Source organism: Phoenix dactylifera, chromosome 1 (genome assembly GCF_051530095.1).
Source record: "Phoenix dactylifera cultivar Ajwa chromosome 1, Ajwa_hap1_PhDact_Kaust_v1.1, whole genome shotgun sequence".
NCBI classification, from domain to species: Eukaryota; Viridiplantae; Streptophyta; class Magnoliopsida; order Arecales; family Arecaceae; genus Phoenix; species Phoenix dactylifera.
Genome location: NC_143190.1, coordinates 23,287,174 through 23,359,262, shown reverse-complemented (window position 1 = coordinate 23,359,262; position 72,089 = coordinate 23,287,174). Strand labels below are relative to the sequence as shown.

General features: G+C 42.5%; 1 protein-coding gene and 1 long non-coding RNA gene across 2 annotated transcripts; both read left to right on the top strand.

Moving 5' to 3' along the window:
• The first annotated feature begins 48,143 nt into the window (after window positions 1-48,143).
• On the top strand, window positions 48,144-49,862 carry LOC149768545 (zinc finger BED domain-containing protein RICESLEEPER 2-like). Its single transcript, XM_089930120.1, has one exon. The coding sequence runs from the start codon at window positions 48,144-48,146 to the stop codon at window positions 49,860-49,862; it is 1,719 nt and encodes a 572-aa protein (XP_089786246.1).
• Window positions 49,863-50,044: 182 nt separating this feature from the next.
• On the top strand, window positions 50,045-52,225 carry LOC149768544 (uncharacterized). Its single transcript, XR_016408502.1, has 3 exons — window positions 50,045-51,197; window positions 51,301-51,389; window positions 51,916-52,225. It is a non-coding gene; the product is annotated as an uncharacterized LOC149768544 (long non-coding RNA).
• The last annotated feature ends 19,864 nt before the right edge of the window (window positions 52,226-72,089 follow it).

Below are 72,089 nucleotides of genomic sequence, written 5' to 3'. Positions count from 1 at the left end.
CTCCACCCGGGGGCTCATATGATGAGTGCTTTGATAGGCACGCGCGGGTGTCACCCTATGTATTGGGACTGAGCCTGCGCCACATGTGATGTGCAGTTGAAGACTGTCTTCGACTGGTACCAGAGTTAAAATATCTAAAATATCAAGCATGTTTTTGGTTAAAATGTTTAACCCGTTCTTTCCGCATAAAAATTTTCTGAAATTCATGCTTAGCCCTCTGTACGCACACCATCAGTGGTATCAGAGCCCGTCCAGGTTCTTTGTAATATCAAATATCTATGCAAGATGTGATCTTTTACATATGATGTAAACTAATTATATTATTTCATTATGTTATTCATATGATGAATGAACATGTTTGTTTGCATGATTAACTTGAATCTTAAAAGTGTTTTAACGATTTAAAGTTACGGAGCATGCAAAACAAAGATAAGACATGAATAATGTAATATACTTAATTATGAATTGAGTAATGATATAGATCCTAGACTTTAAATGTGATTTGAATGTCTAAGACATTGCATAATTCATGGGGTAATGGGTTAGCTAAATCAAATCCAAATGATTTGGACTCAATGGTTGAAATCAAACTTGGTAGAGTAGTTGATCTAATCTAATTAAAGTTGTTTCTTAGATTGGGTCAAGATTGCTCTTGATCTTTGCAATAGTTGTAGTTGATCAAATCCATGTCTTTGATTAGACCAAATGGATGTTGATTTAGGCTTCGTGGTTGAGCTTGAGTTATGATATTGATCGAATTGAAATTGATAAACCAGCTGGTGTCAAAGGCAACTGTAATCAGTAGGTTTTTAATTGGGAGCTACTTGCTGGGTTTCGGTCCAGTCAAGTTAATGGCATACCCTTCCGCTGATCTCACTTACCTGGCCATCTTGGTGAATCTCTTTTGATCAGATCTCTGATTGACTCTAATTGACCCATGCCTGTAAGAAAATCAGTTGGACTGATTTAGGTGCGCTGACTTGAATCTATTTCCTATGATACCTGACTTATGAAGTCAGTGGGAGGATTTGGATTGAGTCAGCTTTTTATTATAAAAATCCTCTAAATTATTAGGTCCATAAAATGATATGGTTAATGGAGATGACCACGTCATAGCCTCCCATTAGTTGTGTGATAATGAGTCCAATACGTCTATATACATTGGAGGCGCGTGCGCGCACTGGTGCGTATCGGCCATTGGAATTGTCATACAATAATGATGAGTCGGTTGCAACTATTGGAATGGGTGGTCCGGTTGGATACCGGCCAAAGTCGGGCTTGACCATCTATTAGATAGTTTGCATTGATTGCTACATGTTAATGGTTGGACCTGACCGGGACTTTTAGTAGTGTCGATATACGCCTGCTGAAGTGCTTCCTGGGGCAGAATGATCACTAGAAGTTGTTTAGTTGAAGCAATTTGTTATGAACCTACCTTTAGGTGTATTTGGGTTGAAACCGACCAAAGTCGGGCCCAGGTATAGCCTATTGGATTCTAGTGCCCACTAAAGAATTAAGAGTAATTCTTCGGATTAGAGGTAGAGGCTCCTGATTCGTATAAAATAGTGGAAGGATCTTTAGACTAAAATCCATGTCTTTAGATTAATTGATTCATTTACTAATAAGGCCATGGTTTTATCCTTTATGCAGAAATGTCCTCTTATAAGTTCCCCCTATCACTATTGGATAGTGATGAGCCGACTAGACCTTTGATTAAGAATCAGGCTAACTCGAGTGCTAATGAGAGAAATCAGCAAAGAGTTGCTGGTCAAGGTGGTTATATGATAACACCTTATAATTTCTCTGTATGTGATATGATGACTTGGGTATTGGATACCGGAAGTCCTTTTAATATCTGTAATACGTTGAAAGGACTGCAAGTCATTGAGAATTTCGGTAACAATGAGAAATTCCTAAATGTTGGAGATGGAAGAACTGTTCCAGTTCTTGCATTAGGTAATATTCAAATTGTCTCAAATTCTCACATAATTGCCCTTGGTGAATGTCACTATTGTCCTAGTTTCTTAATGAATGTCATTTCCGTTGGTCATTTGGCCTTAAACGGTTATGAAATTTGTATAAAGAAGGATTATTGTGATATCATTATGAATGGTGTTACAGTAATCAATGAACGATTAAACAATGGCATTTATGTATTGTCACAACCTGTTAGTGTAATGTACACTACAAGTAAACGCCCTAGATCTGATGATGTCTCTGATATCTACCTTTGGCATTGTAGGCTAGGTCATATTAACAAGAACAGGATCAACAGGTTGGCCTCACTGGATATTTTAAATATTAATGATTGTGAATCATTACCTACCTGTGAGTCTTGTCTTCTTGAAAAAATGACCAAGTCGCCTTTTACTGGAAAAGGTATACGAGCTGGTGCTGTATTAGGTCTTGTACATTCGGATGTATGTGGACCTATGAGCACTAGTGCAAGAGGTGGATACAGCTATTTCATTACATTTACCGACGACCTATCTCGGTATGGGTATGTGTTTCTTATGAAACACAAGTATGAATCATTTGAAATGTTCAAATTATACCGTAATGAAGTAGAGAAACAAACTGGACAGTGTATTAAGATACTTCGATCTGATCGAGGTGGTGAATACCTCTCCAGTGATTTCTTGACATATCTGGAGGAGAATGGGATTCTCTCTCAGTGGACCCCTTCCGGAACACCGCAGCATAATGGTGTGTCTGAAAGGAGGAATCGGACTCTGTTGGACATGGTCCAATCCATGATGGGGTTTACAGTTTTGCCCTTATCATTTTGGGGTTATGCACTTGAGACCGCTTGTTATATTCTTAATAGAGTTCCCAGTAAATCTGTGACTAAAACTCCATATGAGATATGGACCGGTCAAAAGCCTGTACTCCCTCACCTTAAAGTTTGGGGGTCTCCAGCCTACGTCCGTCGTTTGAAAGCAGATAAACTGGAAGCTAGGTCGGAAGAATGTCTTTTTGTCGGCTACCCAAAAGAAACCAAAGGGTATTATTTCTACCAGGTTAATGAACAAAGGTTGTTCGTCAGCAATAGAGCTGTCTTCTTGGAGAAGAAATTTCTTGGTGAAAGAACGAACAGCTCTAAGGTTGAGCTTGATGAAGTTCAACAGGTAGAGGATCAGACAACTAGAACTGAACCGTTAGAGTCTGATTTGATTGGATCAAACTCAGAACCCATTAAGGTTGCACCCGTTAGGCGATCCGGTAGAGTACCGCATCAACCGGATAGATACTATGGTTTTCTTGTCCGGGACGATGATCCCATTGGTCTCGATGAGAACGATGAGGATCCCGTCACCTATATGGATGCTATGCAAAGGTCTGACTCTGATAAATGGCTTGGAGCCATGGAATCTGAAATGGAGTCCATGAAGGTCAATGATGTATGGACATTGGTTGACCCACCCGAAGGATTTAAACCCATAGGGTGTAAGTGGATTTTCAAACGGAAAAGAGGCGCAGACGGAAAGGTGGAAACCTATAAAGCTCGTCTGGTTGCCCAGGGATTTCGTCAGCGTTATGGTATTGACTATGACGAAACGTTTTCGCCTGTGGCAATGCTGAAATCCATTCGGATCATGCTTGCGATTGCGGCCCATCTGGACTTTGAGATCTGGCAGATGGATGTTAAAACCGCTTTTCTAAATGGAGATTTAGAGGAACAGGTGTATATGATACAGCCTGAAGGTTTTATTTCTGCAGATGAGTCTAAGGTGTGTAGGCTGCAAAAGTCCATATATGGACTAAAGCAGGCATCTCGGAGTTGGAACATTCGTTTTGACAGGGTTATCAAAACTTATGGCTTCGTTAAGAACGAAGAGGAACCTTGCATATACAAATGGGCTAATGGTACGGTAGTCTTATTTCTTGTACTGTATGTGGATGATATTCTCCTAATAGGGAATGACATTGCTGCACTACAGGGAGTAAAAATATGGCTTTCATCACAATTCTCCATGAAGGATTTGGGAGAAGCATCCTACATCCTTGGGATGAAGATCTATAGAGATAGATCTAGGAGGTTGCTCGGTCTGTCCCAATCCATGTACATAAATACTGTGCTGAAACGTTTCAGCATGGAAAATTCCAAGAAAGGCTATCTTCCGATAGGTCATGGAATTACTCTTTCTAAAGGAGATTGCCCCACAACTCCCCAAGAAAGAGAGCGTATGAGTAGAATTCCATATGCCTCTGCTGTGGGATCTATTATGTATGCTATGACTTGTACTAGACCAGATGTGGCGTATTCACTAGGAGTAGTGAGTAGGTACCAATCTGACCCAGGAGAAAGCCACTGGAAAGTTGTAAAGACTATCCTCAAGTATTTGAGAAATACTAAGGATAAGTGGCTTGTTTATGGAGATACTGAGTTGAGACTTGTCGGTTATACCGATTCAAGTTTTCAATCAGACCGTGATGATAGCAAGTCTGTGTCTGGTTATGTTTTTACCCTGTATGGTGGGGCTGTCTGTTGGAAGAGTTCCAAGCAGACTACTATAGCGGACTCTGTGTGCGAGGCGGAGTACATTGCGGCATCGGATGCGGCAAAGGAAGCTGTGTGGCTGCGGAAGTTCATTGCTGAGCTCGGAGTTGCACCCTCCCTTAGTGGACCAGTCCTTGTCTATTCGGATAGCACTGGTGCCATCGCTCAGGCCAAGGAACCAAGAGCTCACCAGCGCACCAAGCACATTCTGCGCAGATATCACCTGGTTCGTGAGATAGTAGAACGAGGTGACGTTGATCTTCAAAAGATTGACGGGAAGGATAACTTAGCCGACCCCTTCACTAAGGCCCTCAGTGTAAAGGAGTTTGACCATCATTACTTGAAGATGGGTATACGATACTGTACTGATTGGCTTTAGTTCAAGTGGGAGTTGTTGGAAATTATGTCCTAAATCCAATCAATTGTTGATTGTAAATGTATTTGAATCAATTATAAATAACATGGTATTTATTCATCACCAGAACATCTTCACAAACTCCGATGTGATGAAGTCCTTAGGACTGCTTTGTGTAATGAAATATGATTTTGTCACACAGGTCCTTAAATGTTCATGACCGTATGATATACTATTAATAGGACGATAGTATTATCGGGCGTAGGTCATTGTGTATTATATTTGTTGGTTGTCTTCCAAACCAAAGAGTATAGAGATACTAGTATGGTATACAAGTGAATGGTAGTGTACGTTCACTGAACGTGACCAATTGACGGACTCTCTCTTGTCAAGAGTTGTTCCGAGTGGATATGGGTATATGTATCCTTTAGACCTGAGATTGCAACCGGTGGCTTGCAAGCAACTCACTGTACTTTGGTGCCGGACTACCTGAATTTCTAATCCAGCGACGAAAGGTTTCTGGGTCCAGTCAAGTACTTGTGGTAGTCAGTTGCAGATCAAGATGGGATTGACCTCCCTTAGAAATAAGGGTGAATGCCTTGTGTTTTCAATTAAGTAGTACCCTGGCCAGGGAAAGTCAAATCACTATCACTTGACTTATTGAATTAAAACATATTTCCGGATGGATCGTTTCAGGGTAGACAGACTCTAAACCCATCCTGGGCATTTTCTGGTCAAGAGGATGAATTATGCAGTAACCATAGTCCATAGGTTCCAGAATGTTGCTTTGCATCTATTCGGCCTATCCGGTCGTCGGGTCCCATTGCTAGATGGTTACTTCGATTAGTGCAGGAAGTGTTCTTGTACTACCGGCTTAGGTTCGAACCTGTGAGGTCACACGCTTAGAAGTTTCTGGATTGATCAAATGGCTGATTGACGATTGAGAATCATCTAGAGGTAAAATAGTCAATGTGATTGACTGATTGCCCTAAGCAATTGTTGCTTGGAGAAGTTAATTGGTGATTAGATCACTGATTAGACTCAATTTGATTGAGTAATAGAGATTGGGCTTGACCAAATTCAAATATGATTTGAACCGTAATTGACACCAAAATTGGTTTGGTGAAAATGTCTAATTTGCCCCAACCAAATCAGATTTGGCTTGAGTCAAATTGGATTAAAATCAATTATGATCCTAGTATGACTAGGACTTCCTTCCCTATGTGGGACCCACATACTGTATGTGGGACCCACGTCCTGCCTAGGTGGGACCCACATACTGTATGTGGGACCCATGTCCTGCTTAGGTGGGACCCACATACTGTATGTGGGACCCACATCCCGGCCACCTCACCCCTTTGCATGCGTGACACGTGGCGGAGCAGGACACCTCTTTTGCTTGCATGCGTGACACGTGGTGGAGCAGGACACCTCTTTTGCTTGCATGTGTGACATGTGGCGGGCCTGGACACCTCACACTCCTCCTGATGTCATCCATGACCTCATCTGCCTCATGAGGTCATCCATGACATCGCCCTCCAGGCCACCTCACCCCTTTGCATGCGTGACACGTGGCGGAGCAGGACATCTCTCTTCCTTGCATGTGTGACATGTGTCCTGGCAGGACACCTCACAGGACACCTCATAGGGACACCTCACCTTCTTCTTGGCCTATAAATAGGCCACCCCTCTTCCTTCTTCCCAACACATGGAGAGCACCAGAGAAAGAGAGTGAGAGGAGAGAGTAGTTCTGAAGGTGAAAGCCCAAGAAGGAGTTCTTGAGCTGTGAAGGTCCATCTTCTTCCTTCTCCCTTTCAGCCAACCTTCTGCCTCCCTGCGAGCTAGCACTCCCCGGGAAGCTGATCATTCCGGAGCTTCGCGTGGACGAGTCATCGAGGCCGGACGCTTGTGCGGCTGCGAAGCATCCTTGAAGGAACCCCCTTCTAAAGGTAAGAGATCTGATCTCTTTTATGATTGAGATATGATCTCAATCTTCAAATCACAAGAAATTGTGATTTATGCATATTGATTTGAATTACACAATCCTCGGGATCTGAGGGCTTTGTGATATATGGTGTCAAAGCAAAGGATTAGTGGAGACTATCCGATTCTCGGGAACTCTCACGCGTGATCGTGTGACGAAGCGTGGCTCTCCACCCGGGGGCTCATATGATGAGTGCTTTGATAGGCACGCGCGGGTGTCACCCTATGTATTGGGACTGAGCCTGCGCCACATGTGATGTGCAGTTGAAGACTGTCTTCGACTGGTACCAGAGTTAAAATATCTAAAATATCAAGCATGTTTTTGGTTAAAATGTTTAACCCGTTCTTTCCGCATAAAAATTTTCTGAAATTCATGCTTAGCCCTCTGCACGCACACCATCAGGGTCGAGGCTGGTAGCGGATGTCGAACTCACCGAGTTCTATTGCCCACTTCACCAGCCGTCCCGCATTCCCGGGGTTGCTGAGAATCTGTCGTAGTGGTTGATCAGTTAAGAGGGTGACAGAATGGGCCTGGAAATAGGGCGGAGTCTCCTGGTCGCGGTCAGCAGCGCGAAGGCGATCTTCTCAGCCTTCGTATACCGCGTCTCGGCATCCCGTAGGACCCGGCTGATGTAGTACACGGGCTTCTGGAGCTTTGCCTCTTCCCGAACCAGCACCGCACTGACCGCGGTTGGGGAGACCGCCAGATAGAGGTAGAGCATCTCCCCTTCTTGCGGCTTGGACAGTAGGGGAGGAGACGCCGGGTATTCCTTGAGCTGGTCGAATGCTGCTTGACATTCGGCCGTCCAGAGGAAGTCTTTCGGGCGTTTTAACACCTTGAAGATTGGTTGGCAGCGTTCGGCCGATTTTGCCACAAATCGTCCAAGCGCGGCGACCCTTCCAGCGAGCTCCTGAACCTCCTTTACTTTGGTCGGAGGGGACATACCTTGGATGGCCTTGATTTTGTCCGGATTGGCTTCGATACCCCGCTGGTTGACAATGAAACCGAGGAACCTCCCGGCCGAAGCGCCGAAGGCGCACTTCGCTGGGTTCAGCTTCATGCGAAACTTCCGCAAGGTGGTGAAAGTCTCCTCCAAATCCGCGATGTGCTAGTCTGCATGGCGGCTCTTCACCAGCATATTGTCCACGTACACCTCCATGTTCCGGCCGATTTGCTCTTTGAAGATTTTGTTGACGAGGCGCTGGTAAGTGGCGCCAGCATTCTTCAGACCGAAGGGCATTACCTTGTAGCAGTACAGCCTCCGGTCTGTTATAAAGGCAGTTTTCTCCTCGTCCTGTGGGGCCATCATTATCTGGTTGTAACCGGAGAAGGCGTCCATGAAAGACAGCAGCTGATATCCGGAAGTCGCGTCGACCAGTTGGTCTATTCGCGGAAGCGGAAAGCTATCCTTAGGGCACGCCTTGTTCAGGTCGGTATAGTCGACGCACATCCTCCACTTTCCGCTCGCCTTCCGGACAAGTACAACATTTGCCAGCCACTCGGGGTAGCTTACCTCCCTTATGAATCCTGCCTCCAAGAGCTTGTCTACCTCCTGGTCGACCACCCGGATCCGATCCAGGGCACAGTGTCTCTTCTTCTGCTTTATTGGTCGGTGGGTCGGGTCGACGTTGAGGGCGTGAGAAATGACCTTCGGGTCGATCCCAGGTACATCGGCCGCCGACCAGGCAAATACATCGGTATTGGCTCGGAGGAATTCCACCATCCGGGCCCGAGCTCCCGGATCGAGATTGGCGCCGACCCGGACCGCCCGGTCGAGGCGGCCTTCCTCGAGGGAGACTTCGACCACACCCTCGGCCGGTTGGTCACCTCGGACCTCTCCGATCCCGACCGCCGTGGGGAACCGCATGAGCAAGTGGTACGTGGAGACCACCGCGCGAAGGGCGTTCAGCCCGGGTCGCCCGAGGATAGCGTTGTAGGCCGAGGGAACACGGACGACCAAGAACCCGAGTCGCACCGTGGCTTCTGCGGGTGCGACGCCCGCAGTCACAGGCAGCTCAACGACACCTTCCGCCGGGACAGCGTCACCGATGAATCCTACGAGGGGGGTGGACATTTTGTGCAACAACTGTCTGGACAAGCTCATCTTTTGGAAGGCCTCGTAAAACAAAATATCAGCTGAGCTTCCACTATCCACAAGAACACGCCTTACATCATAGTTTGCCATAGTGAGGGAGATCACCATGGCGTCATCGTGGGGAGTCTGAACCCCCTTTACATCCTCATCAGAAAAGGTGATTACATTGCCGACCCTCTGCCTCTTTACGACGGCCATCCCTGATGCTTCCGTCGAGCCCCCTGCGTTCCTCACGGGCCGAGAGCAGCCCCCAGTGATAGTGTGGATCACGCCCGCAACGGGTCGATTTTGCTCCCGAGGCTCCGGAGGAGCCGGGTCGGCCGGACGCGGGTCTGCGGGGGGACGTCGGTCGCTCACATATCGAACGAGACGCCCCCGACGGATAAGAGCCTCGATCTCGTCCCGAAGCTGGAAGCAGTCCTCTGTGTCGTGGCCGTGGTCTCGGTGGTACTCACAGTACGCCCGGGAGGGCCTCTTTCCAGAGATCCTTCGTATCTGTCTCGGGGCCGGAAGGTCCTCCCGCCCCTTGATCTCCATAAGGATCTGGGCCCGGGGAGTCAGGAGAGGGGTGTACCGGTTGAAACGTCGGGGCGGAGAACGAGGGCGTGGGGCGCCGTGGTTCTTCGCCGGCGACGGGCTTCTGCGCCGACGCTGGGGCGTCGGCTCCTCCTCTGGCGTGCCTCTTTCCGCCTTTTCTTCCCAAGCTTTGGAGGGATCTCGGCAGCCTCCTTGCTCCGGTGGGCGGCCGCCTCCTCGGCGTCCGCATACTGGTTCGCCCGGGACAACAGCTCTGGGAAGCTCCGCGGCAGGCGTTTGTCCAGGGAGAAGGTGAGCCTGCCCTTCCGGAAGCCACGCTTCAGGGCTGAAAGAGCTACCTCCTGACTCAGGTTCCGGACCTCCAGCGTAGCCCTGTTGAAGCGGGTAAGATAATCCCGCAGGCTTTCTCCCTCGTTTTGCCGGACGTCAAAGAGGGAGTCGGAGACCAGTCGCCGCCGGCTACTGATGGCGAAATGAGTGATGAAGAGGCGAGTGAACTGGTCGAAAGACCGGATTGAGTCAGCCTCCAGCCCGGCGAACCACGCCCTCGCCGGGCCACGGAGGGTTGCCGGGAAGGCCTTGCAGAGAAGGGGATCTGATGCTCCGTGGAGGAGCATAAGGGTCCTGAAACTCTCGACGTGATCCCGCGGGTCTGCCGCCCCGTCATAGGGCTCGATCGCCGGCATTTTGAACCTCGGGGGATTCGGGGTCCGCAGGATCCTCGAGGCAAGCGCCGGCTGGGAGGAGATCTCTAAGTCGGCGAAGGGATCTTTGGAATAGCCCTTCAGGACCTGGAGTTGTTGGTGGAGATCGTCCACTCGTCGGTCCAGGGAGCGCGACCGGTGGGTGGGAGACAAGGAGCGGCGAGTGGGGGACCGACTGGAGCGCGGTTTCCTCGAGGACTGGGGGGTCTGGAAACGCGCCCGGGCCCGTCTCTCGTACCCCGCGCAGCTCCGATGGGAAGGTCCCGGCAGAATAGACCGTGCTCGAGAATCCTCCTCGCGCCGGCGCACCTCCCCATGGGAGAGGAAGGAGCGCGGGTTGAGGAGGACAGGCGAGCGCTCAGGGAGCAGTGGCTCCTGAGCCCGCTGCGGCGCCCGGGACATCGCACCCTGCAGATTCTGCACCGCCTCCGCGAGGGTGCGAACCTGCTGGGCTAGCTGGTCGAACTGGGCGGCTTCGACCGTCTGAATGGGCGGTGGGGTGGTGGAGTGTTGCTGAGAGTGTGTTGGAGATGCAGCGGCCTCCCGGCCGAAGGCGCGAGAGGCCCCGCGACCAGAAGCATTGGAAGCTCCACGACCACCTCGCCGTGCCATTACGATCGCTCTGAGATCCGGCCCTTCCTCTAGCGCCAACTGTTGCTGGTGGTCCAAACCGAGAACGATTGGCACAGCGGTGTGAACGGGGTTCCCTTTGAGTTGCTTTGGTTGCGCTCCGCCCTCCGCCGTGAAACCTGCAAGCAAGCCTCGCACCACCACCGGGGTAGTGGGGGCCCTCCGACGATCAAGTCAGAGGAGATCGAAGGAGAAGGAGAAGGAGAAGGTAGCAGGTGAGATGATACTCTGGAAGATATATCTTTCCCTCCCCCTTTCCCCCCAGCCTCATATATATCAGGCTGGGGGGTTTTTCCGGGGATTCGTCATCGTGTGGCACGATGGGGCTGCCACTGACATGGCCGTTACAGGGCGTCGTGGGGCAGCGCTGGGTACAGCCATGGCAGGGCATAGTGGAGCTCCGCTTTGTACGGTTGTTATAGGAGATCGTGGGGCAGCGCCGGATACGGCCGTTGCAGGGAGTAGTGGAGCAGGGGGCCGCGGCGTGCCTCAGAGGAACAGTCTGTTGTTGTCGAGAGATTGCCGACTCGGGGTCGGATTGCTGGATCAAGGGGCGGCCGACTCGGGGTCGGGCTGCGGAGCCGAAGATATCCGACCCGAGGTCGGATTGCTGGATCAAGGGGCAGCCGACTCGGGGTCGGGCTGCGGAGCCGAAGATATCTGACCCGAGGTCGGATTGCTGGATCAAGGGGCAGCCGTAGTCTTCCTGGGCGCGCGTGCCGGTCACGTGGGGCATGGTGGCTAAGTTCCCCCGTAACAGGTTCGGATGGAGAGGTAGAGACCTATAAGGCAAGGCTTGTGGCGAAAGGGTATAGTCAGCACGAAGGCATTGACTATCAGGAGACCTTTTCACCTGTAGCCATGCTAAAATCCATCCGAACATTGCTTGCCATTGCAGCATTTCATGATTATGAAATCTGGCAGATGGATGTGAAAACTGCTTTCCTGAATGGATATCTTGATGAAGATATCTATATGGAGCAGCCTTTGGGTTTCACTTCCAGTGATGGAGATCACAAGGTCTGCAAGCTGCAAAGGTCCATCTATGGACTAAAGCAAGCATCTCGGAGTTGGAACACTCGTTTCGATGATGCAATCAAAACATTTGATTTCATCAAAAACGAAGAGGAACTATGTGTTTACAAAAAGGTTAGTGGGAGTGCTATCATTTTTCTCGTACTGTACGTAGATGACATTCTCCTGATTGGGAATGATATTCCCATGCTAACCTCGGTCAAGGTCTGGTTGTCAAAAGAATTCTCCATGAAAGACCTTGGGGAAGCATCCTATATTTTGGGAATAAAGGTCTATAGAGATAGATCTAAAAGGATGCTTGGCCTATCACAGAAGATGTACATAGAGGAGGTGCTGAAGAGGTTCAGCATGGAAAACTCCAAAAGGGGTCTTTTACCCCTTAGGCATGGAATTCATCTCTCCAAGAAGATGTGCCCCAACACATCTGAAGAGATTCAACGCATGAGCAAGATTCCCTATGCATCGGCAATAGGAAGCCTCATGTATGCCATGCTATGTACACGACCTGATATAGCTCTTGCTGTGAGTGTCACAAGCAGATATCAGTCGAATCCAGGTGAAGAACACTGGACAGCTGTGAAGAATATTCTTAAGTACTTGAGAAGAACTAAAGATTTATTCTTGGTTTTTGGAGGATCATCAGAGTTAAAGGTAGAAGGATACACAGATTCAGACTTCATGACTGATGTCGATGATAGGAAGTCAACATCTGGATATGTGTTCTTGTGCAATGGTGATACGGTGAATTTGAAAAGTTCTAAACAACCGATCATTGCTGATTCTACTATGGAAGCCGAATACATCGCCGCCTCTGAAGCTGCTAAAGAAGGCTTCTGGTTCAAGAAATTTATTGCGAAATTGGATGTAATGTCATCAGATGCCATAACACTCTACTGCGATAATAATGGCGCCATAGCTCTTGCTAAGGAGCCAAGGTCTCATCAGAAGTCCAAGCATATAGAGCGGCGCTTCCATCTCAAACGCGACTATGTTGAGAAGAAGTATGTCGAAGTGCAGAGAGTAGACTCCGCGGATAACGTGGCAGACTCGTTCACTAAGCAGCTAAGTCAGCAAAAGACTGAAGCCCACCTTGAGAAGATGGGGCTTAGATATATGACTGATTGGCTTTAGTGCAAGTGGGAGATTGTTAGATGTATGCCCTAGAAGCCAATCTGGATGACACATTGTTAATTCTAGGGACATAGTTTTGTACTTGACTATTTATTATTGAATAAATAAAAGGCATCTTTTCATTCATATTATTTATGTGTCTATGAATCGTCCAAAAAATTAATAAGATGATGATGCATTTCTCAAGAGTTGAGAATTTGAGCCATGTATCATTGGTGATTAATTTCTAAATGCTCCTGATCAATGGATCATCACGAGGACGGTGATCGATCCGATCAGTGCACAGATCACTTTCCTTCTGGATGGACGAGACTTGAGTCCACAGTGTAGGGACACTGAAGTGATAGTGCAGGTGCTTTTTAAAGAACAAGGGTACTGAGCGTGACCAAGACAAGAAGTCACTTGGATGTCTATCCACTCGTCAGTGACTTGCTTGATGTTGCAGTAGTGTGACTGGTCCTTTGACTTGCGGTGCTTCGGCTACTCACAGTGAGGTTATTGTAGTTTGACTGCACACATACATGGTCTCTAGCCATATGGGTCCATGCAGTGTAGATTGGCTGCAGTAAGTTCACTGTAGGAGTAGGGTATGCACCTATAAGGAATCTATCGACCTTGATAGATAAGGAGAGATCCTATGTGATTTATAAGACTGAGTTCGTAAGACCTCGGCCGGGGCAGTATGCACAGTGGAGAAAGAGTTTTCCACTCTCGAACTTAAGTCGAATAAATCTTCACATGTGACAGACGATGGGCTTTGACGAGTTGTCCATGACCTCCGTCCTGTAGGGATCCACGATAGTAGGACTGTATCATATGATAACTGCACCTAGAGGTTCATCATTCTATTCTACTGGGTAGCCACTACATGCTGCTAGGTGTCACTGGTGGATGGTGGGACTCACAGGGATTATCTCGATGATCGATAAACCCTAATGAGTAGAGTTGGAATCGTTCCAATCCATTGAAAGGAGTTTTCAATGATATTATGATAGAGATCATAATATATCTCACTACCAGTCAGAATAGAACCTATGGGGTCACACACACTAGAAGTATTGATCGATCCGATGGTTGAAACGTGATTAGGAATCACAAGTAATCAATTCGATTGATATTCAGTTGAAGAAGGAACAAAGGGAATTAATTAATTGGACTTGAGACAAGAGTCCTACTTCGAGTAGGATTCCTAGAGTCCTAATTGGATTAGGACTGGGAATCCTAGTTGGAGTAGGACTGGGATTCCTACTTGGAGTAGGATTCCTACAATCCTAATGAGATTAGGAGTTTTGAATTAAAATCGGATTCCTACTTCGAGTAGGATTCCTAGAGTCCTAATCAGTTTAGGACTTCGGATTCAAATAGAGTCCTAATTGGATTAGGGCTAAAATTAAATATGTCCTAATTTGGATTAGGGTTTCTTAAGTCATAATTAATTATTAATCTAATGAATCAATAAGTCTCCTAATTGGATTAGGATTGAAGAGTTCAATTGAGTCAAAATTGATTTAAGTTCTAATTCGATTAGAACTTACCTAGATTGGATCCTAATTGGTTCACCCTTGGGCTAAGCCTAATTGGATTAGGGCTTGACCACATTAGGGCATTCCAAACCCTACTTAATGTGGATTAGGGTTTACCATGAGGAGGGGCATATGCCCCTCCCTTTTCCATGTGGAGAACGGTGAAGAGAGGGGGCCGGCGCCCCCTCTTAGGAAACTAGTCTAGGGCTCCTAATTTGTAGGAGCCCTAGATGCTTATAAAAGAGGAACTAGGGCCGGCGCCCTAGATGGACTTCTCCTCCTCTTCAAGCCGTGGCCACCTCCTTCCTCTCCTCTTGTTTCAGCTGCCAGCAAAAGGAAAAGCCAAGAGGTGTCTTGGCGGCATCCTCTTCCTCCCTTCCTTCATCCAACGCAAGGAAGAAAAGAAGGCTGCGTGGGGATTCTTCTTCTTCCTCTTCTTCATCCTTCTTCTTCCTCCTCTCAAGCACATTCAAGAGTTGAAAGAAAGAGAGGAGATCAGCCATCAAAAGTTATCTCTGCAAGGGAGCTAGCACCCCGGTGAGATAGAAAGCTTGGATCGGTTCCTGCTTCGTGTGGATACCCATAGAGGCCGGGCACTTGAACGGCTTCAAGCGAACCTTCATCCAAAACCACGATCATTAGTTTGCGGTGATCATCTACCCGCACAAGGTGAAGATCTGATCTTCCTAAAGGTTTTAAAAGTTTTTGATTCTTGCCTAACTACGAACGGTTCATGAAACAACGTTCATGCGATGAACGTCGATCCCGCACATGCCTCTTCCGCTGCCATCTGATTTTTTTGAAATATCAGCGGCATGGGCGGGTTCCCAACAATGGATTGATCCGCGTGCCCACCGATTCAGCCTTGCGGTAGGTATTGATCCAGCACTTCCATGATACTCCTTTTGCTGGACACGAGGGATTTTTCAGGACTTACAAGAGGCTGAGCTAGAGCTGTACGTGGGTAGGCATGAAGGCAGCAGTCAGAGCTTATGTACAGCAATGCGATGTGTGCCAAAGGGCGAAGGCAGATTCACTGCAACCTGCGGGTCTACTTCAGCCTTTATCGATTCCTGATCAGGTTTGGGAGGATGTGTCGATGGACTTCATTGAGGGGCTGCCATTAGTTCGAGGGTACTCAGTGATCATGGTCGTTGTGGACCGCCTCAGCAAGTATGCCCACTTTTCGGCGCTCGCACATCCATTTTCTGCTCGACGGGTGGTAGAGGTCTACATACGGGACATTGCTCGATTACATGGTATGCCCGTTTCTGATCGTGACCGCATTTTTGTTAGCGCATTCTGGCAGGCTTACTTCAAACAGTAAGGGACGAAGCTTGCCATGAGCTCGGCTTACCACCCTCAGACCGATGGGCAGACGGAGGTGGTAAACCGCTGCATCGAGCAGTACTTGCACTGTATGATTGGTGATCGGCCCTGAGAGTGGCTTTCTTATTTACCTTGGGTCGAGTATTCGTACAACACCGCTTTCCACTCAGCCATAGGGATGACACCCTTTGAGGCGGTGTATGGACGAGTACCACCGACGCTGCGAGTCTATGATCCACTGTCACATGCGGACCAGACAGAGGCAGATTTTGAGCTCTTAGACCGCGATGCTACCTTACGGTGGTTAAAGTTCCACATAACGACTACACAGAACAGGATGAAGCAGCTGCATGATCGGAAGCACAGAGATCCAGTATACGAGGTGGGCGACTGGGTATACGTCAAGGTGCAGCCTTATCGACAATTGATACTGCGGCCTATGGCGAACCAGAAGCTCTCTTATCGCTTCTACGGGCCCTTTCAAATATTGGAGCGCATTGGACCCGTGGCGTATCGCTTGGACTTGCCGACTACATCGAGAGTTCATCCGATATTCCACGTGTCGCTTCTGAGGGCCCAGCTTGGACCCAAGACATCTGTCGGCCCAATCATACATGAGCCACCGGAGGACGAGGTAGTGGAGCCGGTTCGAGTGCTGGCGAAGCATAGAATACGAGTAGAAGGACGACTGGAAACCCAGATACTAGTGGAGTGGCTGGGGAGAGCAGCAAACCAGGCCACATGGGAGTTTGAGACTGAGATACTTGATCGTTTTTCTGACTTCCGACCTTGAGGACAAGGTTAAGGGAAGCGTGGTGGAGTGATGCGGTTGGATCCACTAGACCGCCTCGGACTGAATCATTTGGTTATTTTTGCTTTTGAGTCCTTGATATTAATTTTATTTCAGCATAGCCTTACTCGGGCTAGCCGACTTGGCCTTTATTAGAGTCGCTTTGGGTTTAGTTGTTTCTTGAATTCAATTAGATCAAGTCAAGTTAAGGGGTCAGGTAGCCACTTATAAATAGATGTGGTGAGCACCTATTTCAGCATGCAAAAATTAATTGAAAGGCTTTTTCCCTAGCTCTCTTCCCTTCTCTCTTCTCTTCTTGCGATGCCTTCCCCCTCTCCCTAGGCTGCCGTCCAAGGTTGCCGCCCCCTCCTTCATCCGGCTGCACCACCTCTGTCCCGAGAGGCCAGCCACCTTCTCCCTCTTCTTCCTCTCCTCCTTGATCCGTTCCAGCTAGAGGTGGGCATTGGGCCGGGCCGCCCATGGCCCGGCACGGCCCGGCATGAAGCGGGCCGGGCTAGGCACGGCCCATAAAAGGGGGCCGGGCTGGGTTTAGAATTTCTGGCCCGCGGGCTGAGCCGGCACGGCCCATAAGGGCCTGGGCTAGCACGATTCGTGGGCCAAGCACGGCACGGCCCATACGGGCCTAGGCTAGCCCGATTCATGGGCCAAGCACGGCACGGCCCGCGAGCCAGCCCAGCACGGCCCATAAGGGCCTCAATCGGGCCTAGGCCGGGCCAAGCACGGCTCATCTCCCTTAAAATAAATGAGAATAAATTTTTTTTAATAAATTAATAAATATTGGGAACTAAGGATTTATTAATACAAAGCCACCTTAATGGTGGGGGGTTTGGCATAGATCCCTACCAGGTTATTAATTTAAATCAAAATGGTACATGAAGGAAGGTTTGGACCTTGGTCTGACCTCCAGAATACAATAAGAAAGGAGAAAAAATAAAGATGACTCACTTTAACAATTAAAAAAATAAAAATGTACAATTATAAAAAAATTAAGAAATAAAAATAAATGATCAAAATCTTACTAATCATCAGTATTCACTATTCAGTAGTGTTTGTATCATCATCATCAGAGGATGTTGTATCATGTCCACCTTTATCTTGAAGTCTCGCCTCAGCATCCAACCAATCTTTGAAATAGAGAAGCATCTCAACTGTTGCCCAGATAGACAACCCAAGAGGGGGGGGGGGTGAATTGGGTTTTTAAATTAACTTGAATATTTAAAACTTTGTGGATGATTAATTTAAAACTATAGCAAGTTGTTTAATTAAAGCTAAGTGCTGTGAGTAGTGTCCGGGGAAGAAGATGAGAGACAATGCACTACAAACACAAAGTTTTATAGTGGTTCGGAGCTAACCCTTGCTCCTACGTCCACTCCCCAAGTCTCACTTGGGAATTTCACTATAACCCCCTTGGATTACAGCCGGTTGTTTTGCAAGCTCACAACCAAACTTGTTGTTTTACGAGCTCACAACGAACTCGGTCGGTTTTCCCAGGCTCACCGACTAGAACCAAACCCCGATTGTTTTCCCGGGCTCACAATCAAACCCTTACACACGTTGGTTTTAACTTGGCTCACCAACCAACTTTAAACCCCTTGATTCAATCCCCCGATTGAATCAAGTAAATACAAGAGATAGAAGAAAACAGAAAATAGCTTCTCAAAAAGCAGATTTAAAACAATATAATCGTAAAGGAGTTAGAAGCCCTCAAACGCTTTTAAGCTGGTGAAGAGGTATGGCTTCTGGAACTCCGGTCTCCTCTTGAAAGAGTGGTCGACTTGAATGCAGGAGGAGGAAGCTTTGATTGTTGGGAAGAAGTTGTTGGAGCAGTAAATGCAGATCTCCTCTTTTTCGTTTAAGAGCACTTGGAGAGCTTGAAAACTTGAATGCTTGGAGTGGAATGTCTATTCTCTGCCTTGCTACAGTCCTCTGTGGCTATTTAAGCCAACCCCCACGGAAACTAGCCGTTACTCTGCTTTTTCTGGCCGTTCTGCACACTCTGCGCAGCCTGACAATATGACCGTTGGTGGGTTGGAGTCGACTCGCGCGATCAGGAGTCGACTCGGCTGTAGCAGGAGTCGACTCACGCTTTTCCGGAGTCGACTCGGCAACTGTTCCAAATTTGAATTAAAGTTGCCGTCTTGACTGGGAGTCGACTCGTCTTGACCTGGAGTCGACTCGCCAACTTCTGGAGCTGACGTGGCAATTTTGGAGTCGGCTCATCCACTGAAGTCCGTGGATCCAAATTTGAATTTTGTCCACTCGAGTCGACTCGACTGTCCTGGGAGTCGACTCGAATCTCAGAGCCCGAACTCCCGATTCTCTGTCTTTTGGCTCATCCAGTCTTGGAGTCGACTCGAACTTCCTTGGAGTCGACTCGGCTCTCAGTTTCCGAAAGTTGGTCTTCTGCCTTTTGACGTGAAGCTTGTCTCGGAGTCGACTCGAGCTGTCTGTGAGTCGACTCGAATCTCAGAGGCAGTAACATGGTCTTCTGTCTGTTGATGGTCGCTCAGTCTCGGAGTCGACTCGCGTACTGCGGGAGTCGACTCGAATCTCAGAGTCCGAAAATCGTTCTCTGACTTTTTCTTTGTGTTCCTCTGAGATTCGACTCTTACCTTCTTTGGAGTCGATCTGCCAACCATCGGAGTCGACTCGCGTTCCACTGGAGTCGACTCGAATCTCAGACCCGAAAACTGCTCTCTGACTTTTCTTTGTGTTTCTCTTGGAGTCGACTCTTACTACCCTGGAGTCGACTCGTTGAACATTGGAGTCGACTCGCGCACTTCGGGAGTCGACTCGTTGACAGTTTCTGAGTTGAAGCTTTCTGTCCTTCTGTCTGTTCTCAGTCGGAGTCGACTCGTACTGATCTGGAGTCGACTCGAGCTCGTGCCAGTGAACTTGATACGCTTGGAGTCGACTCGTGATACTCGGGAGTCGACTCGAGTCTCAGACATTGGTTCATGCAGACTTCTTAACTTATCCAAAATACTATGAACCAAGTCTAGAAACACTTGGACAGGATTTTCACTGAAACACTCAATTGAATTCATTAGTAATCACAAGATATACTCAAATGCTTTGAGCTCATCAAAATCAAATGGGGTTTTAATCAATCACTCCACAATCTCTCCCTTTTTGATGATGACAAAACTTTGAGTATATGTAAAATGAATTGCTCATAAAACAATGAAGTAAAATCCATAAATGAATTCAAATGTCTGATAATTTAATTTATCCAAGTTTGAAAGGAGTGAAACATTAAATTTCGGAGTTAAAGCTCCCCCTTTCATTTGGAATTATATAAGCCTTCATATTATGCAATCAATTGTTCGGCTTATATGTCATTAATGATTTAGCTTGATTAAAATTCAGATTCTCCCCCTCAACATATGCATTCAACTATGTTTTGATTCTCTGAATTTTCTTTTAATGCTTTGAAGTTTTTGAACTGAATTTTATCTTTTTAGAGGTAAAATCTGTCAATTTGTTCTTGAGTAGGATTCAGCTAATCTCCGAATATCCCTTGAATAGATTCTGGAGATTACTCCATTAGGAGCCCCAAAAGAGAGATAATGAGCCTCGAGGTACCGAATCCACTTAGAACAAATTTGTGTGTGTTATTAAGAGTTTATCTTTTTATTTATTTCCATTGATTTCTTTTACATATTTTTTCATATTTCTCCCCTTTTTACATATTTTATACATATTTCTCCCCCTTTTTGTCATCATACCAAAAAGGAGGTAATCACACACAATCAATGGCACAACCAATCATCAAATGGCACATAATTGAAGATAAAATGTCTACTCATTGTATTGATATGAATGTGAATACATGTGAGAATACAATAAGTAAAGCAAAGCAAGACAAAACACAACTCAAACACATCTATGTCCTCCTCGAGGATGAAGCTCCCCCTCTCGAGGATGCATCTCCTCCTCTGGAGGGTGTGGCTCCTCCTCTCGAGGATGTGGCACCTCCTCTGGAGGATGGTGCTCCTCCTCTCAATCGGCTCTGCTCCATGAGGAGGGTGACTGCATCTGTCACATGTCCGAGCTGCGTGATAATAGACGTGGTGGCTCTGCTATGTGTAGTGGAGAGCTCTGTCACCGACGCCTGAAGCCCAGTCACCGATGTCTGTAGTGCGTCCAGCTTGTCGATGAGTACATTCGACAAGCGCTTGGCCCCCTCGGTGGTGGTGTGCATGTCACGACCTATCTCCTCTCGCATCTGTCGAGTGGAGCTCGTGACCTCACTCATGCTGTGGAACTGGGCCTGGACCAAACTCCGGATATTGTAGATCTCTTCCTGTACATGAGCCGTCATGTCAGTCACGGCTGTCAAGGAAGGGACCAGGGCAGAGGAAGTGGGCGCGGAAGAGGGAGCAGGCACCGAGCCGCGGATCTCCCGAAGCAGCTCATCCTTCAGATCTCGGACGATCTCCTGCCGCAGCTCCCGGAGCTGCTCTGTATCAATACGGACCTCCATAGATGGTGGAACTGAGGAGGAAGGTCCGGCAGAGGTGGTAGGAGCAGGAGGAGTGGATGGGAGGTCTGGATGGTCTGGAAGGTCTGGGTAGTCTGAATCTGGCTCAGGACTGGGTGATGGTCTGGTGGTCTGAGCAGTGAGAGTGGACTTCCTAACCCAGATCCCTTCTCTCTTCCGAAACCCCATCCTGTGCATAGTCCCCGTACATAAGCGATCAGTCCATCGCAAGGCACGAGAGGGTTCCCTCTCAGGAATGGAAATCTCGTACTGCCTAAAAAGAAGAGTGAATAACATCCCGTATGGAAGTGAGAGCCTAGGTCTATCTAGGGGCTCACACATATACCTATAAATGAGCTTTGGAAAGTTGATCGGGGTGTCCTGAAGGATATAAGACATAATAGCTAAGTCCCTCTCATTCACAAAATCAAATCTCCCTGTCTTAGGAAAGATGGACCTGGACAGAATGCTCAAAAGGATTCTCACTTCAATAGGAAGTGAGCTAGCAGATACCTCATCTAGGGGGGACTGAGGTGGATGCCCTAAGACGACCGTAAGGGCCGCAACTCTATCCTCAGGGTGTGCGGGAGCCACCCCTACTAATGGAAGGTGAAGGATATGGGCAATGAGGTCCTCTGTGACACGCAACGGGACACCTACTACCGTGCCCTCGATACCTCCATCTCCCCGATGGACGGTACTGTAAAACTCTTGAACTAGGCCAGGATAGGTGGGAAGATCCAAGGTGAGGAAGTACTCTAGGCCCTGGGCTCTAAGCCTATCGCCTATGGTGAACCCCTCCCGGGAGAGATAGTCGAAATCGACAAACCTCTCGGAGGTGACGGCCTTCCCGGCCAACGGCCTAACGAGAACCACCCTAGGCGGGGAACGATCCGGAGGTGGTTGCCTCGCGGGATCGTGCCGCGCCTTGGAGCGCCACTCGGGACCGGCCTCGGGACGGGACCTCTTCCTAACGACGGTCTTACGAGGCATCTTGACCTAAACGGAAAGAAAAATACCTAGAGGACGGTGAAGGACCGACAGAGGAAGCTCGGGACGGACCGAAAATGACCTAGGAACGGACGGAAACTCAATGTCCGGCGAAGAATCGACGGAAAAAGGGCTTGGAGACGATCGGGGATGACCTAGGAGTCGGCTCTAGGGCTTTGTGAACAGTGGCGGCTTGAGAAAAAGTGTTTGCGAAACGACAACCCTAGGGTTAAAAAGTCGGATCCCGACTGCGAGTCGACTCCCCTGAGTCGCGAGTCGACTCGACCTCGAGTCGACTCCAGAATATGCGCGAGTCGACTCTCTGTTAGCGCATGTAGACTTCGTGTCGACTCCCGACATTGTGCGAGTCGACTCTCCCTCAGCTGCCAACTTTGCGAGTCGACTCCCGCAAATGTGCGAGTCGACTCCCCCTTAGGAGCCGGCTCTGAAACTTACTTGAGTCGTCTCTAACCTTGGCACGCACCTTAAAACCATGCCATAATCGTGCCAAATGAGGGAAAATCAGCTAATTAAGGACTGATTTGATGATCACTGTATAGAAACTCTATTTTAACCTCATTCTAATCATCAAAATCAATTAATCTAGTGAAAAACTCCCACTAGGATGGATCAATCACTCCTAATCCCCTTCTAAGCACACTAAACCTCTCTTCACTTAGGGGTTTTGTAAAAATGTCTGCTAATTGATTATCAGTACACACAAATTGGAGTGACACATCACCATTCAATACATGATCTCTTATGAAGTGATGTCTTATCTCAATGTGTTTAGTTCTTGAGTGTTGAATTGGATTTTTAGTGAGATTTATGGCACTTGTGTTATCACAATTAATGGGGATTTTATCTTGTTTAATGCCATAATCTTCTAATTGTTGTTTAATCCATAAGATTTGAGCACAACAACTCCCGGCTGCAACATATTCAGCTTCTGCAGTGGATAATGCAACCGAGTTTTGTTTCTTGCTAAACCATGAGATTAGGTTTTCTCCTAGAAATTGACAGGACCCGCTGGTACTTTTTCTATCCAGCTTACATCCAGCGAAGTCTGAATCTGTGTACCCTATTAAGTTTAGGCTAGATTCTTTAGAGTACCACAGCCCTATGTTCTTAGTTCCAATTAAGTATTTAAAGATTCTCTTAACTGCAGCTAGGTGTGATTCTTTAGGATTAGCCTGATATCTAGCACACATGCACACACTAAACATAATATCAGGCCTACTTGCAGTAAGATACAGTAAAGAACCTATCATACCTCTATAAAGTTTTTGATCTACAGATTTACCTGATTCATCTTGGTCTAACTTGCATGATGAGCTCATGGGGGTGCTGATTGACTTGTTTCCCTCCATATCAAACTTCTTGAGCATCTCCTTGATATATTTTGCTTGATTGATGAAGATGCCTCCTTCAGATTGTTTGATTTGAAGCCCGAGGAAGTAGTTCAGCTCTCCCATCATGCTCATCTCAAACTCACTCTGCATCAAATCAGCAAATTCCTCACAGAGGCGATTGTTAGTAGCACCGAAAATGATATCATCAACATAAATCTGTACTAATAACATATCCTTATTTTTCTTTTTCAGAAATAATGTTGTATCTACATTTCCCCTAGAGAATTCATGTTCTAATAGGAATTTACTAAGTCTCTCATACCATGCTCTAGGTGCTTGTTTTAGTCCATAAAGTGCTTTGTTCAGTTTATACACATGATTAGGGTATTGATGATTTTCAAAACCAGGAGGTTGTTCTACATACACCTCCTCATTAATAAACCCATTTAGAAAAGCACTCTTTACATCCATTTGATATAGTTTGAAGTCCTTAGAGCATGCATATGCTAATAGAAGTCTAATTGCCTCAAGTCTAGCTACGGGAGCAAAGGTTTCATCAAAATCTATGCCTTCTTCTTGATTATAACCCTTTGCTACTAGTCTAGCCTTATTCCTTATAACAATTCCATTTTCATCTAGCTTACTTTTATATATCCATTTAGTACCTATAATTGGATATTCAGAAGGTCTCTCCACTAGATCCCAAACCTTGTTTCTAGTAAATTGATTTAGTTCTTCTTGCATTGCATTTATCCAATTTACATCATTTTCGGCTTCTTCTATATGTTTGGGCTCAAAGTGTGAAACAAAAGCTAGATGATTATTCAAATTCCTAAGGGATGCTCTAGTCCTAACCGGTTGTGATGGATCATCTAGAATTAGTTCCTTAGGATGCCCGTGAGCATACCTCCAAGCTTTAGCTAGCCCATGATCCACTATAGGCTCTTGGTTTGACGATTCTCCTTCAATCAACTTTTGATTATCATCTTGTAATCCCATCTCATCTATCTTTTCTTCAAGTATTTCAATATCATCATCAAAATTAACCTTCTTACTAGATGAGATGTCACTAGAGTCATCAAAAACAACATGTATAGATTCTTCTATAACTAGGGTTCTTTTATTAAAGATTCTATAGGCTTTACTAGTTGTAGAATAACCTAGGAATATTCCTTCATCAGATTTAGGATCAAATTTCCCTAGATTATCTTTCCCATTATTATGTACAAAACACCTACATCCAAAAACATGAAAATAGTTAACTTTTGGTTTTCTGTTTTTCCACAGTTCATAAGGTGTTTTCTTTATAATGGGTCTTAATAAAACTCTATTTAATATATGGCAAGAAGTATTAATGGCTTCTCCCCAAAAGTACTTAGGGAGGTTACTTTCACATAACATCGTTCTAGCCATTTCCTCTAGAGTTCTATTCTTCCTTTCCACAACTCCATTTTGTTGTGGTGTCCTAGGTGCAGAAAAATTATGGGTTATCCCCTTTTTACTACAAAATTCGTCAAATAATTGATTTTCGAATTCGGTACCATGGTCACTTCTAATGGCTATGACTGAAGACTCTCTAGCATTTGTTACTTCCTTATGGAATTTTTTAAACATAGAAAATGCTTGATCCTTATGTGCTAGGAACATGACCCATGTGTACCTAGAGTAATCATCTACTATAACAAGACCATATTTATTTCCACCTAGACTTGTTGTTCTAGTTGGACCAAATAGGTCCATGTGTAATAATTCTAGAGACCTAGAGGTAGAGACACATTTTATGGATTTAAAGGAGTTCCTAGATTGTTTGCCAAATTGACATGCTTTACATATTTTGTTCTTTTCAAATTTTAATTTTGGCAAACCTATCACGGAGTCTCTTTTAACTTATTTAGTTATTGTGTCCATGCTTGCATGACCTAACTTACGGTGCCATAACCAACTAGCATCATTATCTTTAGTTTCATTTACAACTAGACATTGGTTATGTTTTGCAAGATCTTCTAGGTCTACAACATATACATTTCCACGTCTAATCCCTTTAAAAACTAAGCTATTATCATTAGGATTTGTTATAATACATAGTGATGGTTTAAACATAACATCATATCCTTTATCACATAATTGACTGATGCTTAACAAGTTATGCTTAAGACCATCAACATATCTGACATTATCTATAAAAGTAGAAGGGGTGATTTGAACTTTACCAATACCAATGATGTAACCTTGGTTGTTGTCTCCAAACGTCACAGCACCTCCCTTCTTAGCTTCAAGGGTGAAAAATTGGTCTTTATCACCCGTCATGTGTCTTGAGCAGCCACTATCCAAATACCAGCAATTTTTGTTGACCTTGGCTGCAAGACACTCCTACACAAGCAAATCATGTCATCTTAGGTACCCAAGTTTTCTTGGGTCCTTCATGGTTAGTCAAGTTGGTTCCTTTTGGAACCCATAACCTTTTAATCTTTCTTTTAGTTTTCCTTTTCCTATAGTCACATGCATTTGCCTTATGTCCTATATTTCCACAACAAAAACAGATCATTTTCTTAGTTTTATTTTCCCCAGCTTTGACAAAGAAGTTACTAAGAAGTTTTTGTTTATTTTTCGGTTTATACCCTAAACCCGCTTTATTAAATACGGCTCGTTGACTGTTAAGTATCATGTTTAACTTTTCAGAACTATATGTGAATTTTTCAACTAAGGGTTTGTATTTGTTAAGTTCTTTAGTTAATATTTGATTTTCGGCTTTTAGATCATTTAGTTCTTTTGTTAGATCCTTGTTTAAGACTTGTTTATGGTTTTTGAGTTCTGAAAGTTCCTTAGTTAGTTTTTCATTATCTTTAGTTAAGGTATTAGTTTTCTTAATTAAGAGTTGGTTGCTTGTCTTAAGTTCTAGATTTTCTTTGGTAATAGCATCTTTATCCTTAATTAAAGAATCATACTTACGGATATAAGTTTGGTTAGTTACTTTTAGTTCCCTGTTTTTAACATTAACATCCTTATATTCAATCATTAGTTCGTTAAACGCATCATAAAGTTCATCAAATGAAAAATCATAGTGCGTATCAGAAGTTACCTCATTTTCGTTGGCCATGAAACAAAAATTGGCCTTCTCTTCTTGTTCTTCATCCGATGATGAGGATGATGCGTCGGAGTCCGATAGGGTGGTGACAAGGGCTTTCTTCTTCTTCTTGTACTTGCTGCTCTTCTTTAGTAAGGGACACTCAGCTCGGATGTGTCCCGGCTTTTTGCACTCATAGCACCCGATCCCCTCACTTTCCCTTTCCTTACCTTTGTCCTTGCGGTAGGAATTTGAGGGGCCTCTCCTTTGATGATAGGACTTCTTGTGGTTGATGAATTTCTTGAACTTGCGCACAAGAAGAGCCTCACCACCATCTTCCTCATCTTCTTCTTCTTCACTGCTGCTGCTGCAAGACAAGTCCTTGTTAGAAGAAGTAGATTTTAAAGCTATTACCTTTTTCTTATGGGAGGACTCTTCCTCGTTGTGTTGTTTCATGGTAAGCTCATGCGTCATAAGGGATCCAAGGAGCTCTTCAAGTGGAAGCTTGTTCAAGTCTTTAGCTTCTTGGATTGCCGTCACTTTAGCTTCCCACGACCTTGGTAGACACCGAAGGATTTTCCTGACAAGTTCACTGTTAGTATAGTTCTTGCCAAGGCTTTTTAGGCCATTGACAATATCAGTAAACCTAGTGAACATGCATGTAATTGTTTCGTTAGAGTCCATTTTAAATAGTTCATATTTATGAACCAAAATATTTATTTTGGACTCTTTCACTTGATTCGTGCCCTCATGGGTCACTTCAAGTCTGTCCCAAATCTCTTTTGCAGAATTGCAAGTAGAGACCCTATTGAATTCATTACGGTCTAAGGCACAATAGAAGACATTCATTGCTTTAGAGTTTAATTGTGCCTTCCTCATGTCATGTTCATCCCAGTCCATTTCTAGTTTAGGTACCTTAACACCATCTACGTATATGGATGGGATGTAGGGCCCATTTACTACAATGGACCACATCTCATAGTCTTGGGCTTGGATGAATATTCTCATCCTAGCCTTCCAGTATGAGTAGTCAGATCCATTGAAGAAAGGGAGTCTTTGGGTGGACTGACCCTCAATGTGAGAAGATCCAAATGGGGTTGTCATTTTGATCTTTTAACTCTTGAGTGGAAGAGTTTTTGGCTCTGATACCACTTGTTGCCCAGATAGACAACACAAGAGGGGGGGGTGAATTGGGTTTTTAAATTAACTTGAATATTTAAAACTTTGTGGATGATTAATTTAAAACTATAGCAAGTTGTTTAATTAAAGCTAAGTGCTGTGAGTAGTGTCCGGGGAAGAAGATGAGAGACAATGCACTACAAACACAAAGTTTTATAGTGGTTCGGAGCTAACCCTTGCTCCTACGTCCACTCCCCAAGTCTCACTTAGAAATTTCACTATAACCCCCTTGGATTACAGCCGGTTGTTTTGCAAGCTCACAACCAAACTTGTTGTTTTACGAGCTCACAACGAACTCGGTCGGTTTTCCCAGGCTCACCGACTAGAACCAAACTCCGATTGTTTTTCCAGGCTCACAATCAAACCCTTACACACGTTGGTTTTAACTTGGCTCACCAACCAACCTTAAACCCCTTGATTCAATCCCCTGATTGAATCAAGTAAATACAAGAGATAGAAGAAAACAGAAAATAGCTTCTCAAAAAGCAGATTTAAAACAATATAATCGTAAAGGAGTTAGAAGCCCTCAAACGCTTTTAAGCTGGTGAAGAGGTATGGCTTCTGGAACTCCGGTCTCCTCTTGAAAGAGTGGTCGACTTGAATGCAGGAGGAGGAAGCTTTGATTGTTGGGAAGAAGTTGTTGGAGCAGTAAATGCAGATCTCCCCTTTTTCGTTTAAGAGCACTTGGAGAGCTTGAAAACTTGAATGCTTGGAGTGGAATGTCTATTCTCTGCCTTGCTACAGTCCTCTGTGGCTATTTAAGCCAACCCCCACGGAAACTAGCCGTTACTCTGCTTTTTCTGGCCGTTCTGCACACTCTGCGCAGCCTGACAATATGACCGTTGGTGGGTTGGAGTCGACTCGCGCGATCAGGAGTCGACTCGACTGTAGCAGGAGTCGACTCACGCTTTTCCGGAGTCGACTCGGCAACTGTTCCAAATTTGAATTAAAGTTGCCGTCTTGACTGGGAGTCGACTCGTCTTGACCTGGAGTCGACTCGCCAACTTCTGGAGCTGACGTGGCAATTTTGGAGTCGGCTCATCCACTGAAGTCCGTGGATCCAAATTTGAATTTTGTCCACTCGAGTCGACTCGACTGTCCTGGGAGTCGACTCGAATCTCAGAGCCCGAACTTCCGATTCTCTGTTTTTTGGCTCATCCAGTCTTGGAGTCGACTCGAACTTCCTTGGAGTCGACTCGGCTCTCAGTTTCCGAAAGTTGGTCTTCTGCCTTTTGACGTGAAGCTTGTCTCGGAGTCGACTCGAGCTGTCTGTGAGTCCACTCGAATCTCAGAGGCAGTAACATGGTCTTCTGTCTGTTGATGGTCGCTCAGTCTCGGAGTCGACTCGCGTACTGCGGGAGTCGACTCGAATCTCAGAGTCCGAAAATCGTTCTCTGACTTTTTCTTTGTGTTCCTCTGAGAGTCGACTCTTACCTTCTTTGGAGTCGATCTGCCAACCATCGGAGTCGACTCGCGTTCCACTGGAGTCGACTCGAATCTCAGACCCGAAAACTGCTCTCTGACTTTTCTTTGTGTTTCTCTTGGAGTCGACTCTTACTACCCTGGAGTCGACTCGTTGAACATTGGAGTCGACTCGCGCACTTCGGGAGTCGACTCGTTGACAGTTTCTGAGTTGAAGCTTTCTGTCCTTCTGTCTGTTCTCAGTCGGAGTCGACTTGTACTGATCTGGAGTCGACTCGAGCTCGTGCCAGTGAACTTGATACGCTTGGAGTCGACTCGTGATACTTGGGAGTCGACTCGAGTCTCAGACATTGGTTCATGCAGACTTCTTAACTTATCCAAAATACTATGAACCAAGTCTAGAAACACTTGGACAGGATTTTCACTGAAACACTCAATTGAATTCATTAGTAATCACAAGATATACTCAAATGCTTTGAGCTCATCAAAATCAACGGGGTGTCAGAGAGGAGGAATCGGACCCTATTGGATATGGTCAGGTCCATGATGAGCTTCACTGATTTACCTATGTTTCTTTGGGGAGATGTCTTACTTACTGCAGTATATCTACAGAATAGAGTTTCCTCTAAATCCGTTCCTACCACACCGTATGAGATATGGCATGGTAAGAAACCAAGTCTTGGTCATCTCAAGATTTGGGGATGTCCGGCCCACGTCAAGAGACTACAGGCAGACAAGTTAGAGGCTAGGACCATAAGTGCTCGTTTTATAGGATATCCTAAAGAGTCATTAGGATACAATTTTTACGTCTCAGAGGATCACAATGTGTTTGTGAGCCGTCACGCCATCTTCTTGGAAAACCAGTTTATCCTTGATAGAGGCAGTGGGAGAAAAATTGAGCTTGAAGAGAAAGTCTCTGAAAAGCAACGAGTCATGGATCCTATTGAACCCATTCATACAGAGCCAGTACACGATGTCCCTTGACCACCTCGTAGATCTAGTAGGGTCTCCCATCCTCCCGAAAGATACTTAGGTATACTAGAAGAGGATACCTAGGAAATGTTCCTAGTGGGAGATAGGGATCACATACAGGATCCCAAAACCTACAACGAGGCGATATCTAATGTCGATTCTGAGAAATGGTTGGAAGCTATGAAGTCAGAATTAGACTCCATGCATTCCAACCAAGTCTGGACCTTAGTAGACCCACCAGAAGTTATTGTACCTATTGGATGCAAATGGATCTACAAAAGGAAGATAGGTTCGGATGGAGAGGTAGAGACCTATAAGGCAAGGCTTGTGGCGAAAGGGTATAGTCAGCGCGAAGGCATTGACTATTAGGAGATCTTTTCACCTGTAGCCATGTTAAAATCCATCCGAACATTGCTTGCCATTGCAGCATTTCATGATTATGAAATCTGGAAGATGGATGTGAAAACTGCTTTCCTGAATGGATATCTTGATGAAGATATCTATATGGAGCAGCCTTTGGGTTTCACTTCCAGTGATGGAGATCACAAGGTCTGCAAGCTGCAAAGGTCCATCTATGGACTAAAGCAAGCATCTCGGAGTTGGAATACTCGTTTCGATGACGCAATCAAAACGTTTGATTTCATCAAAAACAAAGAGGAACCGTGTGTTTACAAAAAGGTTAGTGGGAGTGCTGTCGTTTTTCTCGTACTGTACGTAGATGACATTCTCCTGATTGGGAATGATATTCCCATGCTAACCTCGGTTAAGGTCTGGTTGTCAAAAGAATTCTCCATGAAAGACCTTGGGGAAGCATCCTATATTTTGGAAATAAAGGTCTATAGAGATAGATCTAAAAGGATGCTTGGCCTATCACAGAAGATGTACATAGAGGAGGTGCTGAAGAGGTTCAGCATGGAAAACTCCAAAAGGGGTCTCTTACCCCTTAGGCATGGAATTCATCTCTCCAAGAAGATGTGCCCCAACACATCTGAAGAGATTCAATGCATGAGCAAGATTTCCTATGCATCAGCAATAGGGAGCCTCATGTATGCCATGCTATGTACACGACCTAATATAGCTCTTGCTGTGAGTGTCACAAGCAGATATCAGTCAAATCCAGGTGAAGAACACTGGACAGCTGTGAAGAATATTCTTAAGTACTTGAGAAAAACTAAAGATTTATTCTTGGTCTTTGGAGGATCATCAGAGTTAGTAGAAGGGTACACAGATTCAGACTTCATGACTGATGTCGTTGATAGGAAGTCAACATCTGGATATGTGTTCTTGTGCAATGGTTGTACGGTAAATTGAAAAAGTTTCAAACAACCGATCCTTGCTGATTCTACTATGGAAGCTGAATACATCGCCGCCTCCGAAGCTGCTAAGGAAGGCTTCTGGTTCAAGAAATTCATTGCAGAGTTGGACGTGATGACATTAGATGCCATAACACTCTACTGCGATAATAATGGCGCCATAGCTCTTGCTAAGGAGCCAAGGTCTCATCAGAAGTCTAAGCATATAGAGCGGCGCTTCCATCTCATACGCGACTATGTTGAGAAGAAATATATAGAGGTGCAGAGAGTAGACTCCGCGGATAACGTGGCAGACCCGTTCACTAAGCAGCTAAGTCAGCAGAAGACTGAAGCCCACCTTTAGAAGATGGGGCTTAGATATATGACTGATTGGCTTTAGTGCAAGTGGGAGATTGTTAGATGTATGCCCTAGAAGCCAATCTGGCTGACACATTGTTAATTCTAGGGACATAATTTTGTACTTGACTATTTATTATTGAATAAATAAAAGGCATTTTTTTCATTCATATTGTTTATGTGTCTATGAATCGTCCAAGAATTAATAAGATGATGATGCATATTCTTAAGAGTTAAGAATTTGAGCCATGCATCATTGGTGATTAATTTCTGAATGCTCCTGATCAATGGATCATCACGAGGACGGTGATCGATCCGATCAGTGCACAGATCATTTTACTTCTGGATGGATGAGACTTGAGTCCATAGTGTAGAGACACTGAAGTGATAGTGCAGGTGCTTGTTAGAGAACATGGGTACTGAGTGTGACCAAGACAAGAAGTCACTTGGATGTCTATCCACTCGTCAGTGACTTGCTTGATGTTGCAGTAGTATGACTGGTCCTTTGACCTGCGGTGCTTCGGCTACTCACGGTTAGGTTATTGTAGTTTGACTGCACACATACATGGTCTCTAGCCATATGGGTCCATGCAGTGTAGATTGGCTGCAGTAAGTTCACTGTAGGAGTAGGGTATGCACCTATAAGGAATCTATCGACCTTGATAGATAAGGAGAGATCCTATGTGATTTATAAGACTGAGTTCGTAAGACCTCGGCCGGGGCAGTATGCACAGTGGAGAAAGATTTTTCCACTCTCGAACTTAAGTCGAATAAATCTTCACATATGATAGACGATGGGGTTTGACGAGTTGTCCATGACCTCCGTCCTGTAGGGATCCACGATAGTAGGACTGTATCATATGATAACTGCACTAGAGGTTCATCATTCTATTCTACTGGGTAGCCACTACATGCTGCTAGGTGTCACTGGTGGATGGTGGGACTCACAGGAATTATCTCGATGATCGATAAACCCTAATGAGTAGAGTTGGAATCGTTCCAATCCATTGAAAAGAGTTTTCAATGATATTATGATAGAGATCATAATATATCTCACTACCAGTCAGAATAGGACCTATGGGGTCACACACACTAGAAGTATTGACCGATCCGATGGTTGAATCGTGATTAGGAATCACAAGTAATCAATTCGATTGATATTCAGTTGAAGAAGGAACAAAGGGAATTAATTAATTGGACTTGAGACAAGAGTCCTACTTCGAGTAGGATTTCTAGAGTCCTAATTGGATTATGACTGGGAATCCTAGTTGGAGTAGGACTGGAATTCCTACTTGGATTGGATTCCTACAATCCTAATGAGATTAGGAGTTTTGAATTAAAATCGGATTCCTACTTAGAGTAGGATTCCTAGAGTCCTAATCAGATTAGGACTCCGGATTCAAATAGAGTCCTAATTGGATTAGGACTAAAATTAAATATGTCCTAATTTGGATTAGGATTTCTTAAGTCACAATTAATTATTAATCTAATGAATCAATAAGACTCCTAATTGGATTAGGATTGAAGAGTTCAATTGAATCAAAATTGATTTAAGTTCTAATTGGATTAGAACTTACCTAGATTGGATCCTAATTGGTTCACCCTTGGGCTAAGCCTAATTGGATTAGGGCTTGACCACATTAGGGCATTCCAAATCCTACTTAATGTGGATTAGGGTTTACCATGAGGAGGGGCATATGCCCCTCCCTTTTCCATGTGGAGAAGGGTGAAGAGAGGGGGCCGACGCCCCCTCTTAGGAAACTAGTCTAGGGCTCCTAATTTGTAGGAGCCCTAGATGCTTATAAAAGAGGAACTAGGGCCGGCGCCCTAGATGAACTCTTCCTCCTCTTCAAGCCGTGGCTACCCCTCTCCTCTCCTCTTGGTTCAGCCGCAAGCAAGGAAGAACTACTCCAAGGTGTTGGCGGCATCCTCTTCCTCTCTTCTTCCTTCCAACGCAGGGAAAAGAAAGGCTGCAGTAGGGGCTTTGGTTCTTCTTCAAGATCCCTCCTTCTTCTTCCTCCTCTCAAGCACAATCAAGGGTTGATTGAAAGAGAGAAAATCAGCCATCAAAAGAAGTCTTTGCAAGGGAGCTAACACCCCGGAAAGACAAGAAAGCTTTGATCGGTCCTCTGCTTCGTGTGGATACCCGTAGAGGCCGGACATTTGAACGGCTTCAAACGAACCTTCATCCTAAAACCACGAACTTCAGTTTGCGGTGATCATCTACCCGCACAAGGTGAAGATCTGATCTTCTAATGTATTTAAAAGTTTTTAATCCTTACCTATCTACGAACGGTTCATGAAACAACATTCATGCGATGAACGTCGATCCCGCACATGCCTCTTCCGCTGCCATTTGATTTTTTTTTTGAAATATCAGCGGCATAGGCGGGTTCCCAACAATATCTTGTCCCAATACTCATTCCATTTAGATTCCATTTATTCAATAATAGGCATTAAAACATCATCATATCTATGTTCTGCAAATTTTTGACTAATCATATATGCTTGTTGTAAAAATGAACATGAAGTTGGATAATAAATACCAGAAAGAACATTAGTAGCATTATAAAAACTAAGCAAAAAATCTTTCAAAATTTTTTCTTTATTTCAAGCAATTTCAGTCAATGTAAAGCCTAATCCACGATCATTAATATATGCACTTAATAAGTTTTTATATGGGTATGCATCTTGTATCATGCTATATGTTGAGTTCCAACGAGTAATTACATCAAGTTTAAATTTTTTAAAATGTTTACCATGATTTATACATAGTTCCTTAAATTCTTGAAGGCTTGATCTTGAAGTATGAATAAAAGAAACTGTATTTCTAATTTTTGAAATCACATCTTGAATCATGCCCATGCCAGCTTGAACAGAAAGATTTAAAATATGACATGCACATCTAATATGCAATAAATTTTCATTTAACATGGGATGCAATGAGTCCTTTAATAATGTAACAGCAGAATTATTATTAGATGCATTATCAAAAGTAATAGACATAATTTTATCATTAATATTATATGAACAAGCAGTTTGATAAATGGCATTTGAAATTTGTTGCCCAGAATGTGGAAAACAAAAGCACGAAAAGCAAGAATACGTTTATTTAATTGCCAATCATTATCAATATAATGAGCAGTAATAGCAATAAAACAATTACTACCTACAGATGCTGACCAAATATCAGAAGTTAACGAAACTTTTACATTTAAAGTAGAGAGTGTTTCAATTAAACTTTGTCTCATTGCTAAAAAGTTAGTCATAGCTACTCTTCTAAATGTACACCTACTAGTTCTTTTGTAAGTAGGTTGTAGGTTTAATTGAACATATTCTTCAAAATTAAAAGATTCACATAAACTAAAAGATAATTCATCCTTAACTATCCATTTTACAAGTGCTTTTCTTTGATTTTCATGATTATATGCAAAATTACCTACAAGTGATCCCCCTTGTATATTAAGGGTACTTTGAGCACGAGAATCATGCATCCTATGACTCTCTTGATGTCTTTTTAAATGGTCTGTTCCCCCACTACTACTACAACTATAAAGTTTGGCACATTTTTTACATTTTGCTTTCCAGACTCCATCAACCATAATTCTATCAAATTAATTCCATACAGCACTAGTCCTCTTACGAGAAGAGGTTTGATCTTCACTCGGTTCACTAGTTATAGAGGAATTAGGAACATGGGGTTGGGGATTAGTTTCTTCTTCCTCAGAAACAGGAGGAATGCCAAAATAACTTTTCTCAAAAGATGACATATCTATATTGGTGAATGCAAAAAATAAAAACTAACCACAAGGAGGAATTGAGTAGAGGACCAGAGGCAGAGGTAGAGCCGAGATTTGTGAGCTTCCTCTTGTGCTCTCAACAAGAACCTCCTTCTCTTCTCGACAAGAACCTCCTCTTGTGTAGCACTTGAACACTTGCTAAATGCAAACTAAAAATTAAATTGCTAGAAGAGCACATGCTAAATATTGCTAGAAGAGAGAAATAGTAGTAGTAGAGAAGGAGAGAAGAGTTGGTTTGGTGTGGTGAGAATGAGGAAGGAAAGGGGTATTTATAGGACTCCAAATATTTTTTCCCCAAAATACCCCCCAAATTAGCCGTTTTATGATTGTTGGGAGGGGTATTTTGGGTAAAACCAGAAAAGCCGTTATTGCAACGGATCTTTTTTTTTCCTAGGCACAGCCCGTCTCGTGCCTAGCACGGCCCGTAACGGCAATTTTTTTTTGCCATACGGGCCGTGCCAGGCATGGCCCGTCTGGGAAAAAAAAAGATCCGTTGCAATAACGATTTTTTTTGGTTTTTACCCAAAATACCCCTCCCAACAATCATAAAACGGCTAATTTGAGGGGTATTTTGGAAAAAAAATATTTGGAGTCCTATAAATATTTGCCCAATGCCCATGTCTACTTCCAGCCTCTACAAACAACTCCATCCCATCGGATTATCAGCCCGTCCTTCCCTGCGCAGTCATCAGTCGGAGGTTGATATCTCAAGATCGCAACATCTTCTCTAGACCCACGACCTACCGCTGGAAAGCTAACGCGGAGATTTACAACATATCTAAAATTGAGATCGATCTGACGGACGGATCATCAAAAATCTTGTCTGCAATCAGGTCGGAACCACCCTTCTAGAAATCAAGAAGAGTCAAGAATCTTGGGATATGGATCAAATTCTCTCGGATCGCATCAGTGACATGTAGATTGGTGGGACCGCAGCACCCCACTCGAAACCCTAAGTTGCAGGTTTCCGTATCTTTACCAGGGGAGTGTGAGAGATCCAAAAAATAGTGGGAGGATTTGATCCAATTTTATTTTAAAAGTTCCTAAACTAAATTAATGTCAAATATAAATTTTTAATTAGAATCTTTACTCTCTGCAGATGTCAATGGCTTCTAACCCGATAGTTCGAATTCTAGATAACAATAGGTTGACCGGACCAAACTATAGAGATTGGCTCCGCAACTTGAAGATTGTCTTGAGTTGTGAAAAGATAGCTTATGTTCTTGACCATGAACTTCCGGTGTTACCAACCCGTGCAACCAATGGGTAGCGTGAGACGCATGCAAAATGGTTGGATGACGACAATAAGGTTAGGTGCTATATTTTGGCATCCACGTCCAACGAATTGCAATGTCAGCATGAGATCATGAAGACTGCTAAGGACATACTTGATCACTTACAAGAGTTGTATGGTGAACAGAGTCATGCAGCAAGGTTTGAAGTGTTCAAGTGGCTCTTCAAAGCTAAGATGCATGATGGGCAGTCCGTCTATGAACATGGTTTGACCATGATCAAGGATCTTGAGGAGCTTGAGAAGCTTGGCATGATCATGCACAAGGATATGCAAATGGATTTGATCCTACAACCGTTGCCATCTTCATATGGGCAGTTTATTGTAAACTACCATATGAATAAAATTGAATGCACCAAACTTGAATTGTTGAATATGTTGGTGACAACTGAGGGAGCCTTGAAAGATTCAAGGGGCATAGTTCTCGCTGCTGAGCCAGCTTCTACTTTCAAGAGAAAGTCTACTAGGAAGAAGAAGATGCCTGCGAAGAAGCAGAAGACCGAGAAAAAGCCGAAGAAGAAAGTTCCTAAGAAGAAGGCTGAACCCAAACAAAAATATTTTCATTGCAATGAAGACGGCCATTGGAAGAGGAACTGTCCTATTTACATGGGAAACATAAAGAGCAAGAAGGGTGACACGCCTTATGAAAGTATGTCTAATATGCTCATTATTGAAACTAATCTAACGGTTTCTTCTATTTTCAGTTGGGTTATAGACTCTGATTCTAGTGTTCACTTGTGCACTACCATGTAGGGTCTAAAGAAAAGTAGAAGGCTTACGGAAGGTGCGGTAACCCTAAGGTTTGGCAATGGAGCAAGAGTTGCTGCTGTTGCTGTGGGCACATTCCCTTTGCATTTACCGTCAGGATTTAGTTTGATACTTAGAGATTGTTATTTTGTACCTAGTGTTAGCAGAAATCTGATTTCTGTATCTTGTCTAGCACAGAAATATTATTAATTCAATTTTAATAAAGACTACATTTCTATTTATTTACGAAATAAATTGTTTGGACGTGGTTTTATGATTGACGGTCTCTATCACTTACATATGGATGTATCTATGAACGTATCTGAGCATACAGTGAGTACCATAGGATCAAAAAGATCTAGAGATGAGATAAATCAAAAGTATTTATGGCACCTCAGACTTGGTCATATAGGAGAAGACAAAATTAACAAATTGGAGAAACATGGACTTTTGAGTTCATTGACTTCTGAGTCATATCCGATTTGTGAATCCTGCCTTCAAAAAAAATGGCCAAATTACCCTTTGTAGGACATGGGGAGAGGTCCACTGAAAATACTTGCCCTAGTACACACTGATGTGTGTGGCCCATTCGATGTGTAGGTTAGGGGTCAATTTTTCTACTTTATTACTTTTACCGATGATTTCTCACGGTATGGTTATATCTATCTTATGAGACATAAATCTGAAGCATTTGAAAGGTTCAAAGAATTTAGATTTGAAGTAAAAAAACAGACAGGAAAACTCATTAAGGTTCTTCGATCAGATCGAGAAGGAGAATACCTTAGTGGAGAGTTTCGCGATTATCTCAAACAAAATGGTATAGTTTCATAATGGACACCTCCTGGAACACCTCAACTCAATGGAGTGTCAGAAAGGATGAATCAGACCCCATTGGATATGGTCAGGTCCATGATGAGCTTTACTGACTTACCCTTATTCTTGTGGGGAGATGTCCTACTTACAGCTATTTATATATTGAATAGAGTTCCCTTTAAGTCCGTTCATACCACACCGTATGAGATATGGCATGGTAAGAAACCATGTCTTGGTTATCTCAAGATTTGGGGATGTCCAGCCCAAGTCAAATGACAACAGGCGGACAAGTTAGAGTCTAGGATCATTGGTGCTCGTTTATTAGATATCCTAAAGAGTCAGTAGGATACAATTTTTACATCCCAGAAGACCACAAAGTGTTTGTGAGCCGACATGCCATCTTCTTGGAAAAACAGTTTATCCTTGATAGAGGCAGTGGGAGAAAAATTGAGCTCAAAGAGAAAGTCTCTGAAGAGCAACGAGCAATTGAGCCTAGTGAACCTATTCACATTGAGCCAATACATGAAGAACCTCGTCCACTTCGTAGATTCATTAGGATCTTCCATCCTCCTGAAAGATACTTAGGTATGCTTACAGAGAAAATAGGGAAAGAGTTCCTCATTGGAGAAAGAGATCATAGTAATGATCCCAAGACCTATAACGAAGCGATGTTAAACATCGACTCCGAAAAATGGATGGATGCGATGAAGTCAGAAATAGACTCCATGCATTCCAACCAAGTATGGACCTTAGTAGATCTGCCTGAAGGTATAGTACCTATTGGGTGTAAATGGATCTACAAAAGAAAAATGAGTTCGGATGGCAAGGTAGGGACCTATAAGGCAAGGTTGGTGGCAAAAGGTTATAGTCAGCGTGAAGGCATTGACTATCAAGATACCTTTTCACCGGTAGCCATGCTGAAATCCATTTGAACGTTGCTTGCCATTGCAGCTTATCATGATTATGAGATATGGCAGATGGATGTGAAAACTGCTGTTCTTAATGGATATCTTGAGGAAGATATCTATATGTAACAGCCTCAGGGTTTCACTTCCAATAATGGTGATCACAAGGTCTGCAAGCTGCAAAGATCCATTTATGGACTAAAGCGAGCATCTCGGAGTTGGAACACTCATTTCGATGATGTGATCAAATCGTTTGATTTTATCAAGAACGAAGAGGAACTATGTGTGTACAAAAGGTCAGTAGGAGGGCTATAGTATTCCTCGTATTGTACGTGGATGATATACTCCTAATTGGGAATGATATTCCCATGCTCACATCGGTTAAGTTATGGCTATCTAAGAAGTTCTCCATGAAAGATCTAGGTGAAGCATCTTATATTTTGGTGATTAAGATCTATAGAGATAGATCTAAGAGGATGCTTGGCCTATCACAGAAAATGTACATAGAGAAAGTGCTGAAGAGGTTCAACATGGAAAACTCTAAGAGGGGATTGTTACCCCTAAGGCATGGGATAAATCTCTCCAAAAAGATGTGCCCCAAAATATCTGAAGAGATTCAGCGCATGAGTAGGATCCCTTATGCATCGGCAATAGGGAGCCTCATGTATGTCATGCTATGTACTCGACCTGATATAGCGCATGCTGTGAGTGTCACGAGCCGATATCAGTCAAATCCAGACGAGGAGCACTGGATAGCTGTGAAAAATATCCTTAAGTACTTGAGAAGGATTAAGGATCTATTTTTGGTCTTTGGGGGAGGCACAGAGTTAAGGTAGAAGGATATATTGATTCAGACTTCATGACTGACCCTGATGATAGAAAGTCTACATCAGGATATGTATTCTTATGCAATGGATAAATTGGAAGAGTTCCAAGCAACCGATTATTGCAAATTCTACCATGAAAGTAGAGTACATTGCTGCATCGGATGCTGCGAAGGAAGCATTCTCGTACAAGAAGTTTGTCGAAGAGCTAGGAGTCATGTCATCAGATGCCATAATCCTTTTCTGCGACAACAACGGCGCTATGGCACTGGCTAAGGAGCCGAGGTCTCACCAAAAATCGAAGCACATAGAGCGGCGATTTCATCTAATTCGCGATTACCTCGAAAAGAAATATGTAGAGGTGCAGAGAGTAGACTCCACTGATAACGTGGCGGACCATTCACTAAGCAGCCGAGTCAGAAGAAATTAGAAATCCATCTTGAGAAAATGGGACTTAAATATATGTCTGATTGGCTTTAGTGCAAGTGGGAGATTGTTAGAAGTATGCCCTAGAAGCCAACGTGGTTGACGTATATTTGTAATCTGGGGCATAAATTTGTAATTTGACACTTATTAATAAATAAGATTTGGCAATGATGAGAGCACAAAAGTGCGACCTACATGTCACTAAAATTAGTGTTGCTGCTAACCGATAATGATAAATTCACTGGATTAATATTATATTTGGGTTTGATATAGATTATCATAAATTAGAGATAAAATGCACATTGAGTACAAATTTGACTTCAGAAGAATCCCTTCCCAGATCCGACCCGGTTGAAGATCGGGTCGGGTCCGAGTCGAGTTCGGGTCCAAATCGGGTCCAATTTTTCTGTGCTTTTGGGAAAGAATTTTGGGCAAATCTAATTTGGCCATATCATAACTATGAGGTGCTGGGTGACCCATGACTTGAAAAACTTGCAATTGACCTCCAGTCAGAACAGATGACCCGTGACGAACTAAGTCCGTCCGTCTACAAGCCAAATTTCATATCACACTATTTTTTTTATCTATATGACTAATTGGACGGAACTTGGTGTCTCCCAGCTCCCATCTCAGGAGGGCAAAGAAAATCCAGCACCCAGCTGAGTCAGCTCCCAGCATCCCACGCCCGCTCCATCAGTCACGGCTGACCCCAGCTCTTCCGCGATCAAGATCCCAGCCAGCCGCGTCGCTGCCGGCGCGTCTCCACCACGTCTTCTTCCTTCCATCGATCAAGCACCTTTTCTTTAGCCTGTGATGCAGCACCATCTCCTCCTTGATCCAGCCTTGCGTGCAGTTCGCCCCAAGAATCATGCGCCCCATTCCTCTTCAGCCATGAAGCATCCTGTGATCGCGTCCGGCTCCACCCTCTTCCGGAAACCCAGCAACCTCCCATGCCCGTCCGTCTGCAGCTCCTCCGCCTCTGTTCCCTTCCTTTTCTTCATTCCGCAGTGCCCCAGCCATGGATCACCGTCAGCTCCCTCCGCCTCTTCCGCATGTGTTCCCCTCTTCCGTGATCCGGTGATCCCGCACCGCGTCCAGCCCCTCTTCCGGATTCCCAGCGTCAACCCGTCCGTCTCAACGATCCCCCAACGTCCGCCCTCTCCTGCCTCCCGAGATCCCGCGTCCGTTCCGAAGAAAAGATCCCGCACGCGATGCCAGGCGCCCATTCCTCCTCCTATCCATGGCTGGCTTCAAGGTCTGGTGATCTATAAGAGGGCGAGGAGAGGAAGAAGGGAGGGGAGCTCTCGGCTGGGTGTTGAGCCAAAGAACAGAGGAGAGAGGGAGCTCGGTTCGGTGGGGAGAGAAGAAGAAACAGGGGATTGCTCTGTTTCCTTTGGAAAGAAGAAAGAAAAAAAAAGAGGAATTAATATTTTATGTCCACCGTGGGAGAGAGAGGGAGAAGAGATTTGTTTTTGTTTTATTTTTTTTATTTTATTTGCAAAATAGAAGGAGTATTAGGCCTCTAATCTCCATTTTTATTTGTAATCAGTTTTCTTTTTATGAAATCCATCAATTTTCTTTTATGAAATCCGTGTTCTAGGTTCATTTTAATGTTTGCTTTATATACAATATATTAATTTTCTTTTATGCAATCCGTGCTCTAGGTTTAGTTTAATCTCTGCAATTTATTCTGAAATTCTTAGTTTGAAGATAACTCTGAAATTAATCTTTGCTATTCGACTGGCGATTTTAATTCATATTCTGTCTTTAGAAATCGACCCCTACCCTGCATCCAATTTTAATTGCAAAGTTTTCTTTCTTCCCTTTTGTTTATTTTCAATTAGAAAATGTTCAACATCCCCTGGCCAGCTTCACTGACGTCTGCTTTCGTCTCTCGTCCTTCGCCCGCTATGCTTCCTAGTAGGTATGATGCCCAGCAACAGGCGCACAAGCGACGTAATGTTTTTCTATTATTCAAAAATCGATTTTGAATCCGAATGAATGTTTTAAATTTTATGCAACTCCAATCGTCTCCCTGTGGATCGACCTCTTACAACCACTATTCTTCGAGTAGAACAGGTAAGAGTAAAATTAATTTAAACTTTGTTTGTCGGTTCTAACAACGATCTGTTTAGCATATTTTTAGATAAACAGAAATCAGACGAACAAAATTTTGGCACCGTTGCCGGGGAGGCAAATCGAGAAGCAAGAACGATCACGAAGATCAAATCGAATTTTGGATGCTCGGAGTGAACGCACTCCGGTAGTAAGTTTTTATTTTTTCTTATTTTGATTATTTTTAGTTAATAATTTCGTATTTATTAAATTCTGAAATTTAAAATTCAAAATTTAAAGTTTTTTTAAAAAAGTAAAAAAAATAAAATAATTAAAAAAAGATAATTAAAAAAATTAAAAAAATTTCCAAAATTCAAAAATTCAAAGATTTAAATTCAAAATTTGAATTCTGAGTTTCAAGATTTGAAATTTAAATTAAAAAAAAAGTTAAAAAAATTTAATTAAATTAAAAAAAATAAAAAAAATATTATTTTTCTAGTAATTGATAGGGTGCAATCCCCCGAGGTTATCATACCTCTATTGGGGCTCCTCATGAAGTAATCTCCAGAGCTTATTCAACAGGTATTCGGAGATTGACTGACGCATAAGGATTGTGTTTAGTTTACATTTAAGTTATTGCTATATAAAAATTAAAAAAAATTAAAAAAATTTAAAAAATAGTAAATTAAATTAAAAAAATTGCTTGCTCATTTAATGAATACAACCTAATGACATTTCATAAACTTTAAGAAAAAAATTATTGAATATTTGCTGCATTTAGTATTAAGCATTTGCATAAAAGAATTTAAGGACAAAACCCATTAAAAGGATAAGGTCGGAAAGTCATTACCTGTCCTTAGCCCAAAAATCACCACCCTGCATACATATCCTAAGCCAAATTAAATTAAAATCAATTAGACGTTGGCCTTAGGGTTTTCAAGCTCAATTAGGTTCTTGGAAAGAAGCGGCTGAAAGCCACTCCAGTGAGGATTTAGTAATTGGTGATGTCTAGGAAAGTTTTACAACAGTGAGAACTGTTACGGGTATTGTGGTATCGGTGTATCCCTTCTGGCACCACCACACATCCCGGGACTTTCCTGATCACTGGTTACTGGATCGCTTAACTGGTAAGCTCAAGCTTAATCTGAAAGGGAGATTAGGAGTTGTCTAATCTAGAAGAGAATTTCAGAAACTTTTTAACCCGATAAATCTCTGTGCAACTAGATTAAAAGTTACTAAACCTTCTTTAACCTCAAGATTAAAGAGCCAATCCATTGTGTGGTGTTGATTGTGGTCATCTTGGTCTAGCTCTTCTTCTTCTCTTTTAGGATTTCGTTTAAAAATCGAGTCTAATTAAGTTGTGGAAAATGTATGCATGGTAGAAGGTCATTAAGGGATAAGTTAACCCCATTTGATCCTGAGATTGACAGAACTTTTCATCACAACCTGCGAACTGTAAACCAACCGTCGATCTCTACAATGGGTGAACATATTAGAACCCTGAATGAATTATTCGCACCCGCATCCGCTAGTCCCCCTACTTGCATAGTATTACCAATTAATAATGCAGCCCAATTCGAGATTCAAGCTGCAACAATAAACATGTTACCCAAGTTTCATGGATTCGAGAGTGAACAACCCTACATTCGTCTAAACAAATTTTTGACAATCTATCAAACGTTTAGAAATCAAAACTTAGATGAAGAGGGTATTAAATTAAGGTTGTTTCCCATGACTTTAGAGGATCGTGCTGCTGCATGGCTGTATTTTCTTGCCCCAAATTCCATCACAACATGGGAACAACTATCTAGGAAGTTCATGGCAAAATTTTACCCCATGGTAAAAACTGAAAAATTAAGGATGCCATAAGAACTTTTAGAGAAAAATCTGAGGAGGAATTTTTCCAACTTTGGAAAAGATTCCATGATCTTTTGGTCAAGTGCCCGCACCATGGGCTTGATAAGGCTTGATGAGAGCACAAAAGTGCGACCTACATGTCACTAAAATTAGTGTTATTGCTAACGGATAATGATAAATTCACTGGATTAATATTATATTTGGGTTTGCCACAGATTATCATAAATTAGAGATAAAATGCACATTGAGTACAAATTTGACTTCAGAAGGATCCCTTCCCAGATCCAACCCGGTTGAAGATCGGGTCGGGTCCGAGTCGGGGTCGGATCCGAATCGGGTCCAATTTCTGTGCTTTTGGGAGAGAATTTTGGGCAAATCTAATTTGACCATATCATAACTATGAGGTGCTGGGACTTGAAAGACTTGCAATTGACCTCCTGTCAGAACAGATGACCCGTGACGAACTAAGTTCGTCCGTCTACAAGCCAAATTTCATATCACACTATTTTTTTTATCTATATGACTAATTGGACGGAACTTGGTGTCTCCCAGCTCCCCTCTCAGGAGGGCAAAGAAAGTCCCAGACCTTCTTCCAAAATCCAATTCCATTGCAGAAACTGGCACATGACCCATAGCGAGATCCAAGCGCCCGTTCGAACGCAGCCAAGCTCCATTTCGGATCATCCCAGTCATCCCGCACGTCTCCTTCCTTCCCGTGATCCAAGCAAGGCCACATCCTTCCTCTTCAGCCCGTGTCCCCACCTTCCATCTGTGTCGTGCCAGCCACCGTGCCAACAAGCATCCCGTGTTCCAGCCAATCCGCACCGGATCCCTTCCACGATCGGCTCCTCCCCGTCGATCCTGCTTCCAATCCGGCACCCAAAGAAGGGAAGAGCAGCGATCTCGCGTCCGTGAAGGAAACCCCAGCATCCCGGATGACATGCAACCCCTCCATTTCAGCCTCCCAGCATCGCAGACGATCCATTCATCCTCCGCATCACCCGATCCCAGCGCATCCTCACCGCGCCTCACAGCCATCCACGCCTTCTGCATCAGGCGTCCGGCGATCCCGCATCCGTGGTCTAAAGAAGGAAGTCCTCCAGATGAGCGATCCGCCCAGCAATGGCGTTCTTCACGCAGTGAAAATGCCTAGATCGCCTTCCATATTCACCGCTCTCCAAGGGCTATAAGAAGAGGGGAGAGGCCATCGGCAGTAGTGTGCTCGGTTGGGGTAGGAACCAAGAAACAGGGGAGGGAGGAGCTCGGCTTGGTGCGGGATTGGGGCCAAGAAATAGAGGTTGGGAGAAGAAGGGGGGCGGACAAGCAGTGCTTTGTTTTCAATCTGAAAACAGAGCATTACGTTTCTTGTGTTTTCTTTTTAGTTTTTTTTTCTTTAAGAGGTTATGTTTTTAATTGGTGTTTAGTCGTTCTGTTTTGAGTATCATGTTGTTCTTATTTATTTATTTTTATTTTAATTGAGAGCAATGTTTTTAGTAAGAGTTTTATTTTGAGAGCATGTTGTCTTGGGGTTTTTAATTTTAGTTTAATAGAGAGATCTATTTATGCTAAAGTTTTTAATTTCTATTGTTTATAATTTCCGTTCTCCAAATTCTGTAATCTTTCTTCTTTGTTATGCAATACAATTAAATCTTCCTTCATGCAATCGATGTTCTAGTCTTCAATATTTCTAGCACTGTTTTCATCTATTTTATGCCAGAGTTTTCTTTTTCATTAAATATATAAATGATCCTCGAATTTAAGTACCTGTCTTTCCGTTAATTTCAATTAGAAAATATTCTCCGGTAGACCAGAGAATCATTCAAACATCCCCGACGTAATGTTTTTCTTTTATCATTCAAAAATCAATTTCAAATCCGAGTAAACGTTCTAATTTTTATGCAACTCCAATCGCCTACCTGTGGATCGACCTCTTACAACCACTATTCTTCGAGTAGAACATGTAAGAGTAAAATTAATTTAAACTTTGTTTGTCGGTTCTAACAACGATCTATTTAGCATATTTTTAGGTAAACAGGAATCGGACGAACAAAATTTTGGCGCCGTTGCCGGGGAGGCAAATCGAGAAGCAAGAACGATCACGAAGATCAAATCGGATTTTGGATGCCCGGAGTAGGGCTGCAAATGGGTTGGGTCGACCCGTGACCCGACCCGACCCAACCCGCTTAAGACCTGACCCGACCCGCATTTTAGGACCCGTGGGGCCGGGTCGGGTCCTAAATTTGGACCCGTTCTATTTTTCGGGTCGGGTCGGGTCTGCCCAATTTCGACCCGCACCCCGACCCGACCCGACCCAATTTTTTGGACCATTTTTTTAAGACATGCAGCCCATTGGGCTGCAGGCCCGCAGTGCTACTGACTACTGTGCTCTGTGCTTTGCCCGCAGCCCGCAACGGATGATATATAAATCATCCGCTGGACCGCTTCACCTGTTGGACCCCTTCCTCCCTTTTTCTCTCCCATGCGGCGCAGCGGCTGTGCCCTAGCCCTAGATCTCCCGTGCGGCGGAGGATCATCTGGAGGAGACGAGGACGTCGAGGAGTAGACCGCTTCCGTGCTCGGTGCCCTAGATCTCCCGTGCGGCTGTGCCCTAGATCTTGAGCTGCGGCGGAGGATCATTTGGAGAAGAGTAGCCCGCTTCCGTGCTCGGTGCCCTAGATCTTTCGACTTCCGACTCCCCATTCCGCGGATCTCCCTCTTCCCATTCTTCGGCGTCCCAAGGTATGTCCCTCCTCCAGTCCTCCGTATTTTTTTTAGCATAGGCCGGGAGATGGTTCCGGCGAAGGGGGCTTATCTTGTAACAGGGCAACGACGCTGGACTTGAGGGAGAGGGAGAGGGAGAGGTGGGGGTCGTCGGGGTCCTCGAGGATAGTCGGAAGATTTGGAGGAGGGGCGTGCCACACTTGGGGAGCATCATTTCGGCCTACTTGTTTTATTTTCTACCAATCTGTGAGATCTAACCTAGTTTGCACAATTTTTTTGAGATTTAATCATAGTTTTCAAGATTTTATATGCACGACATTCTCTCTGCTAAAGTCTTCCTTGATCTGGTTTTGAACAGTGCTATGGTTTTTGTTTTTTTTTGCATAACTTGTGATATTCTGCAAGAGGTTTTGAACAGTGCTGTGGTCTTCCTCGATCTACTTTCTCTGCTTGGGTCTTGACTGGAGGATCCATATAGTAGGGATTTCTATAGTTGGCTTTGCATGCTGTAAATTATGAAAAAACATGGATGGTGGAGAATGAAATTCAATGAATACGCTATAAGCCTATGAAATAGGTTAATGTCCGTATGCCTGTATATTAATTAGCTCCTGTATATTAATTAGCTCACAATAAGTTTAGATTGTCCGTATGCCTGTATATTAATTAGCTCCTGCTAGTGTAACTGTGTAACAGTGTAAGTGTGTAACTATTCAATTGAAATCTGTACTCTCAAGTTGAAGTTTCTACTCTGAAGAAGGAATTTATTTATTTATATTTTTGGTGGCAAATTTTTGTCCTTATATAAATTTAAAATATTTGTTACTTATTCAGTTATTTGTCATAGATATACATCGTTATTAAGCCGTTAATTTTTTTGTTTTCATTGTATAAAGTTGCATTTTATGCTCATACATCTTTATTTAATGCTTGCATGCAAAATAGGTTAATGTCCGAGATGGATAGCAATGAAAACATGGCTGAAGTTTCAAGTGTACTTCGTTGTAGTGGTTCTCAAGTAATGGAGCCTTCTAATACAGATAGCTCTAAAACGAACAGAAAAAGGAGGTCGGAGATATGGAATCATTATTGTGAGGTAGAAAATCAAAAAGACAAGGCTAGATGCAATTATTGTCATTTTATTTTTTCAGCTGATCCTAAAAATGGGACAAGCCATCTTCACAAACATGCAAATATTTGTAAGGCAAAAAAATATAATGATAAGAAACAGAAAATATTAATAGGCACCGTGACTTCAAAAGATGGTGTTCCATTGAACGAGTTAGTTCCCTATTCATTTGATCAGGAAAGAAGTCGTGAGGACCTTGCAAAGATGGTAATTCTACAAGAGATGCCATTTACAACAGTTGAACATCCAGCATTTCAGACCTTTGTTAGGAACCTTAGACCAGAATTTCATATTGTTTCAAGGACAACATTGTCTTCTGATTGCTTTAAAATTTATGAAAAGGAAAAACGAAGACTTGAAGATTTGTTCAAGATGAACTGTGGAAGAATCAGCTTAACATCGGACATGTGGACATCAAATCAAACATTGGGATACATGTGTCTCACTGCACATTATATCACTAATGATTGGAAACTGAAAAAGCATATTATCAATTTTAAGTTGGTTCCTTCACCACATACAGGCTTAGTCATTAGTGATGCTATAGCTAACTGTATTTTATCTTGGAATATTGAGAAAAGGTTGGGTTCAATCACTCTTGATAATTTGTCAGCAAATACAGTTGTAGCAACAGAACTTCAAAAACAATTTAAAAAAGATTTACTTTTGGATGGTAAATTCTTTCATGTGCGTTGCTGTGCACATATTCTTAATTTGATTGTGAAGGATGGGTTGAAGGTAGCGGAGGGTGCTATTCATAGGATCCGCGAGGCTGTTAAATATATAAAATCATCTCAAGGAAGGTTGGAATTATTTATGGGAATTGTGAAACAATTCAAGATGAATGGTAAAAAACGGATATGCTTAGATGTACCTACTCGTTGGAATTCTACATATCTCATGTTAAATGATGCTATACAATTCAAGGATGTATTTATGCGACTTGTGGCCCGGGATCCTAATTTTGAAGGTGCGCCAACTGAGGAAGATTGGTCTCAAGGCATCATTATTTGTGACTTCTTAAAGGTTTTTCATCTTATAACTGAAGTTTTTTCACAAACAAAAAATCCAACTGCAAATTTGTATTTCTATGAGATTTGGAGAATAAATATGCTCTTGATTGAAGAATCTAGGAGTTCAAATGCAGTTGTGATGATGATGGCTTTAAAGATGCAAGAAAAGTTTGACAAGTATTGGAAGGAATGCTCTCACATTCTTGCTGTAGGGGTTGTCCTTGATCCAAGACATAAGATGAATCTTATTAGATATTGCTTTCAGACAATCCATGGTAATGATGATCGTGCTTCATTTGAGATCAACAAAGTGCATGATGTTCTTCAAACTTTGTATGATAATTATGCAATTTTATATGGCACAAATGTCTCTCTTAATCAAGTGGATGAGAGGGTGTCTACATCCCATGGTGGAAGAGATGAGAATCGTTTTATGCATGGCTATAAAGAATTCATCCATGGAGTACAAGTTACCCAACCATCTAAGTCAGAATTAGAGACTTATTTGGAAGAGAAGGTATTTTACGATCTCTAATTTGGATGCTTACATTAAAATATTAGTCAATAATACTAATAAAAATGACATGCCATTTAATTTTTTGGAGCAGATTCATCCATTAGAAGATCAAAATTTTGACATTCTACAGTATTGGAAATTCAATGAATCAAAATATCCAATATTGTCTAGGATGGTACGTGATATCTTGGCAATTCCCATTTCTAACGTTGCATCTGAGTCTGCCTTTAGCACTGCTGGCAGGGTTTTGGATGATTTTCGTAGTAGTCTATCTCCGAATACGGTTGAGGTATTGGTGTGCACACAGGATTGGCTTCGAGACAGCTTGCCTCATCTTGCAGGTTCAATTTCTATAACATTCATAAATTTTATCATGCATCAGTTGTACTAGTGCTTTAAAACTTTGAGATTTTTAATTTCATATTTTCTTCATTTGTAGATGATCCACCTTCTCATACAAAATACAAGATTGAAGATTACGAAACTGTTGTTGATATTAATATCGATGATTAACTTATGCTGGTAAGTAGTAGAGTTCATCTTCATTATTATGCTTACATTTGAATTCTCCGATTTGCATCATTTCATGTGACATGACCACCTACTTGCATCATTATATATGTTGCTATCAGATGTAGGTGCAAGCAAAGAGAAATTTATGATTCCATGTGTTCAAGTTAGAAGGATGTATACATTGCATGACAAACCTGTTTACATAACCAGCAAAGACAGCATAACTTCAAAGCTCCTGCACAAACATAAAAGTGTACTCATTGATGCTTAAACTTTATAATTTTATAGTATAATGATCGTAAACTGATGTTGCTTCTTTGCTTTATGCAGGATGGTGGTAATCTATCTTAACTAATGGGACAAGTCATCTTCACTGAACATGATGTTGATGTTGATGTTGATGTTGATGTTAATTGCATGATGTTGATGTTGTGATGCATCCTTTTGGATTGTCATATGGGGTAGAATTTTGCTGTGATGTAGTAAATTGTAATGTTGTGATCCTAAAACTGTGACCCAGGTTGTAATGTTGTTGTTTGGATTGTCCTTTGTCATATGGGGTTGAATTTTACTTTGAAAAATCCTGTGATGCTAATACTGTAACCAGCTTTGATTATAAACTTACATCTTAGTGCATAGGTGGTGGAATTGAAGTGTCTATTGGCCTTTGTCCTGTATGTCTCATGTTTACTAGTGGATATCAATAATTGGAATGGTTTGAGAAAGAAGTTGTTATAATTCTTTAGGTGTTTGACTCCTCCTGACAAGTGTGTTTTTTGTTTCTTCTTTTCTTGATGCAGACGAAGTGAACCAAGAAGGCTGGAATTGTTGGCAAATATGGTAACCAAATTCTTCATAGCTGTTTTCCTTTGCTTGTCTATTTCTACCATTGCAGTAGCTGTTGCCTATTTTCTCCGATTCATTGTCATGTCTTGGGATCCAGGTACCAGATATGGTGCTAGTTTGCGAAAGCAAATCAAGAAAATGGAAGTCTCCCAGCATGCCAAGTATTTCTGTGAGTTCTGTGGAAAGGTATCATCTCATCTCTTGCATTGAGACTATCTTGTTGTTGATTATTATCTTATTATATGCTGACTGCAAAATGTTTTTTTTATTGCTCGTTATGAAGTAAGAAAATTGTGCTTAAATTTTAATCTTCGCAACATCAACTCGAAGTGGACTGAAGTCTGCTGAAAAGAGATAGGTATCTAAATACAGTTGGGAATTTATGATGAATCAAGTTAACAGAAGGCACTGAGTTGAATTAGTAGAATTTATGAAGTTCATGTTCAAAATTTAGTGTTCCAAATGACCACCTACTTGCATCATTATATATGTTGCTATCAGATGTGGGTGCAAGCAAAGAGAAATTTATGATTCCATGTGTTCAAGTTAGAAGGATGTATACATTGCATGACAAACCTGTTTACATAACCAGCAAAGACAGCATAACTTCAAAGCTCCTACACAAACATAAAAGTGTACTCATTGATGCTTAAACTTTATAATTTTATAGTATAATGATCGTAAACTGATGTTGCTTCTTTGCTTTATACAGGATGGTGGTAATCTATCTTAACTAATGGGACAAGTCATCTTCACTGAACATGATGTTGATGTTGTGATGCATCCTTTTGGATTGTCATATGGGGTAGAATTTTGCTGTGATGTAGTAAATTGTAATGTTGTGATCCTAAAACTGTGACCCAGGTTGTAATGCTGTTGTTTGGATTGTCCTTTGTCATATGGGGTTGAATTTTGCTTTGAAAAATCCTTTGATGCTAATACTGTAACCAGCTTTGATTCTTTATGAATAGCAATTCCAAGTTGCAACTGTTCAAATGTTTATGTTTTAGATGGAAAGTTGCACCTGTTCAAATGTTTTAGATGCAGGTACTTGCAGTCTTAATGTTGGACAAGTTGATTTTGTTTTAGATCTGAACCTATTTTGAATGTAACAGATGGATAAATGTGTTTTGAATAAGCTAGATCTAAACCTGGTTGATCAGTTTGCCTTCAATTTTTTTGGTGAAACGTATTCTGAACCGGTTTTGAATGTAACAGATATTGAATTGTTGAGCTTGCAGCCTTTATTTTCACGCTTCCAGCCTTTCAGGAGGAATTGTTGAGCTTGCAAAAGGCTTCACCTGATGGTGAATTGGTGAATCGGTGATGGAGTATTGGAGTTAACAAAATATTGAATTAAAAATGCAAATCCGACCCGGACCCGATCCGGACCCGATTCGGACCCGACCAGATCCGGACCCGACCCGACCCGAATGACCCATCGGGGTAGGTATGGACCCGACCCGACCCGATCCGTTTTTCAACCGGGTCGGGTCTGGGTCCAAAATTAGGACCCGAACATGCAACCGGGTCGGATCGGGGTCACCTAGGACCCGACCCAACCCGACCCATTTGCAGCCCTAGCCCGGAGTGAACGCACTCCGGTAGTAAGTTTTTATTTTTATTAATTTTCCTTATTTTGATAATTTCTAATTAATAATTTCATAGTTATTAAATTCTGAAATTTGAGATTCGAAATTTTAATTTTCTTAAAAAAAAGTAAAAAAATTAAAATTCAAAAAAAAAAAGATAATTAAAAAAAATTGAAAAAATTGAAAAAATTCAAAAATTCAAAAATTTAAATTCAAAATTTGAATTCTGAGATTCGAAATTTGAAATTTAAATTTTAAAAAAAAGAGTTAAAAAGTTTAATTAAATAGAAAAATATTATTTTTGCTAGTAATTGATAAGGTGCAATCCTCCGAGGTGATCATACCTCTATTGGGACTCCTCACGGAGTAATCTCTAGAGCTTATTCAACGGGCATTCGGAGATTGACTGACGCATAAGAATTGTGTTTAATTTACATTCAAGTTATTGCTATATAAAAAAATAAAAAAATAAAAAAAATAATAAAAAATAAAAAAATAAAAAAAAATTGCTTACTCATTTAATCAGTACAACCTAATGACATTGCATAAACTTTAAAAAATCATTGATTATTTGCTGCATTTAGTATTAAGCATTTGTATAAAAGAATTTAAGGGCAAAACCCATTAAAATGATAAGGTCGGAAAGTCATTACCTGTCCTTAGCCCAAAAATAACCACCTTGCATACATATCCTAAGCCAAATTAAATTAAAATCAAATTAGACGTTGGCCTTAGAGTTTTCGAGCTCAATTAGGCTCTTGGAAAGAAGCGGCTGAAAGCCACTCCAGTGAGAATTTAGTAATTGGTGATGTCTAGAAAAGTTTTACAACAGTGAGAACTGTTACGGGTATTGTGGTATCGGTGTATCCCTTCTGGCACCACCACACACCCCGGGACTTTCCTGGTCACTGGTTACTAGATTGTTTAACTGGTAAGCTCAAGCTTAATCTGAAAGGGAGATTAGGAGCTGTCTAATCTAGAGAGAATTTCAGGAACTTTTTAACCTGATAAATCTCTGTGCAACTAGATTTAAGAAGCCACTAAACCTCACTTAGTTCTAAGACTAATAGGGTCAAATTGTTGTGTGGTGTTGGTTGTGGTCATCTGTGTCTAGCCCTTCTCTTCTCTTAGGATTTCGTTCATTTTAGGAGTCAAATATAATGAAGTGTTGATAATGTATGCATGGTAGAAGCTCATTAAGGGATAAATTAACCCCATTTGATCCTGAGATTGACAGAACTTTTCATCACAACTTGCGAACTGTAAGCCAACCGTTAATCTCTACAATGGGTGAACACATTAGAACTTTAAATGAGTTGTTCACACCCGCATCTGCTAGTCCCCCTACTTGCATAGTATTACCAATCAATAATGCAGCCCAATTCGAGATTCGGGCTGCAACAATAAACATGTTACCCAAGTTTCATAGGTTCGAGAGTGAACAACCCTACATTCATCTAAACAAATTTTTGACAACCTGTCAAACGTTTAGAAATCAAAACTTAGATGAAGAGGGTATTAAATTAAGGTTGTTTCCCATGACTTTAGAGGATCGTGCTGCTACATGGCTGTATTTCCTTGCTTCAAATTCCATCACATCATGGGAACAACTATCTAGGAAGTTTATGGCTAAGTTCTATCCCATGGTAAAGACTGAAAAAATTAAGGATGCCATCAGAACTTTTAGAGAAAAATCTGAGGAGGAATTTTTCCAACTTTGGAAAAGATTCAATGATCTTTTAGTCAAGTGCCCGCACCATGGGCTTGACAAGGCTGATCTAGTCCACTTCTTTTATAAAGGACTAACTCTGGCACATAGAAACATGATTGAGTCCATGCACGAGGGTAGGTTCATGAACCAAACCCCGGATCAAGCCTATGAATTTCTTGTTGACTTAGCCGAGAACGTCCAAAATTGGAGTAGCTATGGTGAGGAAGTAAATAGAGATGAGTTCGGGTCTAGAAAACCAGGTAATTATGAAATGAAAGCAGACCCAGAACTCAAAAATGTCATGTCCAATCTGGTGACTGGAATTAACAACTTAAGCAAAAAGTTTGATGCTTTCACTGTTTCCACTAGCTCGAGAGAGTTAAATCCCATCATGAAAGTGGATCACGAGTCACATAGTTTATGTATCTTGTGTAATAGTCTGAGCATCTAGTGGAGTGTTGTCCTAGTTTACCCAACATTAAGGCTGAGCAGGCAAATGCTCTAAACTCATATAGTGCCTTTAAGAAGCCCACTCTCAATTCATTCAGCCCAGTCTACCACCCTGATAATAGGTTCCACCCAAATTTCTCATACAAGCAAAATGAACCTATTCAGCATCAAGGTGGTCCACCAGGTTTTCAGAAGAATTTTCTCAGGATAGGTCCATCACAAATAAACCAATCATTGGCTCCACCTATTCCTACTTATAGTGCCCCTATCCCTCAGGAAACTACATCATTAGAAGCCATGATGGCTAACATGATGAAGCAACAATAAGACTTCATCCAACAGCAACAACAGACCAACATGGCTCAAACCCAGACTAATCAATTCCATGCGCAAGCGATTGCAAAACTTGAGGTTAGTCTGAGCCAAATAGCTAACTCTCTAGGGGATAGGAAGAGAGGTGAATTGCCCAGTCAGCCAGTGCCTAATCCTAGTAGGCAACAGAATCAAGGGCCGAGAAGCCAGTTTCAGATTGATTCTAATGGAAACCCTACCCATGAAGTCCAGGCAATTACCACTTTACGGTCTGACAAGCAAGTGGACAACAAGGTCCAACTTCCTGTACAAGAAAAAAAAGAAAAGCATGAACCAAACCCCACTCAGAAAAAGGCACAAGAACAGGGAACACAAGGAATAGAGGAGAAACCAATAAAGACGTACACACCCAAGGCTCCCTTTCCTAGTAGACTACAAGACTCAAAGAAAAAATCTCAGTACGATGAAATCATGGAAGTCTTTAAAAATGTTCAAATAAATTTACCCTTCCTAGATGCCATCAGACAGATCCCCTCCTATACAAAATTCTTAAAAGACCTAACCACGGTGAAAAGAAAAATCAGTATTCCTAGGCAAGCTGTGATGGCGGCACAAGCCTCATCTCTTATTCAACAACAGATTGCCCCAAAATACAAGGACCCTGGTTGCCCCACTGTTGAAATTAAAATAGGAGAAACCATCATTCGGAGAGCCCTATTAGACTTAGGAGCAAGTGTAAACCTATTACCCTATTCTGTCTACACCGAACTAGGTTTGGGAGAATTAAAGCCCACAAACATTACTTTGTCATTAGTAGATAGGACTGTGAAGTATCCTAAGGGAATTGTAGATGTTGCCCAGATAGACAACCCAAGAGGGGGGGTGAATTGGGTTTTAAAATAATTATTGCAATTAAAATGTTTGTGGACACTAATTAATACTTTTTGCAAGTTGATTAATTAGATGCTATGTGCAGTGAGTGAGATGAAAATAAAGACGTCAAGGCAATCACAAACACAATGATTTTATAGTGGTTCGGAGCTAACCCTTGCTCCTACGTCCACTCCCCAAGCCTCACTTGGGAATTCACTATAACCCCTCGGATTACAGCCGGTTGTTTTACAAGCTCACAACCCAACTTGTTGTTTTACGAGGTCATAACGAACTCGGTCGGTTTTTCCAAGCTCACCGACTAGAACCGTCCGATTGTTTTTCCGGGATCACAATCAAACCCTTCACACGTTGGTTTCAACCTAGGCTCACCAACAAACCTTTACACCCTTGATTCAATCCCCTGATTGATCAAGTAAGGACCAAATGGATAGAAAAACAAACAGAAAAATACAGCTTCTAAATAAGCAGATTTTCAGCAATATAAATAGAAGAGAAGTTAAGAGCCCTCAAATAATTTATGATGATGTAGTGGAGCGCTACTTGAACTCTGGGTCTCCTCTTGAATGTCTTGAAGACTTGAAGGCTGAAGGAGACTTCTTTAATGCTGGGAAGAGTTGGTTGAATGGAGTTAATGGCCCTCTTCCTTCTTTTCCGTTGAAATCACTTTGCAGATGAAGATTTCTTGTTATCTTAGAGTGGAATGTTACTTCTCTACCTTGCTACAGTCCTCTGTGGTTATGCCATTCCCCACGGAAACTAGCCGTTAGACACAATTTTCTAGCCGTTCTGTACATTCTGCACATCCTGACAATGTTTTCGTTGGGATCGGAGTCGACTCGCGCGATCTGGAGTCGACTCGGTTGCAGCAGGAGTCGACTCATGCTTTTCTGAAGTCGGCTCGGCAACTGTTCCGGATTTTGAATTAAAGTGCTCTTCTCGACTGGGAATCGACTCGACTTAACCCGGAGTCGACTCCCCAAAGTCTGGAGCTGACCTAGCACTTTTGGAGTCGGCTCATTCCAAGGAATTCATAGATGTATTCTTCAACTTTGCTCACTCGAGTCGACTCGGAAATTCTGGGAGTCGACTCGGTGCTCAGAGTCCGAACTCCCGAGCTTCTGTCTTTTGGCTCGTGCTGTCTTGGAGTCGACTCGGACTGTTTTGGAGTCGACTCGGCTATTAGTATCCGAAAAGCAGTCTTATGTCTTTTTGGGGTAGCGCTGCCTTGGAGTCGACTCGAACTGTCTTGGAGTCGACTCGCCTCTCAGAGACAAAAATACTGTCTTCTGTCTTTTTGGGGTAGCGCTGCCTTGGAGTCGACTCGAACTGTCTTGGAGTCGACTCGCCTTTTAGAGACAAAAATACTGTCTTCTGTCTTTTTGGGTCACGCTGTCTCGGAGTCGACTCGGCCTTTGCGGGAGTCGACTCGGCTCTCAGTGTCCGAAAGTTGCTCTCTGACTTTTGCCTTGTATTACACTGAGAGTCGACTCTCGCTTCCTTTGGAGTCGACCTGCCAACCAACGGAGTCGACTCGAGTTCCTCAGAAGTCGACTCGGCTCTCAGGGTCCAAAATAACTTCTCTGTCTTTCTGTCTGTAACTCCCTGGAGTCGACTCATACTACTCTGAAGTCGACTCGGCAAGCATCAGAGTCAACTCGCGCTCTTCAGGAGTCGACTCGCTGACAGGTTTTGAGTTGGATCTTTCTGTTCGTCTGTCTGTTCTCAGTCGAAGTCGACTCGTAATGTACAGGAGTCGACTCGAGCCTGTGCCAGTGCTTCTGATATGCTTGGAGTCGACTCGTAATATTCCGGAGTCGACTCGAGTCTCAGACTTTGGTTTATATTGATTTCTTAACTTATCCAAAATGTCTTGAACCAAATCTAGAGACACTTAACCATAAATATACAAGAATTTCACTGAAACACTAGATTGAATTCATTAGTAAACATAAGATATACTCAAATGCTTTAAGCACATCAAAATCAAATAGGGTTATAATCAATCACTCCACAATCTCCCCCTTTTTTATGATGACAAAACATTGAGTATATGTAAAGTGAATTGCTCAACAAACAAGGAGATTTATAGTAAAATTTTAAAATGAATTCAAGTGTCTAGTTATTTTAATTTATCCAAAACTGAAAGGAGTGAAACAGTAAATTTTGAAGTTAAAGCTTCCCCTTTCATTTGGAATTATATAAGCCTTCATGTCATTCAATCAATTGTTTGGCTTATATATTTTTAATGATTTTGCTTTCTTAAAAATTCAGATTCTCCCCCTCAACACATGCATCCAACTTTGTTTTGATTCTCAGAATTTTCTTTTAGTGCATTGAAGCTTTTGATCTTAAATTTTTGGTTTTTAGAGGAAAAATCTGCCAATTTGTTCTTGAGTATGATTCAACTAATCTCCGAATATCCCTTGAATAGATTCTAGAGATTACTCCATTAGGAGCCCCAATAGAGAGATAATGAGCCTCGAGGTATCGAATCCACTAAGAACAAATTATTGTGTATTTTAAAAGTTTTCTTTTTATTGATTTTTATTGATTCCTTTTACAAATCTATTAAATATATTTCTTCCCCTTTTTGTCATCGTATCAAAAAGGAAGTAAGCAGAACACACAAGCAGTTAGAGATTAATTTGCACAGTATTGAAGAAAATTGTCTACTCATTGTATTGATGTATGTGTAGGTACATTTGTGAATATAAAGAGTAAAGCAGTAAATACATGTCAAAATAAAAAAAAAAAAGCTAGGGCTTCTTCGAGGATGTGGCTCCTCTGCTCAGTCTTGATTGTTCCATTAGTAGACTGACCCCATCAGTAACGTTCCCTAGCTGGGTGATGATGGCCGAGGTGGCCCTACTGTGCGTCGTGGAAAGCTCAGTCAGAGTCTCCTAGAGTTTGTCCAACTTGGCGATCAACACATTCGCCAGTCGCTCGGCTCCCTGACTCTTAGTGCCCATGTCATGTCGGATGTCATCTCGCATCTTCCGTGTGTTGCTTGTGACATCGCTCATGTTGTAGAATTGGACTTGTATAAGGCTTTTGACATTGAAGATCTCCTCCCTCAGATGAGCCGTCATCTCGGTCACGGCTGATAAGGAGGGAACTAATGCAGAAGAGGGGGCAGTGGAGGGAGCAGTCGCTGGACCTCGGAGCTCCCTCAGTAGGTCGTCCCGAAGATCCCTCACGATCTCCTGTCGCAACTCCCGGAGCTGCTCAGGTGATATTCGGACCTCTAGTGGCTGAGAAGGTGGTGCAGTGGAGGGTCCGGCAGAGGTAGATGGTGCTGAGGTGGAGGGATAGGTGGAAAAGTCGGAATCAGGATCAGGATTGGGGGAGTGTCTAGTAGTAGGTGTGGAGGAGGATGGTTTCCTGACCCAGGTTCCCTCTACCTTATGAAAACCCATCCTGTGAAGGGTTCCCTCACCCATGCGATCTGTCCATCGCAGTGCGCGAGAGGGTTCCCCCTCAGGAATAGGGATCTCGGACTCCCTAAAGATCAGGGTATATAGCATCCCATATGGAAGGGTGAGCCTAGGTCTGTCTAGTGGCTCACATAGGTATTTGTAGATTAGTTTAGGAAAGTTAATTGGGGTGTCCTGGAGAATGTAATACATAAGGGCTAGGTCCCTCTCAGATACAAAATCGAAGCGGCCGGTCTTAGGGAAAAGGGTCCTAGAGATAATGCTCAAGAGGAGCCGCATTTCAACTGAAAGGGAACTAGCGGACACCTCATCTAGTGGGGACTGGGGTGGACTCCCTAATATGGCCGTAAGGGCCTCAGTCCTATCGGCCGGATGAGTAGGAGATATCCCTACTTAGGAAAGATGGAGGACTTGAGCAATAAAATCCTCCGAAATAAATAAAGGGACACCCGCTACGGTTCCCTGTATCCCACCATTCCCCCTAGACACTGTACCATAGAACTCCCTAACTAACCCTGGGTATATGGAGAGATCTAGGGAACAAAAGAACTCTAGGCCTTGGGCCCTCAACCTATCCCCTATGGTAAAGCCTTTCCGGGAGAGATAGTCGAAGTTGACATATCTCCCGGTGGAGACCGCCTTCCCGGCGCACGGACGCGAGGGAACCGGCCTCGGCGGGGAACGAACCGGAGGTTGTGGCCTCACGGGATCGTTCCGAGCCTTGGACCGTCGCTCGATGCCGCTCGCGGGTTGGGGCCTCTTCCGGCTTGGGACAACCGACTTACGGGGCATGGTTGACCTAGGAATGGGGTAAAACCCTAATGGACGGAAGAAGGTCGACGGAAAAACTCTAACCGGGGTCGGAGACGATGTCGGAGACGGCTCTAGGGTTTTGTGAATAGTGGAGGCAATGAATAGAAGTGTTGATTAAACGCTTGGATTAGGGTTAAAAACTCGGATCCCGACCGCGAGTCGACTCCAGTAAGTCGCGAGTCGACTCGACCTCGAGTCGACTCCAAAATATGCGCGAGTCGACTCCCCCTATGCTGCCATCGACCTCGAGTCGACTCCCGTCTATGTGCGAGTCGACTCCCCCTTATGAGCCGACTCTGAAACTTACTCGAGTCGACTCGAACTCTGGCACGCACCTAAAAATCATGCTATTTTCGTACCAACCAAGGGACAATCACTAAGTTATGATCTGATTTGATGATTATAGATGAGAAACTCCATATTTAACACAAGCTAATCATCAAAATCAATGAACTAGAAGAGAATATCACTAGGATGGATCAATCATTCCTAATCCTCTCCTAAGCACACTAAATCTCTCTTCACTCAAGGGTTTTGTGAAGATATCAGCTAATTGATCATCAGTGCAAACAAATTGAAGTGTCACATCACCATTCAGTACATGATCTCTTATGAAGTGATGTCTTATCTCAATATGTTTAGTTCTTGAATGCTGAATTGGATTTTTAGTTAGATTAATGGCACTTGTATTATCACAATTAATGGTAATTTTGTCTTGTTTAATGCCATAGTCTTCAAGTTGTTGTTTAATCCACATGATTTGAGCACAACAACTCCCGGCAGCAACATATTCAGCTTCAGCAGTAGATAATGCAACCAAGTTTTGTTTCTTGCTAAACCATGAGATTAAATTTTCTCCTAGGAATTGACATGACCCGCTGGTGCTTTTTCTATCAAGTTTACAACCAGCAAAGTCTGAATCTGTGTATCCTATTAATTTCAGGCTAGATTCTTTAGAATACCATAAACCTATACTTTTTGTTCCTATTAGGTATTTAAAGATTCTCTTTACTGCAATTGGATGAGATTCCTTAGGATTAGACTGATATCTAGCACACATGCATACACTAAACATGATATCAGGTCTACTTGCAGTGAGATACAATAAAGATCCTATCATACCTCTATACATCTTTTGATCTACAGATTACCTGATTCATCTTGGTCTAGTTTGCATGATGAGCTCATTGGTGTGCTGATTGACTTGTTTCCCTCCATATCAAACTTCTTAAGCATCTCCTTGATGTATTTAGCTTGATTGATGAAGATCCCTTCTTTTGATTGTTTGATTTGAAGCCCGAGAAAATAGTTCAGCTCTCCCATCATGCTCATTTCAAACTCACTCTGCATCAAGTCAGCAAATTCTTCGCAGAGGCGATTGTTAGTAGCACCGAAAATAATATCATCAACATAAATCTGCACTACTAACATATCTTTGTTTTTCTTCTTTAAAAACAGTGTTGTATCTACATTTCCCCTAGTGAACTCATGTTCTAGTAGAAATTTGCTAAGTCTTTCATACCATGCTCTAGGTGCTTGTTTCAAACCATAAAGTGCTTTGTTCAATTTATACACATGATTGGGGTATTGATGATTTTCAAAACCAGGAGGTTGTTCTACATACACCTCCTCATTAATATACCCATTTAAAAATGCACTTTTTACATCCATTTGAAATAATTTGAAATCCTTAGAGCATGCAAATGCTAGTAATAATCTAATTGCCTCAAGTCTAGCTACAGGAACAAAGGTTTCATCAAAATCTATACCTTCTTCTTGATTATAGCCCTTTGCTACTAGTCTAGCCTTATTCCTAATTACAATTCCATTTTCATCAAGTTTATTTTTATATATCCATTTAGTACCTATAATTGAATATTCAGAGGATCGTTCAACTAGGTTCCATACCTTGTTTCTAGTAAATTGGTTTAATTCTTCTTGCATTGCATTTATCCAATTTACATCTTTTTCAGCTTCTTCTATGTGTTTGGGTTCAAAATGTGAGACAAAAGCTAGATGATTATTTAAGTTCTTAAGAGATGCTCTAGTCCTAACAGGTTGAGATGGATCATCTAAAATTAATTCCTTAGGATGCCCATGAGCATACCTCCAAGCCTTAGTTAGCCCATGATCCACAACAGCCTCTTGGCTTGATGATGCATTTCCAATTAATTTTTGTTCATCATCTTGTAATGTCATCTCATCAATTTTTTCTTCAAAAATTTCAGCATCATCATCAAGATCAACTCTCCTGCTAGAAGAGATATCACTAGAATCATCAAAAACTACATGTATAGATTCTTCAATAACAAGGGTTCTTTTATTAAAAACTCTATAGGCTTTACTAGTTGTAGAATATCCCAAAAATATACCCTCATCAGATTTAGAGTCAAATTTACCTAGATTATCTTTTCCATTATTATGAACAAAACACCTACATCCAAAGACATGAAAATAGTTTACTTTTGGTTTTCTATTTTTCCAAAGTTCATAAGATGTTTTCTTTATAATGGGTCTCAATAAAACTCGATTTAATATATGACATGAGGTATTAATGGCTTCTCCCCAAAAGTACTTAGGGAGGTTACTTTCACATAACATGGTTCTAGCCATTTCCTCTAGGGTTCTATTCTTCCTTTCTACAACTCCATTTTGTTGTGGTGTCCTAGGTGCAGAAAAAATTATGTGTTATTCCCTTTTTACTACAAAACTCATTAAATAAATGATTTTCAAATTCGGTTCCATGGTCACTTCTAATAGCTATGACTGAAGCATCTCTAGCATTTGTTACTTCCTTATAAAATTTCTTAAAAACTGAAAATGCTTGATCTTTATGAGCTAAGAACATGACCCAAGTATATCTAGAAAAGTTATCTACAATAACTAGACCATATTTATTTCCTCCTAGACTTGTGGTTCTAGTTGGTCCGAATAGATCCATGTGTAGTAGTTCTAGAGGTCTAGAGGTAGAGACACAATTTATGGATTTAAAGGAGTTCCTTGATTGTTTGCCATATTGACAAGCTTCACATATCTTATTCTTTTCAAACTTTAGTTTTGGCAAACCTATCACGGAATCTCTTTTAACTAGTTTTGATATTGTGTCCATACTTGCATGACCTAACTTACGGTGCCATAACCAACTAGCATCATTATCCTTAGTTTCATTAACAACTAAACATGGGTTATGTTTGGCAAGATCCTCAAGGTCTACTACATACACATTCCCACGTCTTATTTCTTTAAAAACTAAACTATTGTCATTTGAGTTGGTTATGATGCATAAGGTTAGTTTGAACAAAACATCAAAACCTCTATCACATAATTGACTAATGCTAAGTAGATTATGCTTAAGACCATCAACATATCGGACATTATCAATAAAGGTTGAAGGGGTAATTTGTACTTTACCTATACTAATGATGTAACCTTGGTTATTGTCTCCAAATGTCACAACACCTCCCTTCTTAGGCTCAAGGGTGAAGAATTCGTCTTTGTCACCCGTCATGTGTCTTGAGCAGCCACTATCCAAGTACCAACAATTTTTGTCGACCTTGGCTGCAAGACACTCCTACACAAGCAAATCATACAATTTTAGGTACCCAAGTTTTCTTGGGTCCTTCATGGTTAGTAATGTTGGTTTCTTTTGGAACCCAAACCCTTTTAATTTTTCTTTTAGTTTTTTCTTTTCTATAATCACACACATTTGCTTTATGTCCTAATGTTCCACAGCAAAAGCATGTTATTTTCTTAGATTTACTTTTTCCTGCTTTAACAAAGAAATTACTAAGGAGTTTTTGCTTATTTTTAGGTTTATACCCTAAACCAGCCCTATTGAATACAGCTTGTTGACTATTAAGTATCATCTCTAATTTTTTTGAGCTATATGTAAATTTTTCTACAAAAGGCTTGTACTTTTCAAGTTCTAGTGTCAATTTTTGTTTTTCTATTTTTAGTTCATTTAGGTCTTTTGTGAGACTCTCTTTTAAGATATGTTTATTGTTTTTAAGTTCTAATATTTCTTTGTTCAGCCTTTCGTTATCTTTAGTTAAGGTATTAGTCTTTTGAATTAAGATTTGGTTGCGTGTCTTAAGTTCTAAATTTTCTTTAATAAAAACATCTTTATCCTTAACTAATGTATCATACTTACGGAGGTGAGTTTGGTTAGTTAGTTTTAATTCTTTGTTTTTAAGGTTTATTGTCTTGTACTCGTCCATTAACTCATTGAAGGCATCATATAATTCATCAAAAGTAAAATCTAAATGTGTTCCGGATGTTACCTCATTGTCGTTAGCCATAAAATAAAGGTTGGCATTTTCTTCTTGTTCCTCATCCGATGATGATGATGATGTGTCGGAGTCCGATAGGGTGGAGACAAGGACTTTCTTTTTCTTGTACTTGCTCCCCTTCTTCAGCAAAGGACACTCAGCTCTGAAGTGCCCCGGCTTCTTACACTCATAACATCTGATCCCCTCATTTTCCCTTTCCTTATCTTTATCCTTGTGATAGGAACTTGAGGGGCCTCTGCTTTGATGTGAGGACTTCTTCCGGTTGATGAATCTTCTGAATTTTCTTACAAGGAGTGCCTCATCATCATCTCCCTCATTGTCTTCTTCTTCACTGCTACTGCTGCAAGACACATCTTTGTTAGTGGAAACCGATTTTAGTGCTATTACCTTTTTCTTGTGAGAAGATTCTTCTTTATGGTGTTGTTTCATTGTTAGCTCATGCGTCATGAGGGATCCAAGTAGCTCCTCGAGTGGCAGCTTGTTTAAATCCTTAGCCTCTTGGATTGCCGTCATCTTGGCTTTCCATGACCTTGGTAAACACCGAAGAATCTTCCTGACAAGCTCACTGTTAGTATAATTTTTGCCAAGGCTTTTTAGGCCATTGACAATATCAGTAAATCTAGTGAACATGCAAGTGATTGTTTCATTAGAGTCCATTTTAAATAATTCATACTTATGAACTAATATATTTATTTTGGATTCTTTCACTTGATTTGTGCCCTCGTGGGTCACTTCAAGTCTATCCCAAATTTCTTTTGCAGAATTGCAAGTAGAGACTTTATTGAATTCGTTTCTATCTAAAGCACAATAAAGCACATTCATTGCTTTGGCATTTAGTTGTGCCTTCCTAATGTCATTGTCATCCCAATCTTTTTCAAGTTTGGGTACAGTGACACCCTCTACATAAATGGATGGGATGTATGGTCCATTTAGTATAATGGTCCACATCTCATAGTCTTGGGCTTGGATAAATATTCTCATTCTAGCCTTCCAATATGAGTAGTCGGATCCATTAAAGAATGGGGGTCTTTGGGTGGACTAGCCCTCAATGTGGGAAGATCCAAATGGGGTTGTCATTTTGATCTTTTACTCTTTGGGTAAAAGAGTTCTGGCTCTGATACCATTTGTTGCCCAGATAGACAACCCAAGAGGGGGGGTGAATTGGGTTTTAAAATAATTATTGCAATTAAAATGTTTGTGGACACTAATTAATACTTTTTGCAAGTTGATTAATTAGATGCTATGTGCAGTGAGTGAGATGAAAGTAAAGACGTCAAGGCAATCACAAACACAATGATTTTATAGTGGTTCGGAGCTAACCCTTGCTCCTACGTCCACTCCTCAAGCCTCACTTGGAAATTCACTATAACCCCTCGGATTACAGCCGGTTGTTTTACAAGCTCACAACCCAACTTGTTGTTTTACGAGGTCACAACGAACTCGGTCGGTTTTTCCAGGCTCACCGACTAGAACCACCCAATTGTTTTTCCGGGATCACAATCAAACCCTTCACACGTTGGTTTCATGATGCAGGAGCACCTTCCTCATTCTAATGGCATGGGACATTGGGTGAGGGGTGAAAAGAATTTGAGTCCAAGAACAGTTGAGTCCAAGCTGAAATTAGATTGAGTCCATGCAATAAGTGATTTGATTCACAATGGATTAGCCTCTTCACAATGAATTAAATTGTAATAACCCCCAAATTTTTTTTTTATATATAAAAAAAGGATAGCATAGTCCTTTAAAATTGATATAAGGGGTAAAATTGGAAGGAATCAAAAGTTAATGGCATAATAGTAGATGCGTTGAAGTGTTAGGGGCAAAAAGGGAAGGAATCAAAAGATAATGGCATAATTGCAGATATATCGAAGTGGCAAGGGCAAAATGGGAAATTAATAATATTAAACAAAGGTGAATAGTGCTTTGATGTGATTTAATTGGAGGGTTTGAGCTGGTGAAACCGAGAGAAAGAGGGAGGGGGTTCTCAGGCGTGAAACAGAGGAAAGAAAGAAAGAAAAAGAGAAGAAGAAGAAGAAGAAAGAAGAAGAGGAAGGGGATTCAAGGAGGAAAGAGATTCCGGTTGCACTTCCAGCTGAAGGGAAAAACGTAGATCTCCTTCCCCTCTACGCAAGGACCTCGATTTCCAAAAAGAAAAAGGTAAATATCCGTCCCTATCTAGTCTTTTGATGACATTAGGCTATACAAAGGGTGGATATAGTCTAGAGGGGTCGGATAAGGGTTGTAGAGGTGGTTAAAAGAGGAAGAATCGGATTTTAACAAATTTTTCCGGCACTACGGAAAAACTGTGTCGAAGTCCCAACTTCGGCGAATTATTTAGGGGGTCAAACGGCCTCCGATGATGATGCATGTTATCTCTTTGGAATTCTCTATGAGTGTAGAATGTTAGGTAAAAATTTCATCAAATTTAGAGTCCTGAAAGTGGACCAAAACCGGGATGAAGTAACCCACTGTCAGTTTGGGTTACTGTTCATCCGGGTGGAAAATAAGGGATTTCATGCCATAATAGGGTATTAAGCCTAGATTAGGCTAAGGGAGACCTTGTACTCGTGCAAGGGAGTCCCTAATACACATAAATGATGAGTTAATTAATAGAAAAAGAAAAAGAGAAAGAAAAGAAAAGATTTAGGGAACGGAGGAGTTGAATCAATTAAAGTTCCCTATATTATAATTGGCACGTAGATTATAGCCCTTGATACAAGACTAAATGTATTGTAAATGCATGTCACAGTTGGGCAAGAAGCTAGGGAACAAGAGGAAGAAGTTCCCCACTGCCTGCTGTAGATTTTTGGAGGCGTATCAGGGCTGTGCCGGATTGACAGGTGAGTGGGAGTCATGTACTTTGCACTATGAGCATCCTTAATTCATTTTCATGAATGTCGCCAAGTGTGAATTGATTCCACTTGAGCATATTGATTGATATTGTAGTAGATTCCTCTATAATCTTGATTCTCCATGCTTGATTATTCTGTACATGCATTTGAGGGAACATTGAGAGGAATTACGAGGGGTTGATGAGTAATCAAATTGATTCCGAATTGTGAAATGATTTCTTTTGTAAATTGATTTCATTTCCTCTATTTTAAAGACTTGTGAGTCGTAGCTTGATTATACTCTTTTATGAGTAATTAAATTGGTTCCAAATTGTGAAATAACTTCTTTTGTAAATTGATTTCATTTCTTCCATTTCAAAGACTTGTAGAGCCTTCTTAGTGGTATATTGAGTTGTATTGCACTTCCTTGACCCTCACTCCAAACCCTGATGTTAGTTTATGATTGGGTCATGATTGAGTGAGTGGTAGTCTTGATCATACTCCTTTTTAGTAGAGTATTGGGAGGGTGCATTATGGCATTTATGCATGGCTTGGCAGTATCTGCAGGACACCTATAGTCGATGGGGTTGAACATCGGCCTTTGTGCACATAGTAGCCTTCTGGGTGGGCGGAGCCCAGTCCCTTCCTAGGGGGGGACACGGCCCTAGGCGTAGGATCGGCCGGTCCTACGACTTATATTCTGCTTGCCGCCGGGCATAGTAAGACCCCGCGAGGTGCAGTATGGCTTTCCGCGGATGTAGAATTCCCGCGAGGTGCCGTTTAGTATGTAGATGTGAGATGGATTTCTGTTCTGGATACTGGCCAGCATTTATATGATCAGTGTGGTGTCTTATCCTGCATATGCATGTGACAGTAGGGAGTTGTTGCTGGTTCGCCTGGGGCGTAAAACCCACCTCCCGATAGCTGTCTAGCATTTATGTTATCGGTATGGTGTCTTATCCTGCATATGCATGTGACAGTAGGGAGTTGTTGCTGGTTCGCCTGGGGCGTAAAACCCACCTCCCGACAGCTGTCTAGTGATGATTTACATATTGGTGTGGTGTCATATTCGATATATGCATATGGCAGTAGGGAGTTGTTGCTGGTTCGCCTGGGGCGTAAAACCCACCTCCCGATAGCTGTCTAGTGATGATTTCAGCATATTGACACCTGATTTGTATGTTCCAGCATTATGATCTGTTGAACATATTCATGAGTAGCATATATGTTGACTTGATTATTCCATATATGCTTCAGATGAGTTGATATTGATTGTGGTGATATTGATGATTTACTCCATATTCTCTATGTTGAGTTCATGTTCATGTTGTTATTGATCTTGAGATTTCATCTCGAGCCATGATTATATTCTGTCTCATGTGCATAGTACTCTCTACTCCACTCACTGAGTATTTATATACTCACTCCCCAGTTTGGTGTTTTTGATTGCAGGGCAGGTATTGTATAGAGAGGAGCAGGATTAGTGGTTGCCTGCTAGCTGTGCCGCTCCATAGTATAGTATAATGTAGATAGAGGTTTATCCCCTTTTGGTGTATTATAAACCTTCTATTATATATAGTGCATAGTTACAGTCATAGATCCTGTTGTGGATATGGGTTTGACCATGGATGGATTGGGAAGCAGGTATATATATGTGTGCAGATCAGTTGTGTGCCTGTGATAATGTATTGCTATATATTGTCCAGGTTTATATGTGACAGATTATGTGATTGCTGCTCTGACAGGTAGTGTGTTTTATGTATTGAGATAATCCTGACAGGTCACTATAGGAAAAGTGATCATTTTGTGCATGCATCATGCCAAATTTTTTCAAGATTTATTGATGATTGATAGGTAGTAGGGTTCTACGCGGTGGCTGGTGGCCTTATGCCTACCCGCACCCTAGGACCGTCGTGGTGGCCCGCCGGGAATGGGGCGGGGGTCGTGACATAAATTGAGTCCAAGGCGTGAATGGGTCCATGGCTAATTAGAAGTGGTCACATGTCAAAAGAAAGAGAAGTTCAACCATGAAGACCTCTCACATGTGGAAGAAATTCAGAGTTCAAATCCAGTTGAAATCCGTGACAGATTGAACACCATATGGTATTTTGAAGATTTTGGGAGCTACAGAAGTCTGATTAAGTTGATTCAAATTTTGTTGGAAATTAGACATCCGTAGATTTCCAATGACTATAAGAACATGAAATTTGGAGATCAGATGAAATTTGAGGAGTCTTCCGAACTTTATGCTGATGTTGGTACCCGAGAAGGAGTTCCACCTAGATTCCAACTCGTGGCATGCGGCTGAATTCCTTTTGATGGGTTTCAATCCACACGCCATAAGGAATGGATTCCTAGGTGTCTAGGCTTAGGTGTCAAGGCCTTTGATTGGTCAATTAGAAAATTTAAATTTTGAATTGAGTCCTCATGTAATTAGGAGTCCAATTTAAAATTTTGTGTAGTCCTTATCCTTATCCTTTGCCAACCTTTCTTTCTATATAAAGAAGGGTATGATGAATGAAGTTAGTTTCTTTTGGATTTCAAAATTCCCTTTGTTTACGTGAGGAGGGGCAAGTCCCTTGCTTGGTGCGATGCCAAGAGGCTGAAGAAAGAGGTGGGACGCCTCCCTTCAAGTCTTCAAAATTTGAATTAGTTTGGATGAGATTTCCAAAACTAATTCATCCTTATCCACTCTCTCTCTCTCCCTTGTTTCACGCTTGTTCCCGTAGGTGCACCTCCTTGAGTGCCACATCAGCATTTCAGCACCTCCCTCACGCCCAAGACTCCTTTCCCATGTCCTCCTCTAAGTCCTATTGCCATTAGGACTCCACACAACCCAATTCAGCCTAAAAAAATTGGTCTAGCCAATTTCAGCCCCACAAAAATTGGTGCCTAATTTTGATCCATTGGCTGACCCTCCTTGAACCCAATCTCACCAACCAGCAACCCATCTTCTTCCTCCTTCCTTCTACCACAAAGAACCCTAGCCTCCTTTGCCATTGCTTTGAAAAAAAAAAAAAGAGAAGAAAGATTCAGCCATTCTCAAGAAGAAAAATCTGCAGCCCACCCCGATTGCGTCAACTGGTATCAGAGCGAATCCTTGTCGCCATGAGTACCAGAAGTGGTCGCCCCTACAACAATGAACGACAACATGCTGAGATGATGGCCGAGCTCATCCGGCAAGTGGCGGCCTTGAATCAGAAGGTGGAAGTTGTTTGGGATCGTCTCTTCCCCGAGCCAAACAATATTGAAGAAAGAGGTGGGACGCCTCCCTTCAAGTCTTCAAAATTTGAATTAGTTTGGATGAGATTTCCAAAACTAATTCATCCTTATCCACTCTCTCTCTCCCTTGTTTCACGCTTGTTCCCGTAGGTGCACCTCCTTGAGTGCCACATCAGCATTTCAGCACCTCCCTCACGCCCAAGACTCCTTTCCCACGTCCTCCTCTAAGTCCTATTGCCATTAGGACTCCACACAACCCAATTCAGCCTAAAAAAATTGGTCTAGCCAATTTCAGCCCCACAAAAATTGGTGCCTAATTTTGGTCCATTGGCTGACCCTCCTTGAACCCAATCTCACCAACCAGCAACCCATCTTCTTCCTCCTTCCTTCCACCACAAAGAACCCTAGCCTCCATTGCCATTGCTTTGAAAAAAAAAAAAAAGAGAAGAAAGATTCAGCCATCCTCAAGAAGAAAAATCTGCAGCCCACCCCGATTGCGTCATTTCAACCTAGGCTCACCAACAAACCTTTACACCCTTGATTCAATCCCCTGATTGAATCAAGTAAGGACCAAATGGATAGAAAAACAAACAGAAAAATACAGCTTCTAAATAAGCAGATTTTCAGCAATATAAATAGAAGAGAAGTTAAGAGCCCTCAAACAATTTATGATGATGTAGTGGAGGGCTACTTGAACTCTGGGTCTCCTCTTGAATGTCTTGAAGACTTGAAGGCTGAAGGAGACTTCTTTAATGCTGGGAAGAGTTGGTTGAATGGAGTTAATGGCCCTCTTCCTTCTTTTCCGTTGAAATCACTTTGCAGATGAAGATTTCTTGTTATCTTAGAGTGGAATGTTACTTCTCTACCTTGCTACAGTCCTCTGTGGCTATTTATGCCATTCCCCACGGAAACTAGCCGTTAGACACAATTTTCTAGCCGTTCTGCATATTCTGCACATCCTGACAATATTTCTGTTGGGATCGGAGTCGACTCGCGCGATCTGGAGTCGACTCGGCTGCAGCAGGAGTCGACTCATGCTTTTCTGGAGTCGGCTCAGCAACTATTCTGGATTTTGAATTAAAGTGCTCTTCTCGACTGGGAGTCGACTCGACTTAACCCGGAGTCGACTCTCCAAAGTCTGGAGCTGACCTAGCACTTTTGGAGTCGGCTCATTCCAAGGAATCCATAGATATATTCTTCAACTTTGCTCACTCGAGTCGACTCGGAAATTCTGGGAGTCGACTCGGCGCTCAGAGTCCGAACTCCTGAGCTTCTGTCTTTCGGCTCGTGCTGTCTTGGAGTCGACTCGGACTATTTTGGAGTCGACTCGGCTATCAG

Coding starts and splice junctions, on each gene's coding strand:
- LOC149768545 (XM_089930120.1), top strand. CDS start 48,144: ATGGATAGCAATGAAAACATGGCTGAAGTTTCAAGTGTACTTCGTTGT.